Here is a 72,089-nt window from a genome sequence, read left to right on the forward strand (position 1 = left end):
GTAAAACATTGAGGCTAAGAAAATGAAGAAGAACACAACGAATTTTAACAGCAAACAGTAAGTGCAAAATGCAAAAGTACAAAGACAAGCTGAATTAAAATATAAAAGAATAACATTTCAATAAGAATATTCGTTAAATTGAACAAAATTTTGCAATAAATTTGAACGAACGACAGAAGAGAAGTATATTGCCACCTACTTCTAGTAGTGGGTCGTATGCCAAGGTGAAGGCTCACACCACAGAGAAGAAAGAAGTGCGCGTGGGCCCTCGCTCGGGCAAACAAGCCCAACCGACGCGCTTGGTTAGAGCCCTGTTGCTCAGACGTCAATTAACCTTGTCGACTCCCCCTGGAGCGACGTGACGAGTGGTGGATGTGCTGGGTAGCCCCTCACGGATGTTTCAGACTTCTCCTAGAAGCGGCACCACAAGCTCAGTGCGAGTCAACACTCCCGTTCATCGGACAAGCCGCAGGATCAGGGGATCGCCACCCGAAGCTGACCCTACAGTTCACACCAGTATGATGAGCACGTCCGTTCAAACCACTTTAAGAGGTACGGAAAACCCCCCTTTGACTCGGTACACCCTCGAAAGTCCACAGGTTCCGACACCGTTTCATGTCACCGAGCTCGAAGACGTCGAGGACTGGTTGGTCGACTTCGAGCGCGTGGCTGCTTTGAACGACTGGAACTACGCGGCCAAAGCACGGCGTGTGTACTTCTATTTGGAGGATGGAGCACGTACCTGGTACATGAATCACGAGGAACAGATGACATCGTGGCCCCAATTCCGCCGCCGGCTGCTGGATACTTACAGAAGTGCTGATTGCCACGAACGAACGGAGTGAGTAATCCAGGCCCGCATCCAGATGCCCAATGAAACTGTCATGACCTATGCGGAAGATAGGACGCGCCTGTTCTGACGGGCTGATCCGAGTATGACAGAAGAAAAGAAGTTGCGTCACCTGATGTGGGGAGTTAAGGAGCAGCTTTTCGCTGGCCTTGTACGGAGCCCTCCGAACACGGTCGCCAACTTTTTGTCCGAAGCTGTCACGATGGAAAAGATGCTTCAGCATCGATCCAGCCTGTATGAGCGGCAAGTGAACACGTCCACTGCTCAAGATCTCACGACTATTGGGAGCAACACCGTGTGTCTGCGCAACCTCATCCGCTCCATAGTACGCGAGGAGCTGCAAAAGGCTGGCACACCACCGCTACCTACGGTGAGTTTCATTGCAAGCATCGTCAAGGACGAGCTGCATCATGCCCTTCGTGACCGTGTGAGTCTGGATAACGCCACACCCACCCCAGCTGGCTACCACCGTGTGACCTATGCGGAAGCCTTGAAGCGCCCAGCTTCCTCTTCCCCACTGTTTGTTCAGGCACCTCCTGCGGTTTCACTTCAGTCGGCGCAGCCTCTACGGTACTACGAGAACACGCGCACGACCCCACCCCTAGTTTACGCCAGCCCTGTGCATCTTGCGGAACAACCAGCACACTACCTTGACGACAGACGTGCTTCGCCTAGGAAATATGATGTTTGGCGCACTCCTCATCGCCGACCTTTGTGCTTCCACTGCGGTGAAGCGGACCATATGTACCGCCAGTGTCTATACCGGCGCCTCGGGCTGCGCGGCTTTTCAGTATATTCAGCGGCTCCTCGGTATGACCAGCGACCCGGGGACATTGAGGACTACCTGGCTCAATAGCGCATGCCACCGCCTTCTGGACGGCAGTCGCGCTCACCGTCGCCGAGGCGCTTTTCATCTTCGCCACAGCGCCATGCTGGCGTACGGTTCCCCAGTCCCCACCGGGAAAACTAACGCAAGCGACCCTTGGATCGCTTGGAGGCGAGGTCGCTGGCAGTCGACGAGCTGAAGCTCCGATCGACGCTAATAGTAAAGGGTGTAGATTCGACTGAGCGATATGTGCGGTTATCTCTGGATATACCGGTGCTGCTAGACGGCTATGCAGTAGGTGCTTTAATTGATACCGGGGCTGACTATTCGATACTAAGCGGGAATATGACCAGACTACTAAAGAAGGTAATCACGCCCTGACATGGCTCCGTGATTCGAACGGCTGGTGGCCACACCGTCTCTCCACTTGGAACATGCACGAATTCAGTTCGAGTCTGCGGTTATACTTTTCTTGTGCTCCGTGAATTTTCACGCGACGTTATTCTTGGTTTTGACTTCCTGCAGGAGTATGGAGCTGTAATTGATCTTTAAGAAAATCGCATCACCTTCTCAGCCGACTGAGCAATCGACAAGCAGGACGACCAACAACGTGCCGACGTTCTTCGTGTTTCTGCTGAAAGTATAACGCTTCTTCCAAGAGCCAGTGTTATTGTCGACGTCACATGGTGTGGATTGCGAAATAGTGAAGCGATTGCAGAGAGTAATTTTTAACACCTGCTGGCTCAAGGTGTTTGTGTGGCTAGGAGTATCATACAGCTACGTGATGGCCGATCTCAACTGCTCGTTACAAATTTCAGCAACGAACACCGACACCTTTTCCGTGGCACTTCGTTAGCGTTTGGAGATGAATTAGGAACCGTTCCCATCTGCTTCTCGTCGGACGCAGTGGAGACCGCTGATACGTCTCTAAACAATATCGATATTAATTCTAACCTCACACCGTAAAACCAGACAGCACTGCGAAAGCTCTTGCTTGAATTCAAGTCATGCTTCGCTGCTTCCTCTAAGGTGCGCTTCACTTCGATAACTAGGCACAGAATCATCACTTACGACGACGCCCGCCCAGTAAACCAACTGCCTTTCCGTGTGTCAGCGAAGGATCGAGAAGCCATTCGTACGCAAGTTCGAGAAATGCTTGACGACGACATCATCGAGCCTTCCAACAGTGCGTCGTCCTCTCCGGTCGTCCTAGTCAAGAAGAAAGACGGAACGCTACGTTTTTGCGTCGATTACCGAAAGCTGAATAGCGTGACTAAAAAGGACGTGTACCCGCTGCCACGCATCGACGACTCGTTAGACAGATCACGCCGCGCCCACTATTTTTCCTCTTTGGATTTGAAAAGTGGGTACTGGCAGATTGAGGTTGACGAGCGAGACCGCGAGAAAACGGCCTTTGTGACTCCTGATGGCCTGTATAAATTTCGAGTCCTTCTTTTTGGTTTGTGCTCAGCGCCCGCAACCTTGCAGCGAATGATGGACACTGTGCTTACTGGTCTGAAGTAACAAACTTCTCTCGTATACCTTGATGATGTTGTCGTTTTTTCTGAAACCTTCCAGCAACATCTTCACCGCCTCAGGAGTGTGCTACAGGCTATTCAATCAGCACATCTTACACTCAAACCGCAGAAGTGTCACTTTGGTTATGAAGAGCTCAAATTCCTTCGACATTTAGTAAACGCGAAAGGAGTCCGACCCGACCCCGACAAACTTGCCGCTGTAGCCGCGTCCCCACATCCTACAGACAAAAAGACTGTTCGGCGCTTCCTGGGCTTGTGCGCCTACTATCGACGGTTTATTAGAGGGTTTTCGAAGATAGCGGAACCTTTGACTCGCCTTACACGCGACGACACACCGTTTGTATAGGCTACCGAGCAACAGGCTGCTTTTGCCGAGCTACGACAGCGGATGCAGTCAGCCCCTGTTCTTGCGCATTTTGACGATGATGCTGACACAGAGGTGCACACTGACGCCAGTAACATCGGCCTCGGCGCAGTGCTCGTCCAGCATCAACACGGCAAAGTACGAGTCATAGCCTATGCCAGCCGCTCACTGTCCCGTACTGACGTGAATTACACGACCACTGAGAAAGAGTGTCTCGCAGTAGTGTGGGAGATCACCAAGTTTCGCCCGTACCTCTATGGTCGTCCATTTAAAGTCGTGACGGACCACCATGCCTTCTGCTGGTTGGTAAACATTCGTGATCCCTCTGGACGACTGGCCCGGTGGAGCTTGAGTCTACAGGAATTTGATGTCACCATCGTATATAGGTCTCGACGCAAGCATGAAGACGCTGATACGCTGTCGCATGCACCTTTAGTCAATCAAGAAGAAGAGGACGATGATGGTTTCCTGGGCCCCCTTAGCTCCCCTGACTTGAGCAGACGCCAGTCAGAGGATGAAGAGATTTGACCGCTCATCGACTATCTGGAGGGTCATAGCGCCGTTATACCTCGCCATCTATCTCGCGTCGTGACGTCTTTCTGCCTCCGAGATAATGTCCTGTACAAAAAAAACGCCCGTTCTACGAGCCGCGCTTACCTCCTCGTCGTTCCGAAGGACATGCGGGACGAAGTTCTCTCCGCGTGTCATGACGAGCCTACATCTGGTCATTTAGGTTACTCGCGAACGCTCGCCAGAGTAAGTGAGGCGTACTACTGGCCCGGACTTTCGGCAAGCGTGAATCAACATGTTAAAAGCTTTCGCGAATGCCAGCGTTGAAAGTCTCCACCAAGCAAGCCGGCTGGAATACTTCAGCCAATTGATCCACCCCACAAGCCATTTGACCAAGTCGGCATGGACATTCTCGGCCCATTTCCTTTATCGTCCGACGGCAACAAATGGGTCATTGTTGCAACTGACTATTTGACCCGCTATGCTGAGACACAGGCGATACCACGAGCCACGGCTTCTGAGGTAGCACAGTTCTTCATGTGCCACATTGTTCTGCGCCACGGTGCTCCATCTACAGTGATAACCGACAGAGGAACAGCGTTCACTGCACAGCGTATTGATAAAGTTTTTCGAACAAGTAACACTAGGCATCGAACGACGACTGCTTACCATCCGCAGAGCAACGGCTTAACCGAGCGACTAAATAAGACAGTCACAAACATGATCTTCATGTACATCGACGTTCAACACAAAACATGGGATCGCATTTTGCCTTATGTGATGTTCGCTTATAACACCACCGTTCAAGAAACTACCCGATTTACACCGTTTCGACTTCTCTACGGCCGCGAAGTTCAGACGATGCTGGATGCGATGCTTCCTTATGAAGACGCCGATCAATTAACAACTGACGCAGAAGAATTTGCAGCGCGTGCCGAGGAAACTCGCCAGCTCGCCCGGCTACACATTGGTCAGCAGCAACAGGTCGATGCTCGACGTTACAATATGCGTCACAATGACGTATCTTACAGTCCGGGAGACCAAGTTTGGGTTTGGACCCCTGTTCGACGCCGTGGCCTCTCCGAAAAGTTGCTCAGCAGATACTTGGGTCCGTATAAAGTATTACGCCGCGAGAGCGACGTAAACTACGAAGTGGTTCCGGACGCTACGTCGTCACGGTGGGTACAACGAAAACAACCAACCTCTGACATTGTTCACGTGGTGGGCATGAAGCCTTATTTGGCGCGTTCCTAAAAGACCACTTTTCCTGTGTTTTTTTTTATTTGTGCTCCGACAATTGCCTCATTATTGGTGAACTTATCGCGTCTAACACTTGATTATTGGTGCTCTTTTTCATTGTTTAAGCTATTGTTTTTTTTTTCAATAACTTTACAGCATCGGGACGATGCTCTTTCTTTTTTTGTTGTTGAGGAGGAATGTTGCCACCTACTTCTAGTAGTGGGTCGTATGCCAAGGTGGAGGCTCACATCACAGAGAAGAAAGAAGTGCGCGTGGGCCCTCGCTCTGGCAAACAAGCCCAACCGACGCGCTTGGTTAGAGCCCTGTTGCTCAGACGACAATAAACCTTGTCGACACTCCCTGGAGCGAGGTGACAATATTCAACGGTGCTAACGTGCTACTGCAAATTATTTTCAAACATGGAAAGCGAGGCTTGTGTTACAATATTTTTGGGTTGGTTATGAATAAAAAGTAATTAAACCAGTTATTTTGTAAAAATAAAAGTGTTAACGTGACAAAATGCATTTGCCTGGTTGCGCAACCCGGAGAACAATTGATAGTGGGAGAAAACTTCATCTTGTAATGTCCTTTAACTATTTGGTAAAATAATTTCAGTTGGCTAATTCTACCTCTATTGCTAACTGAGGGCAACCCAGATCGTTTGACTATAGTTCAGTAATTGAGGAGCGACAATATGAGTTATCTATGTAACGAACTACTTTTTGTATTCTTTTGAGCTTGCTGATATTTTTTTTTGTGTATGGATCCCAGACTGACACGGCATATTTAAGCATAGAGGATATAGTGGACAGCTATGCAAAGAAACGAATGGAAGGAGTTGATATTTTCAAAGATCGTCTTAAAAAGAATAATTGACGCAATGCCTCATCTGTAACAACATCTGTACGTTTTGACCATGATGAACTATTCGTAAACCACAGATCCAGGTATTGTCGTAATTAATAGTCATCTGCCACTGATCACACCATGATATGATTCTTTGGAAGTTTTCATTTACCCTAATCTGATCCTTGATTGACCTTTCTTTTTCATGAATAACGCAGTCGTCTGCAAAGAGTTTAACCTTAACATTATTATCAGTGGTGATGTCATTTATAAATGTCAAAACTAGTAGAGACCCAAGTACGGACCCCTGAGGGACGCCACAAACAACGCCAACTCGACCTGAGCCGGTGCCATTTAGGGAAACGTATTAGTATCGGTTCATCAGGTAAGCTCTCATTCATGCCAGTAGAGTACTATTCGTTATAATGAAACCTAGTTTGTGAAGTAATTTATTAGGTGATACTTTATCAAAGGCCTTACTAAAATTCATGTATATAGCGTCTGTCTGATATGCTTTATTTACACCTTCGGCAAAATCATGCCGAATTATCTCTCTTCTTGTATATTGTGCTTTCTTGAACGATTGTTTCTGTACAGCACAATTTTATTTTTCGACTATTGCTCCTTAAACCAATCCGTTACATGAGTTTCCGTATATCTTGATAGCTCATTCCAAGCCCTAGGCGTGACAATAGAAACGTTATTGTACATTCTTTCTGGGCAGGATGTAGCAAAGGTTAACTTTGAGTGAAATCCAATGGATACTTTTTTTCTACTGGAGCTGCACTGCTCCTGTCATTCCTGCCTCTGATTTACGCGGACATTGGGTTTAGTGTGGCAGCCTCATGGCAATGTTGAGCATAAAAGGCAATCATTATTAACATTCGCATGATTAAACAAGCAATGGTGCCAGAGAGGGATGCTTATAAAACGGATGCTGTCAGGTGGAAGGCGAGAGATTATCGGTCAGCTGTCCGCTCGTGATAAAATCACATCCTACGTGGAACCAAAACAGCGTAAGAGAGTGTTTCACACTCATTGTAACGACGCTGCTGACTGACGTTTTCTCGTTTAAATGCGCATAATGCCAGCATACCACATATACTTCATATCGAGGATGGAGGTATGACCACCACCGCCGCTCAGTTGTAAACAATCCGACGTGTCATTAGAAGGTCGCAAGTTCGGTCCCTGCTGGTAGCATGTCCCCCTTTTTCGTCCACTTTACTTTCTTAAGATTTACAATAATTTACTTCTAATAACTTACCTTCTCTGGCCATCATGGCTGTTAGTTGTGATTACAAAGCCCCGCCGCGGTGGTCTAGTGGCTAAGGTACTCGGCTGCTGACCCGCAGGGCGCGGGTTCGAATCCCGGCTGCGGCGGCTGCATTTCCGATGGAGGCGGAAATGTTGTAGGCCCGTGTGCTCAGATTTGGGTGCACGTTAAAGAACCCCAGGTGGTCTAAATTTCCGGAGCCCTCCACTACGGCGTCTCTCATAATCATATAGTGGTTTTGGGACGTTAAACCCCACATATTGATCGAGTTGTGATTACAAATGTAAAAAAACAAAAAATTGGCCCTTAAATACAACGCTGCTTTCCTTCAGCATAATCATCGACGCTCAATGTGACAAATGACTCCTCTGTTCTGTGGGGCCAGTGTTAGTACATTTGCTCTAAAAATGTTCGCCTGTCTTTATGCACGAGTAACTATGTAATTTATTGGCTTGTGTCAACTTTGATGAAATGATGCCTGGTGAGAACGCAGAAGTGGAGGAAGAAAAAAAGATGTGCCTCCATACAAACCAACTCCGCTTCTGAATGCAATTATTGTTTTTTCTTGCACATGAAACTAAAGATGGAAACATGTATCGAAATAACCTCGGGCCCTCTATCACACTGTTTGCCCCAGCAAACACAGGCGGTTGATCACGGCCAGCGGGTCCCTGCGATGAAGTGGAAAACTGCGCAAGATCACTCACGTGTATGCGCTGGGGCTCACAGTATCGGTGGCGGTTCCGCCAGAAGAGAACACCGGGAACCTGACCATGGATCCGGTGGTCATGGTCACCGCCTTGCCGCCTCTCTCTCCCTCTCAGGTCAGCACTGCGCATGTAAAATAAAAGCGGCGAAAATGAACAACACATGCCCGCTGTGGATATATGAACAGTGCTACAGAACACGCAAAGTGGTCGCCGATCAAGCAGGTTACGCGACGCTCAGGCACGCAAGGCCAACATTAATTAATTTCAAGGGCGCGGCTCGACCAAAACTAGTGTCACCCGTATTGCTTGCGTTATCCACAGCAGAGTTGATGCATGCTGTCGCAGTACCACGGGCACCAGGAGAGCAAGTAACGATAATTTAACTCTTAGTGCTGTATCTCGAGGGCAGACTGAAAATTAAACGCACGCGTGGCAGTTTGATTCAACTATAGTGGAAGTAGTATCCCGTTTTACCAATATGAACATGATGTGAGAAGGCCTATAGAGTGCCCACCAGCCCTACAAGTGTATGATGGGTTTGAAGGAAGGTAAGATATGGAAAGAATGTGAAAGAGGTGATAAAAGGAAAAGGCAGCGATAGAGTGGCCACGGATTAGTATTAGAATACCACTAGCGACCGCCGCAGAGAGTGGAACGGGCTGGTAGCATAGCGGGCACCTATTGAACTTTTAAACAAAAGAAAAAAAAACGATTTTGCGTAGAAACTTGAATTATAATAGATGAAAACTTTTAATCTAGATATAGGTTAATTATTTTTGTCTTTGCGTATCTTCTTGGTGCTCGTTGTCTTGAGGAGACCTATTCGTCATTGTCCAGTATCCAGTGTCAAGCCTTGTTCTAGGCCTGGAAGCGTGTGGTCTCGTCTAGGTTTAGATACTAAAGTTCTTATTTGAGGAGTGGCTTTTGTTGTGTAGCTGGTATAACGGGCCTCTTGATATATTGTGGTGCTTTTGCGTCTTTGTTAAGCATCACTGGTAGTGTTGTTATTGTCGTCTTCAAAAATTCTCCAATTTCATCTTCTGTGACTAACTTGGGATTTGTGTGTCCATATATCTTGTTGCCAGATGGCAAAAAAGTCTTTAGTTTTCATGTCTGTTTGTTGCAGGCCAACTTTAGTACCACAAACACATAAGTGAGTGAATTGATACCGATTGCAAGCTAAAGACTGTGTCCGGTAGGCGACGAAAGTGTAAAGTAAAAAGTAGTGACCTAATCCCCACGTAATATTGAAATTCGTTGAACTGCCTTATTTGCATCGATATTCACACTCGACTGCTGCAGTCTGTTAAATTGGTCACATTTGCCGGCTTCAAGCTAGCCTTGCAACGCGGAAATCGCGTTGTAAGCGCTGTATCGCGGTGAGCTTAGGAAACGTCTAGATCAGTGAGTGAGTGAGTAAAAACTTTATGGAACATGTCCGGCGTCATTGAGCGGGGTGGGGCTACAAGCACCCCGGCCAAGGTGACGGCCTCGAGTCCTTGGACACGGGTGGCATCCTGGGCTTGCCGGACGGCCCACAGTTGATCGGCAAGGTCGTGGCTGAGCAGAGCCGCCTCCCATCTCGCCTCGCGGTTCGAGACTGTCATGTCTACCGGGTTCGTAGGGGACTGCTGCGCGTTACCGGTACACTTCCACAGCATGTGCTGCAGCGTCGCTCTGGCTCCGCACGCCTTACACGCGTCAGACGTATAAATGCCTGGGTAGCAGAGGCGAAGGATCACCAGATTCGGGTACGTGTGTGTCTGTAGTTGTCTCCGGGCAACCGGCTGTTTCTTGTTTAGTTTGGCGTGGGGTGGTGAATATTTGCATCTGTTCAGTCTGTAGTGTTGCGTGATGTCTCTGAAAGTGGTTATGCGATCCCCCCGCGTCCATTCCCGCATCGCTGTCGAAGTGTGCGAGACATCGGGACTGTCGGCAGGCGTCGCAGCTCGGCGTGTAAGTCCTCGAGCCGCGGCGTGGGCAGCCGCGTTGCCCGCAAGCGGAGGGTCCGTGTGGGCGGGGGTCCATACGAGGAAACTGTCGTTTTTGTGGCAGATGTTGCGTTCGTGAATTTGGAGAATGCGGGCCGTTTCGCGGGAGATCCCGCCGCTGGCGTAGTTGCGTATCGCCGCCTGCGAGTCGCCTATTATCACCTCGGCGTCCGTGGTGGCTATCGCGAGGGCTATGGCAGCTTCTTCGGCCGCCTCCGTCTCTTCCGTGCCTATCGTCGCACTCGTGACGCAAGTTCCTACATGATCCGTGATTGCGACCGCGAAGCCACGGTGGCAGTCGTAACGGGCCACGTCCACCTAAACTGTGTCTTTGCTATTGCCGAATTTCTTTTCAAGGTCTTGGGCGCGCCTGTTGCACCGACTGATGTGATGTGTCGGGTGAATGTTCTTATGCAACGGCAGAACGACGATGCGCTCGCGAATACGTCTGGGTATCTCGACCTTTTCGCCGCGCTGCGTATGGTAGGTGATACCCAGTGTCTGGAGGATGTGTCGACCAGTTCTGGTCTTCGCCAGACGTTCGTACTGGGCGATGATGTGTGCTTCAATTATCTGATCTAGAGTATTGTGCAACCCCAGCTCGAGAAATTTTTCCGTGCTGGTATTGGCCGGTAATCCGATTGCACGTTTGTACGCCTTGCGGATGAGACAATCTAGTTTGGTGCGTTCAGTCGCCTGCCACTTGAGGTAGGAGGCGACGTACGTTATATGGTTCATAACGAAAGCATGTACCAAGCGAATGGTGTTGCTTTCCTTCATTCCGCTATGCCGATTTCTTATTCGTTTCAGCAACCGGATTGTTTCATTGACCGCGCCCTCTAGTCTGCGAACGGTTTTGCCGTTGTGGCCGTTGGCGGACAGGCGCAAGCCCAGTACCCTAATGGTGTTAACTTGTGGGATGACAGTGCCGTCTGATGTGCGTACATTAATTTCTCTATATGCGCACTCGAGTGCAGAATCGGCGTTCTTGGGTTTATGGCCCCTGCGCGAGGGTCAATAGAGCAGGAGCTCCGATTTAGCGGCGGAACATTCGAGGCCAGTGTCACGAAGGTAGTCCTGCACCACGTCGACGGCTTCCTGCAGCGTTTTCTCTACGTGGTCGTAATTTCCCTCGGCAACCCAGAGGGTGATAACATTGGCGTACAAGCTATGGTGGAGGCCTTCTATCTCAACGAGTTTTCGTGGTAATAAGACAAGCACGAGATTAAAGAGCATGGGCGAGATTACGGAGCCCTGCGGCGTGCCCGTGCAACCCATGTATATGTCTTGCGATACTAGTTCACCGGTCGCTAATCGGGTCCGGCGGCCCGTAAGAAAATCCCGTACGTAGTGGTCCGTTCTCTCGCCGTGGTCCGTTCAAGTATCGCAGCATGGCTAACGTTGTCGAACGCCTTTTTGAGGTCGAGCCCGAGTATCGCTTTGGTGGATCGTGATAAAAGCGGCAAAAATAAACAACACATGACCACTGTGGATACATGGAGAGTGCTACAGAACACGCATAGTGGTCACCGATAACGCAGGTTACGCGACGCTCAGGCACGCATGGCCGAGATTATTTCCTGGAGGACAGTGCTCGACTAGAACACAATTACACTGAGTACGAAAAACTGGGTTCGCCCGCATTCTTCGCGTTATACACAGTAACTCGCTGCCTGCTGTCTAAGTTCCACGGGCACATGGAGAGCAAGTAGCGATAATTTAACTCTTAACGCTGTACCTTCCATGGGGGTAGACTGACAATAGAAGGCACGTGTGGCAGTTTAATTCAAGTAGCGAAAGCATTATCCGGTTTTACCAATACTGAAGAGGATGTGACAAGGGCTACAGAGTGCCCACAAGCCCCACAAGTGTATGAAAGGTTTGAGGCAAGGTAGGATAAGGAAAGAATGTGAAAGAGGTGAGAGAAGGAAGAGGCAGTGATAGAGTGTCGAAGGATTTGTAGGAGACTACCATGCGACCACCGCAAAGTGTGGAACGGGCCGGCAGCACAGCGGGCGCTTATTGAAATTTAAAAAAAGATAAAAAAGAAGCTTTGGTGTTGAAAATTGGTATAAAATAGATTACCAATCTAGACTGACAATGCAAGGCACGTGTGGCAGTTTAATCTGGAAATAGGTCAATTATTCTTTTCGTTGCGTATCTCCTTGCTCCTCGTTGTCTTGAGTAGGCATCTTCGTCATTGTCCACTATCCAGTATCAAGTCTTGTTCTAGGCCTCGAGGCGTATGGTCTCGTGTGGATTTAGGTACTGATGTTCTTATTTCAGGAATGGCTTTTGTTGTAGAGTGAGTATAACTGGCCTCTTTATATATTGTGGTGCTTTTGCGTCTTTGTTAAGCATCATTGGTAGTGCTGTTATTGTCGTCTTCATAAATTCTCCGATTTCATCTTCTGTGACTAACTTGGGATTTGTGTGTCCGTATATCTTGTTGCCAGACGGCGAGAAATTCTTTAGTTTTCATGTCGCTTTTTTGCAGGCCAACTTTAGTATCACAAACACTTTTGTGAGTGAATTGATACCGATTGCGAGCTAAAGACTGTGTAAAGAAAGTGTAATGTGAAAAGTATTGAGTGAATCCGCACGTAATATTGAAATTCGTTGAACTGCCTTATTTGCATCGATTTCCAGACTCGACTGCTGCAGTCTGTTAAACTGGTCACATTTGCCGACTTCAAGGTAGCCTTGCAACGCAGAAATCGTGTTGTAAGCGCTGTATCGCGATGAGCTTAGAAAATTCTCGATAAGATCAAGTTTTGTTTTCTTTTGCGAAACACAGTTTCACTACTTTTCCGGCTGACCAATCAAATTCAAACTTTTGTTGGTAACGCATCACTCCGGTGAATTTTGTTTTACAAAAATAAGATGCCAGAGCCGCCGCAATATCGGCTGCAGCGAAGAAATTCTTCGTGCGTGTGGAGACGGGAATTCTAAATGTTGCTCAAAAATAAAAAAAATGATTGTCTTAAGCAAATTAAGAACTTCATATTTTAAAAATAGTGTTCTGCCAGTAAAAATTTGGTTGAATCTATAGAACGCCACGGCCATTCCATTCTTGAACATTTCGAATCCCTTGACCATGACCTGACACTGAAAACCTATTTGATGAAATTTCCGACTGTTTAAACTACTAAATTAAAACAAAATGCCCTCATTTGCATCAGGCATCTTCTTCCCTAAAAGAGCAAAATGCATAAACCGAAACTGGGCTACAATTCAGCGGAACGTAAAGCAGGGCAAAGTATCTTCAATAGCTCGAACAGATCAAAATGGGGATATTCCTTATTGTAAGTTGAGCTCGAAAAGGCAGTTTCTAATCAAAATGAGCCAAGTAAAACTGTTTCGTTCAAAGTGAGCCACATTCATTAAACCAGCTCTGCGTCAACAAACATGATCAAAAACCAACATTGTCTCACTTAAAGGTTCCATTTGTGCTTTAGTTGCTTTGTTATCGTGTTCACTTTCCACATTTTGTTTTCTTTTGCGTGAGTTGGCACTCACTGAAAGATACGATGTCTAATGACAAACATCGATAGGGGAGAGAGAGGCTCACTTGCCTACTTCTGTTTGCATCTTAGTGATTAATTTTGCCTAAATGATTGATTGATGGATTGATTTGTGGGGTTTAACGTCCCAAAACCACCATATGATTATGAGAGACGCCGTAATGGAGGGCTCCGGAAATTTTGACTACCCGGGGTTCTTTAACGTGCACCCAAATCTGAGTACACGGGCCTACAACATTTCCGCCTTCATCGGAAATTCAGCCGCCACAGCCGGGATTGATCTTGCGACCGGCGGGTCAGCAGCCCAGTACCCTAGCCACTAGACCACTTTGGCGGGGCGATTAGTTTTGCCTAAAGTGCAACAGTATCTCCTCCTCAGTTCACTACAACACAATGTAATTGAAATAAAACTGGTATGCTACAAAGATATAGGGCATCTATCTATTCCCTAAAGCAGAAGAGGTGGTCAGAAATGGCATGGCATGAAACTAATTGGAACACTTGTTAGGGCCTTCAATTGATGCCAGGAACAAAAAAAACGGTGATAATAGTCCAAAATAGCGCCCTTTTGCCTGGAAGGACCACTCGCTCCTCAAGTCTAGTCACCGCCATTACGCCCATGCATCGAAGCATGGCAGCGACGTAAAATGGTAGAAATGTCAGTGATTTGTAGATGTTACTTTTTCCTTTGCTCGCTTATTTCTCGCTGTATTTTATTTGCTATGTGAGATTAAAAGCAGGTATGTTACCAGACAGCGGGATACAATAACGTGAAACCACAGCCACATACCTCTTTCAATGTCTAGCTACTTAGTTGTGCCACACCTTGGCGCGGCAACAGCGCACGCTGTGTGAAGCTTTAGCATTGCTTTACACTGTGGTTCCATGTCTTTGAGTAAAAAAATCAAGCACAAATAAAACCTAGATATTCTCGCCTGGTAGAAATTGGGGTGCAACTATAGGATAAGCAACTTCATGTGTGGTGTTTGTTGTGTTTTGGGTTTTCAGTTTCGGTTTCGGATTGACATGTGAGGATGCCAGGGAGCGCCGCTCTGGCACCTAGGATTTCAAGGCGACTGTAAAATAAAGGCAGTGTGTGTTAGGTAGCCGTGGAGTGCGGTTGTTGTGCTTTCTTTCGGCGCGTCGCGCCAACCCGCGTGTTCGGGCTGGTCGGTGTCCCCGCCGGCCGCGTACGTCTCCGTCGGCCGTCTTCTTCTGCTTCTGCTTCGTTGGGACCAGCCAGCCCCCAACACAGCAATGGCGACGAGGACCTGTAAGAACCCGTTTCGTTCTCCGTGTTCGTGCTAACCCTAGACGCTCTTTGTTCCCAGCAAGGTGGCTACTGCGTGCTGCGTCGCTTCATTTCTTCATTCAGCTACGCCGCCTCTGCCTTCGTCTTCAAACAGTGTACTGGCGTCATTTTCTTCTCGTCTGCACCTCTCCATTCTTCTTGCTTGAAATGGCGTCTCCTATTCCACCTCCCCTATTTCTTCATTCGCCCCGAGACCCGCCACTTCCATGGGCGGACTGGAAATTGGTGTTTCAGGCTTACGCAGACGCGGTCGGGGAGGATGCCAGCAAGCCCGAGCGTCGCAAGGCCCTGCTGCTCAACGCGTTGGGCCCTGCCGGGTTAAAGCTCTTCTATACTTTGGCAGCCACCAACGCGTCGCCGACGCCAGCGTCGGGTGATGCCTTCAAGAATGCTGTTGCTCTTTTCGATGAGCATTTTAAAAATGTCTCGTGCGATTATCTCGCACGCGTGAAATTCCAAGAAAGGCGACAATTGCCTTGTGAGCCAGTCGCCGAGTTCATTACTTCTCTTCGAACGCTCGCCGCGTCGTGCGGCTTCGGCGTGCTCGAAGAAAATATGATCCACCATCAGCTTTTTACCGGGGTAGCCTCGCAAAACGTCCGCTGCCGCATGCTTCAAAAGGGCTCCTCGATTTCATCATCCGAAGCCCTCTCAATTGCGCGAGAGGACGAGCTTATTCGCTCCCAGTTGGAGCAATTCGCTCCGCATTCAGTGCAGCAACTTTCTGCTGCGGGGGGCCAAGGTGGCGGCTCTTCGTTTCACAGGACGCGTCAACATGGCGGCCCTTCGTCTCGGCGCGGCGGCCAACATTGCGGCCCCTCTGCGTCACGGGGGCAAGGAAGCCGACAATATGGCGACCCCATTCCGCCAAATTCTGGTTTTCAGGAACATCACCGAGCTCCTAATTCGCGTTCGCAATTTTCTTCTCCAAGCGCAACCGCACATTGCTTTCGTTGTGGATCGGCTCGGCATTTAGCCAATTTCGCGCAGTGTCCCGCGAGAAACCGCACTTGTCCTGCGTGCGGAAAAATCGGACATTTTCAGTCCGTATGCAATTCCCGTCCAGCAAATCTTCCGGAACCAGTTTCTTTGTCCGCTCCTTCGAGCAGTGCACAAACCAATACGGTCACTCTTTTAAATGTGGATGGCCTCCACACTACGTCCGAGCCCAGCATCCTAGTTTCAGTTGGCCATGTGCCCTTTTCATTTCTCGTGGACACTGGTGCCTCAGTCTCTTTAATCAGTGCCGCTGACTTTCACAGTCATTTTTCCAACATTCGGCTTTTGCCTTCACACGTCGTTCTACAAACATATTCCAAAGGAACGATTGATAATTTAGGTCAATTTACAGCTCAGGTCTTCTATTGCAGTCGCACTGCTTCCATTACTTTTTATGTAACAGCCAATGGCAGCTAACTTTTGGGACGTGATGCCATAAGGGCTTTGTCCATCAACATCGTCGGTGCGTCTATGACGTGTGCTCAAGTCGACGTCCAAGATGATCTTCCGGCCAACGCGCCTTCTGAATTCCACCACCTGTTCACACGTGAACTGGGTTGTGTGCGTGGTTTTGTGCATAAAGTGATGCGTCGACCAGGTGTGTGCCCTGTGCGTGCCAAGCTGCGCCGCATTCCTCTTCTTCTCCGTGAGCAAGTCTCTGCGGAACTGCCTCGCCTTCAAGCCAGCGGAATCATCGAGCCTGCCTCTGCTTCCGACTGGGTTTCTCCACTGGTCGTCATCAAGAAAAAAGATGGATCCCTTCGACTATGCGTCGACTTACGAGAACCGAACAAGGCAATCGTCGTAGACGAGTTTCCACTTCTTCACATTAAAGAACTGCTTCATCAGCTCTCTGGGGCAGTATCTTTCTCCAAGCTGGACCTCGCATCCGCTTATCACCAAGTTGAACTTTCTGAGTGCAGTAGAGGCTTGACCACATTTGTATCGCACGAAGGCTTGTTTCAGTTTCGCCGCGTGTGTTTCGGGCTTTTATCTGCCCCTGCAGTGTTTCAGAAAATGATGTCAATTATTCTTAAGGGTTGTAATGGCGCCCTTTGTTACTTGGATGATATTTTGGTGTGGGGACGTACTCGCGAAGAGCACGACGCTAACTTGCATACTGTTCTCAACCGCATCAGTGAATGTGGTATGAAACTTAATAACAAGTGCCTTTTTTCTGTGAATGAGTTACAATTTCTAGGACATAATGTCAGTTCCCGCGGCTTGACACCTGTTGAATCTAAAGTTCAGGCCATTGTCAATGCCCCACGGCCTACTGATGTTAAAACCTTGCAATCTTTTTTAGGTCTTGTTGGTTATTATGCAAAGTTTGTTCCTCACTATGCTGATGTTGTTGAACCACTGCGTACGCTACTTCGTCAAGCACAGCCTTTTAACTGGTCAGCTGTAGCTGAGCAGAGCTTCATTCGAGTTAAGTCAATACTGGCCTCAAAGCCAGCTGTTAGTATTTTCAATGAGAAGCTTCCCGTCGTCATCACGACGGATGCGTCCGATGTTGGACTGGGAGCAATGTTTCAACAACTCAGAGATGATCAGCTGATCACTATTGCTTTTGCATCTCGTACATTGACCCCTGCTGAACGCAGATATTCAGTAGGAGAGCGTGAAGCTCTCGCTTGTCTTTTTGCCTGTGAGAAATGGCATGTTTACTTGTGGGGCCGGCACTTCACATTACGTACAGATCACCGAGCACTAGTTGCTCTTCTTTCTGCAGGATCCGAAGGCCGCCGCCCCATTCGCATTTCCCGTTGGTGTGCCAAACTCATGTATTATAATTTCAGTGTTCAATATTGTAAGGGTTCTAATAACGTGGTTGCTGATGCACTGTCGCGCCTTCCTCTTCAGATACCGGTTACTGAAGAGCGGGATGAGGAAGTTGTTTCATTAGTTACTTCCTGTATTACTAAAGCTGAGCTTCAGGCAGCTACAGCTGCAGATTCCACTTTGTCTCAAGTTCTCGAATATTTACTTGAAGGATAGCCTTCCAAATGTGCTCTTGCTTCTGAATTCTTGCCTTACTTCGCAGTCCGACAGGAACTGTCTTGTGTCGAGGACTTGCTTTTCCGCGATGAACGCGTGATTCCCCCTGCTTCTTTCCGTAACAAGCTAATACAGCTTGCCTATGAGGCCCATCCTGGCATTGTCCGCACCAAACAGAATCTTAGAGACAGGTACTGGTGGCCAGCCTTAGACAAGCAGGTCGAGCATGCAGTTTACAACTGCCATATATGTCAGGCAGCTGACAAGTCTGCCAAACCTGCATTTTCTCCGTTGCAGCCAGTCCAGTGGCCTGATCGGCCTTGGCAGAAACTCGGCATGGACATCATCATTCCTTTGCATAATGTCCCGCAAAATGCCCGGTTCATTGTTTCTCTCATTGACTACCATTCCGAATGGCCAGAAATTTGTTTCACACATACGGTTACTTCTGAGGTCATCATTGAGTTCCTGTCTTCAATCTTCAGCCGGGAAGGTTTTCCTGATGCCATAGTTACGGACAATGGTCCACAGTTTCAGTCCCAACATTTCGAGGCTTTTCTTTCACAACGAGGAATTCAGCACTTGAGGTCATCAGTTTTCTATCCCCAATCAAATGGCCAAATCGAGCGCTTTATTCGCGTTCTGAAGAAACATATCCAGATCGCCCAATTAGAGCACCGTCCCCTCAAGCAAGTCTTGACTGAATGTTTAGCTTCGTACAAGTTCACACCACAAGGCACCACTGGAGTGTCTCCTGCTCAACTTTTCCACGGTAGGCAACCGCGAGTTGCTCTCGACATAGTCTCTTTGCCTCGTAACATAGAAGTGTCTTCACCTGATCAAATCCGTACCAGGGTTTTTTCTCATCAACAAGCAATGAAAAAGTATGTCGACACCCGTCGAGGGGCAAAGCAGTCCAAAGTTCGCACTGGCGATCTAGTCAAGGTTTGTGTGCCAGGCAAGCGCCCCAAGTGTCAGGCTCCTTACAAAGTCTTGGGCCAGGTTAGCCCCACTTCTTTTCGCTTAAGTGATGGTAACATCTGGAATGCTTCCGCCTTGTTATTTTTCATACAGATTCGCCTTCAACACCTAAAAGTCTTCCCCATCACGTTCCGTCCACGCCTTTCAACTATACATCCGACTGTTACATGTGGCCTCCATGTACAGGCATTTCTTCTTCAAGGGGGGAGGAGTTACCAGTCGGTGTCGCTGGTTCATGTACACAAGTCATACGGTTCACTTTAAACCTTCAAATACGGCTGAGATTGTTGAACCAGACTCCGGTCCACAAAATTCTTCCGAAGCTCATGCTGCGAGCTCAAATGAGACCGCGAATTTTAACGCTCGTTCAGAGCCTTCACAATATTCCACTCAAGGTGCAGAGACACCTGATTCTACACCCAAAAGGGCCCGACCTAAGCGGAAGCGGCAGAAGCCGCGTCGGTTCGAAGATTATGTGATGTAGAACTCTTGTTCCGAACAGTTGTGTACATTTTTTCTTGTTTGTCAGTGCATTTCAGGACTTGTAGTGTGCGTGTGCCGTGTTCTGAATTTTCGTATGTTCTAATGTACATACCTTGTAAAATATGTTGGTATCGAGCATGTATAAATATAAACAGTGTATAGGTGTGCTTTTTTCGAGGAGGGGATGATTGTTGTGCTTTGGGTTTTCAGTTTCGGTTTCGGATTGACATGTGAGGATGCCAGGGGGCGCCGCTGTGACACCTAGGATTTCAAGGCGACTGTAAAATAAAGGCAGTGTGTGTTAGGTAGCCGTGGAGTGCAGTTGTTGTGCTTTCTTTCGGCGCGTCGCGCCAATCCGCGTGTTTGAGCTGGTCGGTGTCCCCGCCGGCCGCGTACGTCTCCGTCGGCCGTCTTCTTCTTCTGCTTCGTTGGGACCAGTGAGCCCCCAACACAGCAGTGTTGTTTTTCGATCCACCAGAAGATCAAGGCCAATATCTACCGCATGTACAGGTGGCGCTGGAGAGGTACGCCAAGAAGTGCGTTTCGTTGGGCTAGTTGCTCTCTCATTGCAAATTAAATAAGCCGCGCGAATAAAACGTAGGGCCGTGAACGAACATATGGGACGAGGAGTGAGAAACAAGTCAAGGTTTTATTGCCTCAATGACATTGCGTTGAGACAATAAAACATTGAGCCAGCGCTCCTCCTGTTGGCTCCTTCGCTATCAAAGTAAGTCAACGCCTAACTTGTCGCTCGAAGATTTGCCAGGTTACCTGTGAAAATGACGGCCGAGGCAATGTTCAGGTAGCGTCGCGGGCGTTTCGTCGAGCAGCGGAGCACACGGGGCAGCCTGGCCGCACATCGGGACTTCGCTGAGGTTGAAGTGGCAAAACGCGCAGAACGTGGTGCGTGCTGCACGGGGGCTGTTCTTTCTTGTTCTACCACCTTGATAATGACGATGATGATGATGCTCTTTGGAATATTGGCACCTACCCGCTCAGGGGTAATCACGTTGATGGTTCTGATTATGTATAATGATATTTCATTTATGGATGGAAACAATACTAAGAAGAGGGAGAAAGGCCAAGAAATAGAAAATTGAAGACTTTAAATGAGGGCAAGAGAATCTGGGAGCGAAACATGAAATATTTATAAATAATAAACAAAGTGGCGAGAAAAATTTGAGAACAATTGTGTGTGAGAAATGCGACGTCTGAGGATTAGGTGCACAAAGAATCCATTTCGAGGAAATCACCCTAATTGACGAGAAAAAAAGTGGACTCTCCCCGTAATTTTTTAAAATTAATTAACCGAACACAATAAATCAGCGGTTACTGTTGCCTTAAACGAAGGCAGCGGTACCAAGTAACTAAATTTCTCGAGAACGTGTTGCTAAGGCCACCTTCTGCGATGCAGCATCAACGCATGTTCCCTTCTGATTTGAGTCTTGCCGGGAGAAGAAAACGAAATGTGCTTCAATTTCATGGGAAAATTAGCACGTCGGGAACACTTTGGAATCAGCCTGATATGTAAGGAAACATTCAATTGCTCAACTTCTAAATGATGAACTACCGGAGCAAACCTAGAACTGTTAGTATGTGCAATTTTCCTCAGTCACTTTGCATGCAGTTCTTGAAAGTAATGTTTAATGAGAAGCAAGAAAAAATGCTAGCAAAGAAACCGTAGCAAGGAAAGCGTACATCGAGGATTTCCTTGCGCTTTGCCGGCGCGTCCATGCTTCGATGTCCGAATGAGAAAAACTACGTCAAATCTTGAAGGGCATCGGAAGCATTGCCTACAATGCCCTAGTTGCCCAAAATCCTCCTACTGTCGCTGACGTCGGCTCTACGTGTCAGCGTCTCTACGAACTTGATTCTGTTCGCCTTCAGTCGGACAATAGCGAACATCACCAGCAGACCGGGACCTGCGTGACATGATACGGGAGATTATACGCGAAGAACTCCAATCAATGGGCTTCTTACCACCTTCTCCATCTATCACGCAACCTTCAAGCATGGCCTTGCGTGACATCGTAAGGGAGGAACTAACATCATTCACCGGTCCAGCCCACGTACAGTCACCTCCGTTCAGCCCTCCAATTTACGCGCAAGTTGCGGCCGCACCTCTTCGCAACGTGAACTCTACGTTGCCACTGCCATCGTTCCAGTCGGTTGCTGCTGCACCACCGCTCCACTTTCGGCCAATGCCACCCAACCCTCCGTCTGCCCACTTGAGTGCGCTATCTGCCAATGCGCCGAGCGCCTTCTACTACCTGCCTTGGCGCTCGCCTCGCCCAACATGTTTTTACTGAGGATATCGTGGCCATATATCGCGCTTTGCCGCAAGCGCCAGCAGGACGAGCGTCGCGGGTACGACATGCGTGAACGGGACTTTTCCAGCGGGAATTTATACGCCCAGCGTTATTCATCTGGACAGCAGCGGTCTCCATTTCCGCCCGCATCGACTGAGACGCGGAACACTTATCATTCAAGCCGACGCTGATTACCTTCACCCTTTCGTCACTCCTCCTCTCCTCTTCGGCCAGCCTCGTATACCACTGACAAGCGGTCGGAAAAATAATTGATGCAGTTTTCATAGGGGAAACTGCATGTAACAGTAGGACTGATATTCCTCCAGCATATAAATAAATAAAGCAGAACAACAAATTGGAGCCGATCGGTAACAAACCTACAACCTTCGAATATCACGTCCGATGCTCGCTTATATGAGCTACGGTGGCACTCATCCTTCCGGCCTTTTTATCAGTATTTACGTCTTCATTGCACCCTGCAGGAGTGTTAGTCAGCGCTACTGGTAGCCATGACTGCGAGCGTGGCACACCCTTGTTTAGGCGAAGGTTGCAGGTTACAGGTTCGAAGGTTGCATGCTCGATCTCCGCCGGCAGCGAGTGCTCTTTGCTTGGTCCTTAATTTTTTCTCATATCATGAATACTCTTACCCTTTTCTATACACTTCTTGGCTTGAACGTCTGTTCGTTTTTATCAGGTTTCTCTCTAACACAGAGAGAGCAATATAAAATACCCCCTTTTTCGCTCAGTGATTTCGAGAATCTTATTCTTGCAGACTATATGACAACTAGAAATTTAGGGCAACAGCTAGCTCGTAAAAAACTAATCACGTGCTACCCGGCACCAAAAGGTAAATCAACAGTGTTCAATGCGTGCCTTCATGGTCAGGAGCGGCGCTGACTAACACTATGCGGTTTGCGCGCGCATAAATAACAGATAATTTGTACTCGTGGACGACCGTCATCGTAGGCCAATTGGTAGTGTGTCCGATACGTTGATCTAAGTTTGCAGGTTCAGTCCCCGCCAGCGATACATTGTCTTTCCACCTTATTTATTTGTTGATGTGTGGGATTTAACGTCCTAAAGCAATCAAATGAATATGAGAGACGCTGTAGTGGAGGGCTCTGGAAATTTAGACCACATGGGGTTCTTTAACGTGCACCCAAATCTGAGCACACGCACCTACAGCACTTACGCCTCCATCGAAAATGCAGCCGCCGCTGCCAGGATAGGATTCCGTGACCTGCGGGTCAGCAGCCCAGTACCTTACCCAATAGACCACCGTGGCGGGGCTTCTTTAATTTGTTCGCAATAAATAAAAATACTACTGTCAATTTTCACTTTAATTTCTTCGACTCCATTGTTGGTTGGTTCTTATTAAAGCGGACTCTGGCGAAAAGAGAGCGAAAAAAATGTAGTCTCTAAAGTTGAAACTTTAAAGCTGTCACGCCTGCCATCTCCTAGGTTATAGATTTAATATTATAGGTGCAGCTATTGTGGCTCACTGGTGTGCCATTTCATTCACATGTAATACTGCTGCGTGGGCCATTGCACCCAGCCTACAAAAGTTTCGAAAGTACTTTCATCGTTGCAACAGAAACCTTTGCTTCTTTGCTCTGTTGTTTATATACGAAAAGGTGAATATGGCTGAGTGAAAACAGAAGCGCAGCCCTGGTTTGTGCGAAAACACCGCTAGCGCGTATGTGCCGCCTAAATTCGTCGAGACACATCTACACACCACTGTCCTGAAAAACGAAGACAGGAACACATGAGCAGCAGACACCAGTCAACATTTTCAAATAGACGAAATGAATAATGGAAAAAATACTTTTGTTAACCGTCGGCATTAAAATATCTGACTCCGGAGCCTCAAGTTTAATCATTTTTAAATTGTTAGTAATTTGTACGGTGTGTTTGGATATGAGTTATGCAGATCTTGCACATCCACCGTCAGGTTGATGCAGGTAGCTCCTATTTTGGCACGAAATGTCATACCGTACAGTGCCGCATCATGGTCCTTCTTGATTCTGAGCTTCATCGAAAAGAACTGGACTGAAAAAACTCTTTACCACCATCCTCTTTCCTTGTCCCACCTTGTCAGAGCGACAGGGCACTGCCAAAGCACTTGATATAGAGCAATGACTCCCATACACTTCTCAGGGACATCAAATGTTATCTTTCGGGTAAATTCAGCCAGAGTCACGCCCGACCATACCAAATTCGCAGTTATCGAATGATTAATTAGTTTGAACTATCACTTCAAACACGTCGATGCTGTTACTTCAATGCTATGAAAACTTACGGCTAATATCAGCATGAATGGATGGTACACTAGATCGGATTTCACTATTTCAAACATTGTTGCCTTAGGAGCTTCCTCACAATAGGTTGTTTCTATCGGGATATTAGTTTCTCTGCACAAATATTCTGAATTGAACCAGGATGGTTTTCATCGGTAATCTCTAAGTTAGTGAAATAATTTTTCTAACCTTATAATGCATTAGTTGTACAATCAATATGCGATTCCTTCTGGTAGTTGGTTTCTTGGCCAATAGCTCACAGTGGGTCTGAGCCATACATATGGGGCATCATCATCATATCGGACCTTGGGTAGGTTCGCCGCGATAGTGTAGTGGTTAAGGCACTCGGCTGCTGACCCGCAGGCCACGGGATCGAATCCCGGCTTCGGCAGCTGCTTTTCCGATGGTGGCGGAAATGTTGTAGGCCCGTGTGCTCAGATTTGGGTGCACGTTAAAGAACCACAGGTGGTTTAAGTTTCCTGAACACTCCACTACGGCGTCTCTCATAATCATGGGGTGATTTTGGGACGTTCAACCGCATATAATAGTTATAATTAACCTTGGGCAGTGAGACGCGCACCAAGAAAGATTTTTTTTGTCTTCCTGGATGCTTTGCCAGAGCTTGCGGTGTGATTAGGACGACACCGCGCAGAGCGAGTACAAACAAGAACACTCTAAGGCAAAATCACCCGATAAAGGAGTAACGGAGCCCAATAGGCGCACGCGATGAACGGATAGACCGTTTAGGAACAACCACAGAGGGAAGCGTGTGGCGCCAAACCACTTAGTCAGGGATGAACCGCCCGGGCACTGCAGGCAGAGCGAAAAGCGTTGCCAAGGTGACCAGCCCTCCTTTTTCACAGAACACATTTTATTCTCCTCATATGCTGGCTCAGTCTTTCCCCGTATTTTGCCGGAGGAGTTACTTCAGTTTTGCATTCGCACTGTGGATACTTGCGCACAAGTATCCACAGTGCGAATGCAAAACTGAAGTATAGTACGTTAAAATGAGTTTCACAATGTTTTTGTCGATAAAATTACGGGAGGTGTAATCTTTGTCCCTACTTTGAACCTTATGATCTAAAGCATTGCCTCCGAGATGCGGCGCACAGCAATTCATTTGTAGAGCAGACGACGGATGACAACTTGCCCTAAAGCGTGTTCTTCAGGTTAACGCGGCAGTCTTCGTGCCCCAAGAGATAAAAAATTGTTATGAATCGTTTACGAACTTTTCAACATTCAATTCTCATACACAACGTGTTGCAAACACATGGCCGTCACAGCAGCTCCATCTGTGTGTCAGTAATGGAGAGGCACCACATATTAGAAGTCTCAGTGCTCTACGTATAAGTGTGAATTCAGATACTGTAGAATGTCGTGTTCAAAATAGTTACTCCTATCTGCTAAAACAGCCCTTCTTCACCAAATGTGCTCACATTTACTCGCGTTCGTCGCACTGTCCAGGCAGATTTAGCAGCAAATGTTGTCACAATCCATCGCGGGTTAGCACAAGGCGATGTTGACAAACTAGCATCGTCAAAAATACCTAGCTCCGCTAGAGCAAGCTTTTTTTTACTCCGTTAAGGCGTAGTTAAAAGTTACAAAAAAGAAAACCGTTTTGGTTTCACCAAGCATATAAAAAGTGGTGCTGTCAGAACGACGCTCCGTCGAAAACATCGTTCTAATGGAATGTTCGTTCAGCGGAAGATGCATGTATTCATAATCGGTGAAATTGCTGTTCCATATTCACTTTGATAAAACTTTTGTACTGGCGAAAACCTCGAAATGACAATCGCGGGTGCGTTGCAACGAAGAAAGCTGGCAGCGCCTCCGACTACAGCGCCCCCGCTACAGGCTCACGAATGGGAGCCACCTTAGAGCGGCCGCTTTTCACACCTCCCACCTCTAACCACCCTACCGGTATGCCAGCATTGCCGAGTCGCCTCGTAAAAAATGGAGGGTGAACCGACCCATGGGGTGGGGGGGGGGGCTGTATTCAGAGCAGTTGTGTATGTGTTGTGTTTTGTGAATGAGATTGCTTTTCGGTTGTTTCTGAACTACTGAAACCCGAAGTAAAGAGATGAAGGGAAGATCTGCCTTGTTTACAAACCATGACGGTTTAGCGGTCGGTGAGCTCTCAGCACATGTGCTTAAATCCCTTCGCGGTCTTGTAATGTGAATAAAAAACACTACTGACGTCAAAGTTACACGGGGCGCACTGCCCACTAATATGCGAATAAACGCCGCAACTGTTATGAAATATACGCTCGGTGTCCCGTTCCGAACATTTTACGAGTTATACTCCTGTCAAACGGCCACCACTGAACTCTGTTAAACTCAGTCAACGTAAATCTCCCCTATAAAGTCTGACGGAGATAGCGTTGTGGGAGTGTGTGTCACACAGCAATGACAAGGCTGTTATAGTTACCGTGAAGGGGCTCAGCCAGTGCCGTTGGATTTTCGCAGAAGTGTCCGGATTTTATCTCTCGATGCCTTTTTGTGGATTTTCGTTATGTAACTTTTACAAAAATACAATATTGAGGAGGTCTAAAGCGAACAAAAATTTAATATTCAAATGAAAATGCATTCGCTAAATGTAGCGATGCTGGCAGCGGCGCTGGCCACCTTGTGCCCATCGCTACGTTTGTTTACAGTGCACCGTTCTCGACGAATAGTGTTTTTTATAGCCCGTGTATGAAAGTGTGTTTTCTGCTATCGCGAGCGCACTCCAAGTTGCTTTTGAATGAGGTCGAGTCCCATTACCCATTCCTGCAGCTGTCGAAGCAGTTGACGATAATGGAGTGCTGCCAGTCGTTCCTCTCACGATCAAACTTAACACGGCGACGACAGCAATCGCACACGTGGATGAAATATTTTTAAACGGCAGCGCCCAGCCCTACTGGCGAGGCACGGTGTGGAGGGCATCGGGGTGGAGAATAGCTGCACTCCGGCGAGCCTATATAAATGTAAACAAACACGTTATGAATGAGTACTGCAACAAAAAACAGTTTCATATTGCCGAAATGAGTTATTGTGCTCAGTGTGGCAATCCGGCGCTCGAAATGTGTTTCATACATTGAGATACCGAGGACGAGAGTACCTAGTTCAGCTGCAAAGGAAGATTGTTGAACGCCCTTTGCGAAATGCTCCGTTTACCTTCGTTTGCGTAATGGTGGCCGTGTCACACGAACCTCATCTTCTATGTCGTAAGGACGCGGGAGTGAAACGGTGTTCGTGGGTGCACGCGTGACAGGGGTATTAGTCCTCCGCCGATCATTTTTTCAGCGGCTGCCCACAGCTCCGTAGTGCCTTATACAGCGCTGTCAGTTTGGTGTCGCGGATACTGACATACACGCTGGTTTTCAATAGGAGCTTATGTGATTAGCTAAACCTACAAGCTCTTTAGAACGCGCTACGCCACAACAAGTGGAAACTTACGGGATGGTTTCATTAGAATCTGGAAAGAGTAAACAGCTGAGGCGAGAAAATTCTACACCTTCAGAGGCGCAGCGTGGAAATCCGCAGCAGACTCTAACGTGAAGCTGGCGGTTTCAAAATTACGTATACGCCTACTTGCCTTCAGTCATACCACGCAGCGTTGTTTGCAGCTTCCTTTGCGTAATGTGTGGTGGCTGTAGTGCAGAACTCACCTAAAGTCTTTCTGCGGCAGCATTCCGTCCTGTTGAAATTTTCATACGGAACAACGTGAACAGCCGCCGTAATGGAAGTCTTAGGATATGTTTTGTTGTTTTGCGCAACCACAATCGTGCATGAAACACGAAGTTTCTTAAAACAGTTCTCTTGTTTTATTTGGCTCCTTGTACGATGAGCTGTCCATTTTGTTTGGAATGAAACTGCCATCTCTTCCGACAAAGGCAGTGCAATGCGGTCCAGGGCGATTTGTAGTACACCTGCAACGAAGTCAACGTACAGAGCTCGTGAGTCGTATGTGGCCCACTCAGCACACCCTAACATTTTGCTGCAGTAAGCGGAAACCGGCCCCTCCGGATGTTAAGCTCGAAACGCCGTGAGTAGCTTCGTGATCGCTTTGAAGCATTCGTATCCGGTATACGAGGCACTGCAATGTCCTCAGAAGCACTCTCTCGGCACGCTGCGTGGGCCGCATATTATCTGTGAAAGGACGAGTAGTCGGTTAAACACAGCGACGTAGAAACATCACCACCGCCGGAACAATAAACATTACAAAATATTAGCAATGCGCTGACGATGTCTATGTAACGGCATGATTCTTCGGCGTCTGCCGAACAGCATCGGCAGACGCAGCGGCAAGAACACGGCAAGCGCTCGTAGCGAACCCCTGCTGGTGTTCTTGGCGGTAAACGACGCTCTCCGTAGTTGCATTCATTGTACGTTACGAAAACAATTCGAACAAAAACAAAATGCACCTTACGCGGTACTGCAGTTTGCGTAAAGATATAAATATGCATGTGCTTACTTATTACCGTTGTGAACGGTGCGACTGTAAGGAGAAAAAAAAACAGCAGGCGTAAAACAACAAAAGGAGAACTCTCAGTGATACTTTTACTTCTCAAACACTAAAAGCGAATGTCTTAAGGTTTTGAGAATTAGGCGATTAGACGGGCTGGCATAAACCCTGGGCGAAATAAGTGGCAGTCCGTGGGATTCATTAGCGACTATCTTGGTGACAGCAAATTGACTGCATCAAGTTGTTTAACTATGGTATTGAGTGCTTTTCCGAAGCTTTGATGGTTCTTTCGATTTGTTTTGTTCTTGTTTGATATTGTGAGTTCACTTTTATGGCATCACAAGTCAATTTTAAAGGGATGCCAATTGAAGCAACGACGCAACGAACTGCAATCGCGTAGCTCCAATGCCCCATAATTCAATACCTTGATTTTATTATCAGTGGTGAAAATTTAAGTGGAAGTTTGGTTTATAAATTTGGCGCTGAACTCTCTGCGCGCAACATCAAATTTTCGCGAAATTCGCTGGCTGAAATATCATGAAAATTCAGTTGATAGGTTTATCCCACCCACAAGTGACAATGTCCTCCGTTGTTCAGTAGACGCCTTCAAAATTTATGACGTCTCAACGTTTGGTGCGGGATAATTGAAGTGGCGTCATGTTGTTATAAGATTGGCGTTTTCGGGAACGTGAAACTGTACTTCGCCAATTTGTGAAAAAGTGTTCAACTCTTTATTGTCACTTTAAGCACAGCATCCAAGGACTGAGCGCCCCTGTTCTTTATCCCCAAGCTACATTCTTTAATCATCAAGTGCCAAGCCGCCTAAATTTTGTCTATGTCACAATCGGGTCGTAATTGGCAAGCGACTCAGTAAGTTTAGGAACGTTTCGTATTGTAGGTAGCACGGTGGCAACAATGATCGGTGCTACTTTACATTGGTTAGCTCATTGAGGATTTTTGTCGAGGAGTCCACAGCTGTGAACATCAAACCCGTTTCATGAATAACCAGCCTTGCTATCGAATTAGTGGCGCAAGTATGATAGTGCACATGCACAATTACGTTCACCCCGTTTAAGTTGAATCAAAATCCTCACAAAATTGGCTGCGAAAACCAGAAGTTGGGCTTTAATTCCTAGTGTGTAATTCAGAAAAGGCTTACCGTATGTACATTGTAAGGAACATATAATTAGCATAGTCGACACTCCTTCAGAATGATACGTGCCGCGCTCACCTTTTAACTTACACCTTTCTATTTAGAAAGAATCCCTATAATCACATAAACTTAGCTTGAGTCGAGTAACAGATATTTTTGATAACTAGATGCAGAGGACGCAGAGGCACAGAGCGGCATTCGCATAATAGCAACCCAAATTGGAGGATGTGTAAAACATAGCGTATCCTGAATAAAACACACGAATGAGTAACGAGGCTGTATTGACGAACCCAACTATTGTGAAGTGATCAATTCGTTTCTCCCTTATTATATAATAAATTCAAACGCGACCAGGCTTCAACTCAATGCATAAGAAATCTAGGGTTACATTAAACATATATAGCCGGAACATTTCGTGAATAGAATATCGAGCAGCGCGAAACGCCCCCGGATGTCAGGAGCTTTGCTTTCTCTCACGAATGTTCAGCTTTTCCTCACCGAAGAAGTCTCGCTCGCATGCATTTGGGAAAGTTCGTGAAGAGTTCAAAAGGGCGCCGCCTGGAGCTTGTAGAAAGCGCTGCCTGCCATCGCATGGCATTTCTGTCACATGAACTCGCCCCGTGCGTGCAACTCGTACCCGCTTTTCCTTCAGCCAGGACACCATGGAAAAAAAAAAGAACTAGAAAAACTTTTCCAACGCATTGCTCTAAATCCTTCTTCTTAGCATTATCGTGTAAGAAGGTCGAGAATATTTTGACAGCAATACTCACAGTCCTCGGAGAGCAGCGTGAACAGTATGAAGAAGAGTGTGAGGCTGATGAGCAAGAGTAGGGTGCTCATCGCGATCACGATGAAGTGTTCCCGGGTTCTGTCGATTACGCTGTCAAGAAGAAATTGCAAAGATGCTTTCATTATTACTGGCGATGTCGCTTTCATCTGTCGCTTTGTCCATAACTTTTTACCTTAACGCTATTCGGGAGTACATACGCGGCCGCAAAAGGCACATTATTATTGAAATAAATTTCGCATGCAGCTCTTAAGCATGACCAAGCGGAATTTCCAACAGCTACTCATCTGTCATTAGGTTCAAAAGCAAAGAAATGTTTTGGGAAAATATTCTGTGTATGTATTCACGATTAATTTATCATGAACTCGCCACACTAGCTTAGCAGATAAGGTGGCGCGATGGTAAGCCCCGAGATTGGGGTGTGAGTACCACCCACTTCGGCTACACTGGAAAAGCCAACCCGCGTTCAAAGACTAATAAGTGGTTTGCCTACTTGCCTTCGCTACTTTTACTACAGGTGATACCTCTTCCTGGCCACTTATTTTTTAGAAACACGAGTACAATGTCAGGGACAAGTGTTGAACCTACCAATATTTCGCGGTTGTCAGCTACACGTTGTTATCGTGACTTGCGCGGTCGGAAGCACACGGAAGTAATTGAAATCATTTATCGCGCACGATAGTAAGGTGAGAAAAGGAGAAACGGATGGCCGACTGCATGATAAAGCAGCGCAGAAGACAACCCACATCTCATATTTCACGTGTACGACGACCAAAGTAAGGTACGTACTGTAATGACTGCAGGGGGAATCACAGTTCATTTGTCACAAATAACGCCACAAAGAGCCGAAAACGCCAGGAGAAAATAATGTGCTGGTTTTTTTGCACTCAAAGGAGCTGGTATTGGGCTTATTAATGCAGGCCGATTGCACGAATGTGAGATTTAGATTCAAGCGAACTGTGAATAACTCAAGGCGGCCGAAATAGGAAGATCTCGGCACTGGTGTGCCCCCTTTGTAGCCGTCCCAGAATAGTGAATTTTTTGACCGAGTCGAATAAGTACGAATTAAATACTGTCCGCACAGTTTCCGAATAGCAAAGTAACAATTGTAGAAATAGCGGTAGCTCTTGAATCGCCCAATATATTACTTGCAGCGAATGTTAACAAAACTATATTATAATTACTTTTAAGCGTCAAAAACAACTTCGATTGTGTAAACAGCGGTATGTTGATGTGTATCAGTGACTAGAAAATTAAAAATATGTTATAACAATGCATTGAAAAGCAGAAGTGACTGCAGCATTCACGATGGCACTTCGCCGCCAGTGTTTCATGAAACTAAACGTGACAAGAAGATTTAAGCAATGTAGCACCTAATATGGAGCTAAACGTTCGGCGAAACGGACAGTTAAATTATCACTTAATAGCACTTAATGGCAAGAACGCTACGTTGGCATAACACTTGCACGAGTTGTCAGTGATGTAAACTTGTACGTGAGTTTTACTCCTACATTCGAATGCAGCGTAATCCCCAACGTCTTATGACAAATACCAAGGGATTGTTAGTAGGCTTTCAACACGTTCACTTTGGTGACACTCCAGTTCCAAGCAAGAACGCCTTCATCCTGGCCTAAATATATTGCATATAACTGAACTTGCATGAATCTGGGTAATTTGGTTGCTGAAACAAGTGAAAAGTCTCCGCTGTTCCCACCGAATCGAACAGAGCACAGTTCGATTTGTTATACGATATTTCAGAATATTTTCAGAACTCTACTCGACTGCATCGTGGTACTGGAACGTGACACCTTAGAAATTATTTGGGCCGCAGTAATAGCTAGCTGCACTAGCATAGTACTGAGGTAGCTAGTACTTGCATAGTACTCGCATAGTACTACAATAGCTAGTACTAGCATATGACTCGCATTGTATTGCGGTAGCTAGTGCTAGCATAGCACTAGCTAGCTAGGTCGCTAGCAACGAGCTATCAAAAAGAAACTTTTCACTAATAGCATTTTACGTTCAATAAGTACATTTACGTAATACTTTTTCTGAACCAAGCCGCCGGCGTGATTATATTCTCAACATACCAAGCTGCTATTTCTTAGAAATTTCCAGATTCCTACTTTTTATTGATTTTTTTCATAAGGTAGGATGGGTCAATTTTTGTGCATTCAGTAAGAGTTTCTTCATATACAATAAAACCTCGTCATTCATACTACCTGGTACTGTGAAAATTCCTTGAATTAAGGGGGGTTTTGAAATAACGAAGCATACAAACAGTGCGATGCAAGGAACCTTGAATTTTTAAAGTAGTGAGCGGCGTTTGTCTGCTGTGCCACCTTATTTGACAGTTTCAGGTGTTGTTTTTCAGTAATACCTGGCTCTTATGGTGCCGCAAACGGGAGGAGACAACGGGCCTCGCTGCTGCCAGCGTAAGTATAACTACATAAATAAAACACAAAAACTGGTCTCGTTGTCAACTAAAATGAGCATCTGCGTAGACAAAGACGTGCTTTACTGCAATAAAGGGGCCGAACGCGGGCACCACGTCACCTGCTCCTCGCAGCATCAGCTAAATTAACTCATTCTTTCTGATTAAATAACGAAAATTACTAAGAGCCACTGTGAGGGAATTCGCGGTGCGTTATGGCTCGAAAACATGGCCATTTTTTTTTTCGTTTTTGTGAATCTCTTGGACTGAGTTTTCCAAGTTGGTGTTGCAGACAAGAACTCTGCCAGCAGAATAAATGCGTTAATTATTCGAGGAACCGCCAATCAGAGGTTCACATACATCTGAAGTTCTGTCAAAATGACATTTATTATTATCCTTGCATTGTCAAAAGCAATGGGAAAATCGTGATTGATGCGCCGACGTTGCAAAAACGAGGGACATGCTGCCCGCGTGTCGTTTCTGTACTGCAATAACGCACGTCTTTTTCGCGGGCGCTCATTCGGGTCTATCACAATTATACCTTTTCTTTATCTGAAATTATCCGAAACTAGTTCATCCAGAATCACTAGTTAAATACCTCTATGGGAAAACTCAAAACTCTAACTAGTGGAATTGTCGTGTGGGAGCGTGTGTTTCGAAAACCTTTTCCTCAGCCACCAAACACTCAACATTTGTCCTCTTGATGCTCCGCTTAGTAGGTTTCCTGATGGAGATCTAGCCCGTGTGAATTTACAATTTCATCAGCGCACAGCACAACGCGAGGCCCACGCACACTTGACCTGCGTCGACAGACCTTTGCTGACACGGCAGCGTAGTAGGCGGCAAAGCCGGCTTGGAAGGGAAGAACATTTAACACTAAAACAAAAAATGATATTGGTGATAAAATATTTTGCCGTTGCCTCGGGTTCGTAATGTGCTGTCATCTCGGTTAACTTTGAAATAATGCAATTTTTGAACATTAGGCGCGATTATTTCAAAACATATTTTTTTTTTACTTTTCTTCCCTTATTTCAGCAACCTAAGTATCCAAAACATTTATTTCAGCCAGTATTTAGATAACGTAACAAAAAATATGCTGATGAAGGGAAATATTTGTTTGAGGAAGTGCTCTTCGTCAACACGACATCTAACAGCTAATAATGAGCGATAATTGTGTGCCAGAAGGAAACACTCCACAAAAAATGAGCATAGCAACTTTCAGTGTGAAACCTGCTTCAGTAAAAAAGAATATGGGTTACTATCTCAATAATAGTGAAATAATAGCTGTACATCGAATAGTTATGAGGAAACAAGTACATAAACTGCGCCTTAAATACATTGCGGGTATTGGGCTTACCCTGTTCCCTCAAGCGCCATAAATTCCGCGGGTTTGTTCAAAATTGGTATCGTCAATCGGCACATGGGACCTAAAGTTTTCGAATTAACTGGACTGGTGCCGACCGCCACTTCGAATTATCCATTCAAATACATGTCAAAATACGGGTCCACAGATCCTTCGAACTATGTGGTATTTAGAAATAACCAAGCTCATATAAATCAGGTTTTACTGTACAAGAAAAGAAGCCGCTCAGAGTGGACATTTTTGGGCCTGTTATTTCGACGATTGACTATTTATAAGCACTCTTTTTCATGCACTACTCACGGCGAACTAGCCCAGCCGTCAGAATTGATGTGCTAAATCTGAAGTTAGAACAAATGACTGCCACAGTGATGTTTACGAGCCATGGCATACACCATACGGCCGTTGCCTAAAAAGTGTTAGTATGGCGCATAAACGGATTTTCCTGCAGACAAAGGTTGATAAGAGTAACTTCATTTCATGATGATGATATGTGGGGTTCAACGTCCCAAAACCACCATGTGATTATGAGAGACGCCGTAGTGGAGGACACCAGAAATTTCGACCACCCGGGGTTCTTTACGTCCATCCTAATCTGAGCACACGCGTCAACAGCATTTTCGCCTCCATCGGAAATGCAGCCGCCGCAGCCGGGATTCGATCCCGCGACCGGCGGGTCAGCGGCTGAGTTCCTTAGCCATTAGACCACCACGGCAAGGCTAACTTCATTTCATCAGCGGCGGACCACAAGATGCGAAGAATTGTTCCGTAGGATGCAGTGCACATCGTGGGACGAATACAAAAATTCACATTTTTGAGTTATTCAGCAAGTGAATAATTATATAAAAGGTATTCAATACATATATTCCTGAGAAAAACATATGCTTGAGCTGTCGGTGCTCTCTAATGTGTGTATAGCTGTGCGTCACACGTACATGACTTAGAAACTCTAAAATAAGCTTGGAGTAAGTTTTAAGCAAGACGATTGCAATATTACCAAGAGATTTTGATGTTAACAGTGATGGTGCCTGTACGTCAGCTACTTCGTATTCTCTTAGTTCATAGTAATTGTTATGTGCAGCCGATTCTGGCATTTACCTGGAAAGATGCTTGAAAACACACACACAATGCCACATACTGCCGTCCCTGAAATCCATGCTAATTTAATGCTTGAGAAAGCTGACGATACTTGGCTAACTTAGCCATTCAATCAGTATCAATCATTTTTCATTGTTTTTGTACCTCAATAGTACCAGCTAATTTATTAAAGTATGACACCACTAACGGCATCGCTTGTTCTTTTTCCAGGACGGTCTTTTTCTAGGTTGCTTCTTTCAATTCGAATGTCGCTCGTATATCTCAGTGGCGACAAAATAACATTGTTTTTTTTTATTTCATTGCCACTAATAAGGTGAAAAAATCATGTATTAACGGGAATCCGCACGCATGGACAGTTACTAATAATGAGAGGAAAAACGCTAAATAGAGATAACGTTGGTTACTAAAGCAACTAATAATGCTGTAACACGTTATAGGCAAATTGGCTATAGTAACTAGGCGAGCATATTTTTGAGCTGTCTTGTTATTGGGGAGTATCTTTGGCCAGAGCTCTGAAGAGATATTAACAAATAAAGAAATTGTTGGCTTTTTCACACCCACTGGCGGTGGGTAGCTGTGCTACGTCGAAGAACCTGGTATCTATCGGACACGTGGTCGTAGAATGCGCAGACGCTTGGTCGGATAGCAAGCGAGACTATTTCGCTCCGCGTACATTTTACCGTGTGCTTCCTGCACGTATCGTCGCACGGTTAACGGAAGATGTGCTGCCACAACTACTACCTAAAAAGTAATAATATTGACAGTAATCAGCATGCCATTATTAGTTAACATTCATACTCACGTCGTCTCTCGCGCAATGGCAGCGATGTTCCTCCTGAATAAAAAAACCAAACAAAAATATTTTATGATACAATGATCGTTCAAGTAAATCAATGTCACGTACATTCTCGTAGGCCGTATTTCCATTCGATTTCTGCTACGTGCGATCACTATAGATTAGGACCGGGAATTTTTATCGCTCTTCTTGTATAGCGTGACATCTTGAATGATTACTTATGTAAAGCGCAATTTTGTTTTTTCGTCTACTGCTCGTCGTACCGATCTGCCAAGAAATATGAAGTATAATTTTAGAGTGCATTCTAAGCCCTAGGCGTGAATAATAAAAGTATATATATATACATTTTCATGTGGCCAGACAAGCAGCAACGGTCACCCTTGTCGACGTGAACGCCACTGAACATTCTTTTCTACTGGGTGCTCCACTATTTTAATGATTGCTGCCTCTGATGTACAAGGGCACAAACTTTAGTGGGACATACACACCGCAATCATGAACATGAAGTGCGAACCTTACCAATTTAGGGAGAACTAACACACAATGGCACCAAGGAACCATACTTATAACTCTGATTATTTCCGGTAGTATGCGAGAGAATATTATAGTCAGCTGTCTGCTCGTAATACCATCACGTACAACGTGACACCAACAGGCAGAGAAGGTGTCTCCTACTAGCCGTAATGGTTTCTGGCGGCGCTGACTGGCGCTCCCCCGTTTACCGCACATGCATACCTTATAAAGAGGACGGGGAGATCACCGCCGTCATGGCTCAGTGACAGAACATCGATCGCGCTATTAAAAGGTCACAGGTTCGGATCCAGCCGGTGGGAAGTTATATATTGTCCACTTTTCCTTCACATCTGCATTACGATTGCTTCTAATAAAAACCCCTTTACTTTTCCAGCCATCAGAGACTGTTCTCAATGTTGTTCTATGTCACAAAGAATACGAACCGCTAAAACTAACACTTCTTTCCTTCAGTATGCTTAGTGGAGCTCAATATAACAAAAAAAAAAACAGCTGCCATGTTTAGTATGGTCACTGTTCCTACTTTTGCCCTTCAAATGTACGCCTGCTTTGAAGCACGAGTAACTATGTAACTTGTGGGCTTGGTATGAACTTTGATAACATTGTGCTTGATGAGGCGGCGAAAAAAACCTTCTCTTAGCACAAATGGCGAAGAAACAAAAGTATCTTTGCACTCTGTAAGTAGTGAAACAAGAGTAGAAATAATAGAAACAGTATCTCAATATGAAAACACCTAATTCTCAATACAGTCGTACTTTTACAGGTTTCGAAACTAAGGCAGTTTCGTGGCCATGATCAATATATTCGATCTCGGGCCATTTACCACACTGTTTGCCCCAGCGATCATAGGCGGTTGATTGAGGTCAGCGGGTCCCTGCGATGAAGTGGAAAATTCTGCAAGATCACTCACGTGTATGCGCTGGGGCTCACAGTATCGGTGGCGGTTTCGCCAGAAGAGAACACCGGGAACCTGACCACGGATCCGGCGGTCATAGTCACCGCCTAGCCGCCTCTCTCTCCCTCTCAGGTCAGCACTGCGTATGTAAAATAAAAGCGGCAAAAATAAACAACACATGACCGATGTGGATAAATGGACAGTGCTACAGAACACGCATAGTGGTCACCGATCACGCAGGTTTCGCGACGCTCAGGCACGCATGGCCGAGATTATTTCCTGGAGGACGGTGGTCGACTACAACACGATTACACTTAGTACGAAAAACTGGGTTCGCCCGCATTCTTCGCGTTATCCACAGTAGCTCGCTGCCTGCTGTCCAAGTTCCACGGGCACCTGGAGAGCAAGTAGCGATAATGTAACTCTTAACGCTGTATCTTCCATGGAGTAGACGGACAATAAAGGTACGCGTGTGAGTTTAATTCAAGTAGTGAAAGCATTATCCGGTTTTACCAATACAGAAAAGGATGTGACAAGGGCTATAGAGTGCCCACCAGCCCTACAAGTGTATGACAGGTTTGAAGGAAGGTAGGATAAGGAAAGAATGTGAAAGAGGTTAGAGAAGAAAGAGGCATTGATAGAGTGTCGAAGGATTTGTAGGAAACTACCATGCAACCAGCACAAAGTGTGGAACGGGCTGGCAGCACAGTGGGCGCTTATTGAACTTAAAAAAAAAGAAAGGAAAAAAAGCTTTGGTGTTGAAAACGTATAAAATAGATTACCAATCTGGACTGACAATACAAGGCACGTGTGGCAGTTTAATCTGGAAATAGGTCAATTATTCTTTTCGTTGCGTATCTTCTTGCTCCTCGATGTCTTGAGTAGGCGTCTTCGTCATTGTCCACAGTATCAAGTTTTGTTCTAGGCCTCAAGGCGTATGGTCTCGTGTGAATTTACGTACTGAAGTTCTTATTTCAGGAATGGCTTTTGTTGTAGAGTTGGTATAACTGGCCTCTTTATATTTCGTGGTGCTTTCGCGTTTTTGTTGAGCATCATTGGTAGTGCTGTTATTGTCGTCTTCATAAATTCTCCTATTTCATCTTCTGTGACTAACTTGGGATTTGTGTGTCCGTATATCTAGTAGCCAGACGGCGAGAAATTCTTTAGTTTTCGTGTCTGTTTGTCGCAGGCCAACTTTAGTATCACAAACACTTTTGTGAGTAAATTGATACCGATTGCGAGCTCAAGACTGTGTAAAAAAGTGTAATTTGAAAAGTATTGAACGTATCCGCACGTAAAACTGAAATTCGTTGAACTGCCTTATTTGCATCGATTTTCAGACTCGACTGCTGCAGTCTGTTAAACTGGTAACATTTGCCGACTTTGAGGTAGCCTTGAAACGCAGAAATCGTGTTGTAAGCGCTGTATCGCGATGAGCTTAGGAAATTCTTGTTATGATCAAGTTTTGTTTTCTTTTGCGAAACACAGTTTCACTACTTTTCCGGCTGACCAATCAAATTCAAACTTTTGTTGGTAACGCATCACTCCCGTGAATTTTGTTTTACAAAAATAAGATGCCAGAGCCACCGCAATATCGGCTGTACCGAAGAAGTTCTTGGTGCGTGCGGGGACGGGAATTCAAAACGTTGCTCAAAAATAAAAAAAAAGATTGTCCAAAGTGAATTAAGAGCTTCATATTTTAAAAATTGTGTTCTGCATTAAAAATTTGGTTGAATCTATAGAACGCCACGGCCATTCCATTCTTGAACATTTCGAACCCCGTGACCTTGACCTGACACTGAAAACCTATTTGATGAAATTTCTGACTGTTTAAACTACTAAATTAAAAAAATGCCCCCACTTGCATGAGGTGTTTTTTTCCCCTAAAAGAGCGAAATGCAGAAACCAAAACTGGCCTACATCTCAGCGGAACGTAAAGCAGGGCAAAGTATATTCAATTTCTGGAACTGTTATCTGACTGGGACTATTCGTTATTTTAAGATGAGCTCGAAAAAGCAGTTTCTAATCAAAATGTGCCAAGTACAACTGTTTCGTTCAAAGTGAGACACATTCATTAAACCAGCTCTGCGTCAATAGACATGATCAAAAACCAACATTGTCCCACTTAAAGGTTTCATTTGTGCTTTAGTAGCTTTGTTATCGTGTTCACTTTCCACATTTAGTTTTTTTTGCGTGAGTAGGCACTTACTGAAAGATATGGGCCCGGATTCACAAAACTCACTTACGAAAACATTTTTGCGCAAGAGAAATTTTGTTGCGTAAGTCGATTCACGAAACAAAAAAACGTCGTAAGAGGCCATAGTTGTCACATCAGCCACTGCAAATAAAGCGCGCTGTGACTGCCCGGGAACATGTCAACGATGGTGATGCAGTTGCTATATTTGCTTACGCCACTGAAAAGTGCTCGTAAGTGGATTCACGAAGCGAAATTGTGCGTAAAAACAACATGGCTGAGAGAAAATCCCAAGAGTGGTCTGGACCACTCTTAGGAACAATGTGGCTACTTAGAACCTGCTGCCGCAGCGGTATACTTTGGTGCCCTGGCTGGTTTTGAGTTAATTCACGCCCATTAAAGGCTGTCTGATGACTGCTGGTGCGTTTTTATTTCTTTCGGTGCTTTGAGCTTCGCGTGTTGTTTCCCTTCTACGCAGTGGATGGTGTTGACAACCACCACCATCTATTAAGTTCGAAGTCGCAGTAATTGAAGAATTCTATTGGGCGTCAATGGCATAAAACTACGCATGTAAAGATTTGTGGTTGGATGAAAACCAATGTGATACGTGAATGGTCGATGCATTCGAACGCGACATGACATAGGATCAACCTTATTTGTTATGTTGTTGTGTTGCGCCCCATCTCATCCAATTAAAAGTGCGACTCGAGATCCTTGCCTCATTGGTGGAAATTACCACCAAAGAGGTGAATGGAAGCACATTCTTTGCACGCTATAGGAAATAAAAATGAGAGGAAGTTTTCAGTGAGTGGTTCATAAAGTTTGTGCTCTAGTGTACTTTCATTGGCTCTAACTGTCCAATGGTTGCGATCTCTGAAATACAGCTGTCGATACACTTTGGGACGATCTGGAACAAAGCGTACTTTGTAAACCAAAGCCTATTAGGGGTGCGCGTGATTACGCATGGAACTACAAACAAATCATGCATCTTCACCCTCACTGTTCAGACACCGATATGGACCATGATAATATGGCAAGCAATCGGAATAAAATGACCCTAGTAACTTTGGATGACACCAAAAATATGCAAACCCTCACGATTCTGGAGCAAACCTTGGCTGAATTCATCCCTGCGTCAATTACCAGCCATTTAACTTGGCGCACGAACATCATTCAGAGGTAGAGCGAGCCACTGACATGCATTTTGTGCGACGCAGCGGCCACTTGACCTGAGAATAATAGCGTTGCGAAGGCGAATCCCCTGTCGCATGCTCTGATCAAAGCAGACGACAAACGCGAGCAGACGACGGCTTCGCCGACAGGCACAGCTTGTGATTGGTTGTGAAGCAATACCCTCTACATCAGCTCACTCCGTGACGTTGCCAAAACACTTCTTTCATCTGGCACGCCTGTCCTGTTCGTCATATCATCCCCCTCGCGCATAAGAGAAATTTTTTTTCACGCCGTGAAAATAGTGCAAGTACTTTCTAAGAGCTCTCTTACGTGCGGTGCAGTTGTCGAAAACAACATGGCGTCGTAAACAGCATATCGGTCGGTGCGACTTTCAGCAAATGCTTCTCGCACGAGTTACTTCAGCGTTTGACCGGATGTGTTGTGATTACAGCAGCTCTTTCAGTGCGTGTGAGCAGTGCGGAAAGCTGTGGCAGTGCAATGGTGTACGGTGAAGCGCAGCGAAGCCTGTGCGTCGGTGTGGTTATCAAGCGGGGATCGGCGTCGATGTATCGACGGCAACTTGCACTCGAGAAGCCTGCAATGTGTGTTTGTGTGCCGGTAACAGTTCGTTCGCTTGACTTTCCAGTCTCTCAGTTGGGTGCTGTGCGACATTTCGGATTGTCAGCGTTTTGACACGTTACTTGAGTGACCCCAAGTACGTACGGAAACGTATGAACTACGCGCTCGGTTCTTGCTTCGCCACTAGTTAGCCCGTACGCTTCTATTTACTTGAGAGCAATGTACTGTTCGGGAGTGAAACGATGTTCGTTGTGAACAGTGGTGCTGTGTTGACGTTCCAAGACTTGTGAACAAGCTGTGCTCGTGTGACCTAAAATTGAAAGACAGCGTTGATGACTGTTTTGCCCGGCGAAGTTGTGGTGGGGCAGCTTGGCGCTTTTGTTTATTAAGTCGTCACTTCTCCTTTTTGTGATAACCATAGTCATAGCGCTGTGATGTGATCAACCAAAACTGCGAGATGCTACATTCTGTTGTGGATCGTGTTACTTTGGAAGCGCGCCTAGACTGTTCTTCGGTAACAACTTGAGAGTTCTATGTGGCAGCGAGAGCCCGTGAACGTCAAGCTTCCCTTCGGCCCCCAGAAAAAGCAAAGATTTCACCGGTGCCTTGCTTTGGATGAAGTTGTAGGCCAATATCGCTTAACTACAGGTTTCCGAGTTCGTCTGGCCATCGTTTTTCACGGCAATAGAGCCTTGACAACAGCCGGTCATGGCCAGTTCTTACACTTTATCAATGGACGTGCACGCCTGGCCAGCCCTTCATTGCTGTCATTGGCAGCCTCCAGTCTGCAGATGCCCTTTGCCTGTTGGCCGTACTTGGTTCCTCATGACACCGACGGCTACTAAATGCTGCCATCGGTGAGTTCACCTAGCAGAACTAAATTTCACCAGTACTATAATTCACGCAGTTCTATAACGTGTGCAAGTTTTTAAGCCCATCAGATGTAATGTTTCTCTATGGTAAGTTGAAGCATGAAAAATTTACTACTACTGTTATATACATACAAATATTATGGAGCAAATACATAAAAAGTTTTTGTGATTTGATACAAGTGAGCTCTTGTTTGATTATGAGGTTGGGCCTGTCGATTGACCACGTTTGATAGTTGGAAAGTTAATGTGAATTTTCTTTTCAGAAGCCAGGTTGCCCTTAAAAAATTTATGGTATTTTGGAAAATTAGTTCTATAGACGATTACCACTGTGCTAGTACTATACTTCAGTAGGACATATATATTGCGGTACGTAAATTTTACATGAGGCTTCAGTTTATTTCAAAGTGATTACAGCAGATTTTGGTCACATTAACGAAGTGATAGCTTCCTCAAATAAGTATTAGAAGTGAGTGCTTTAATGATTGTTTTTAAATATCTCGTTTTTGGCTCTTCACAGATCGCAGAGATTGGTTTGTTAAGGTCCTGTGATTCATCGGTTGAACATTCTGGCACATCAATCCTCATCATTACTTGGAGCACCTGTACAAAAATAGGAAGGGCGCGTTCTCCCTAACTATGCAAGCCTATGTCACTGCTGGGACTGTTATCATTCAGCGGATGGGGCGTGGAAGCAGGCTTGGCAGCCTCATCTGGAAGGACTGCGATCTGCTTGGGAGCTTCGAGCGCACAAACTGTCTAACGGCTGGCTGCAAGGTTAGTTTTTCTTTAATACATACGATTACGTGCACACCACTTACTGTGCACAAATTGAAAAGCCAAGCATGGTTGCTTTCAGTGGATACCTGTAATATTCTTACACATAATTCTTATTCAACATTTATAGAACTAAGTTGCAAGATAATCGAGAATGTTGAAAGCTGAAAGCCTGCAGCTTATGAATGAAACTCCAATAATCTGAGGCTCAAAAGCTTGTGCTTTGAAACGAGCACAAATACTTTGATTCCTTATTGAGCTCTCGAGCTTGTGACTCCCTCTGTGGATCAAGTGCTCTGAAGGAAATAGCAAGTGGGTGAAAATTGCCTGGCTGTTCACAACTTGTAAGGAGAAAGACCTATTGAAGAAGCTTCAGATGACATAGGGCCAGTAAGTGCATCTTTTACCTAATGTAGCTTTTCCTCTCTCAGTGCTGTTGCTTATGTTTCAGCCGAACATGTTCACCACGATTGCATAGTGATATATATTTTTCTACAAATTGTACCTGACCTAAGTATGCATTGTTGATCTCTAAAAGTGACGTTCAGTGTGTTTCAAAGTCATGGCTTCTCATTTCTCTGTCTGTGGCTAGCCTATTTCAGCAGCAGAGCGATGCAGCTAGCACACATGCAATCCAAGCCATGGAGCGCTCCTTTGGTGTTCTGTGCAGGACCTGTGCAGGACGCAGCATATCCATCCGGCAAGACACTGGTATCAACAATAATGGTGAGTGTTGGTGGCACCTGTAGGAGCCCGTTGTGTTTGTTGCGTATGATTATTTCCCTTGATGAAGTGCGTTTTTGAAAGGTTTTCTTCATTTAGAATAATAGATGTCAGCAACAAGCACACTCATAATCCACAAGTTCTTTGTGTCTTCTAGACTGCCCATTTGCTCCTATACGCAGTACGGTGAGCTGGCTATGTTAGACAGCCTTAAAGTTAGGAACATTGGCTGTTGCGTTGTAATGCAGTCTAACTTGTATTTCTTAGTGAACTTATTTGTGGTCTGCTTCTCGCACCTAGTGTAAAGTCAAAATAGAAGAAACTTTATCGGCTTTTTATGTCTGGCAGAAGTTTCATGCCTTCATCTATAACATTGTAGTTTTGCTCTTGTATCATAATAAATATATTTTCAGTCATCACTGTTTGTGTGTGTGTGTGTGTTGAGGCTTGTCATTGGCTTCTGAAAATACAATATCTGTAAATATGAGAACATAATTGACAACTATACACTCTTGCATGTAGCATGGTTGTAACAATGATCTGTATTTTTCTAAGTTCCAGCAGTAACAAGGGGTTTGGTGCTCCACGGTCATGTACAGTGTATCAAGAGCAGAGCACAGAAGACCAACAAGTATAAAGGGACTGCCAGTGACTGTTCTCCTGCTCAAAGTTTACAACAGCAGAAAGAGCACATTGTGATGTCAGGAGCAGCTGCTGCTTAACTTCTTAGCAGTGCATTATTCAGCAGTTCATTTGCTTGCATTCAAAATTATTTAAATTTTGCATGGAAGATACCAAACTATGACACTAATTTAAAGGCTGCTGTAGTGTTAGTGGGCAAATATTTTTGAGCTGAAGTTTTTAACATGTGTGTTAAGTGCCTGCGTGCCTCTACATTTACATGCCAGAAATCACAGCATCCATGGTCGCCAATGGTAACTGTGTCTGCATTCTTTGTAGTACAAGAAGTAAAGCCATGGATGCAGTAATCATGTACTTAGTCGATGTAATCCTTCAGTGTACACTCATTTGTATAGCACCAATGATGCCATGAGTGTATAAGCTCTGGGAAGTGAATCTATGTGGATTATTTTATTTGGAAGGAAGTAGATCATCACTACTCCTAGTATTTTTTAACAGAAGATTTTAGTGCTTGGGTATTATCCCACTGCCTGTCCGTCCTTCAACAGTCTACTTATCTACTGTGTAAGTGTAACTTTTTAAATGTATACTTTGCTCGGATAGGTTTGTTCATAATGTAATGGAAGTGACTTATCATCTATGCAGCTCTACTCAGACTAGAAATAAAAGTACCTATTTTTATATGTAGCTATACCATGCATTCACTTGTGTTTTTCTAGGTGCCTGTACAATTGTTTAGCCCTAAAAAAGTGCTGGTAAACTCTAATATTGAATTTGGCATCTTAAAATAGTTTGTTAGTGGAAGTAAGACTGCGTTTGCAATCAGTATTACTATCCTCAGATGAACTGTGAGAACTCTGTGGAAATTTATTTACATTTTTTGAACTTTGTGAAGGCAAATGTTGTTATGTTCTTTTATTGTGGTCTCTGTTTCATGCAAATGACACATAATTACTTTGCAGTGGCATAGTATTAGTTGTTATTTTACACATATGTGCTGAGCAACATCGCAGTTGAGGCCAGCAGCAAGACATACATGCAGTGCACTGGAGCATCACCTCACATAGTGTACAGTCTTTGCCCACCAGTAAACTCAATATTTTTCAAGCAGACTAATAGACAGCTGTATGGGAACTGTGTTGATGTGGAAACTTTGAAGTCTTCTTGAGGAGTGTTTTTCATCATTTTTGTCCAGGTGAAGTAGCTACCCAAGGCCACAACTGGTGGGAATGTGGTGGTTTCCTCTCTCCAAAAGCACTCTTACCAGCTGCCTCAATGTTAGCATAGGGTGAATTCACGAACTGGAAAAATAATTGGTCTTTGTTTTCTTGGCCGAAAGAGTCGCTTCCGCCTTTGAGCCACCACGACGCGCCAGAATAAAAACTTTTAGCTAAATAAAGTTGATTCTACTTTTGAGAAGTGTTTTGGGGAAACGAAATGGCACCTATAGCTGTCAATATAAACACTGTTTGCACCAAGGAGCTTAGTAGCTTATAATTGTATTATTCATGTTTTGTCTAGAATTTACTCGTGCTGTGCCAACTTTCAGCCCAAGTGTCCTAACATGCTCTGTTAGTGGGTTGTGAATGAGCCAAGCTATGTAAATAAACAGAGTGATATTGCAGACATGTACAAAATATTGATGCACAGCCCTTTTTTTTAGCATGACATTGTCAAGGGCTTTATTCTTGTGTTTTTTATAAAAACTGCTTGTCACTGGGCAGCAGCAGAAAACTATGCATCAAGCTTTTGCGAGATAATTCGAGAAACACCGTGTTCAGACATAACAGTGCCGGTGGATATCTCTCGTAAGTTACTTTCTGTAGTATATTCAAAATGAGTGTATTAGAATTGTTGTTTTATAGCCATTCATTTTAATATTTACACCTGAGTGTATGTATGTATGTATGGGTGTACATATGTATATGTGTGTGTGCGTATATGTATGTATGTATGTATGTATGTATGTATGTATGTATGTATGTATGTATGTATGTATGTATGTATGTATGTATGTATGTATGTATGTATGTATGTATGTATGTATGTATGTATGTATGTATGTATGTATGTATGTATGTATGTATGTATGTATGTATGTATGTATGTATGTATGTATGTATGTATGTATGTATGTATGTATGTATGTATGTATGTATGTATGTATGTATGTGTGTGTGTGTGTGTGTGTGTGTATGTATGTATGTATGTATGTATGTATGTATCTTTTAAATGAGAATCCGTTTATCATTGGTGAGTAAGTTTGGTAATGATTAGGCTGAATTTGTTTCTAGTTATATTTCTTTGAGCCATTATACATTTCAATTTGTTTTGTACTGCATAAAAATAAATGTAACCTTACACAGAATATGTGTGTTCGAAGAAGTTTCATTTACCAACCTACAGTCATGGGCAAGAAATTGGGTGAAATGGAACGAACCTGCGGAGATTAGTTTCGAGCATAGCTACTCTACATGGCATATCTCGTACACATTGCGTTGGTAGAATAGGTCGATTTCAACCTGTCAATTTTAATCAGAATAAGCAAGCTATCACCCGTGGTTGTATATGTGTGTGATATTTATGCATACTGTGATACCGGTTCGCAATTACAATTAAGGTCACAAACCTAGTCAAGCTGGATACACAATTTTTGTCCATGCACCTTTCATCTGCACTGGAACTGTTGTTAATAAAAAATAAACTTCAGTTTAGAAATTTATTCTAGTAGCCAAAAGCAGGGTATCTCTTTATCACACAAATCAAATTACCATTGTTCTGTTCCATTCTGGACAATACGGGACCCTCTCAGCAGAACTCGATTAACTGCTGTAGTTCATTTTAACCCTTGACAGTGACATTACACTAAAGCATGCAGCATGACAAATAGCGGGAGAGAAGACACAAACTAATCACTCTGTTGGCATCAGCTCTAACTGTCCGTGCTGTTTGGTCTTGCTGCATGTGATGATGCCCACCAAATTAGCACGAAAGCGTGTCCCAACAAAGGCAGTCAACTTGGCTGCAAGCAGTTAGCTCACTGCATGTGTAGATTTTCTTCAAAACACCGTGAAGACTGATTGCTGGTCGAATATCCAAACACGTGAAAAGTAATATACCAGGTATGTTATTGGTATTTCAGCACTGGACACTTTTGCGATACGAGAGGATGGAGGAGAAAATTATGAACCCTGAATTGTTTAATTTTTTGAAGGAGCACAGTACAGCGCTTTTGGGTCAAAAGGGGAGTGAAAGAAGCAAGTGCGAAAACCTACTTCTCAAAAACTTAGTACCCGCCACCACGCATAATGTCAGGCCGGGCAACCTCTTGAAAAAAAAAAGTGCTCAGTGATTCTGCGAATTGAACCAAGTACCTTCCAGATTGTAGTTGAGCGCTGTAACCACTCGTCCACTGCAACAGTGCTTGTGTTCGCCTTATTGCTGATATATCGTCATTCCTTCGAATGAAGCCAAATGCAAAAACGTCCCGTGAAACTTTGTCAAAAATAGAAAAAATAGTTAGAATGCGTTTTCCCAAGGTTACTAGAAGATAGAAACCGCCACGTGTGATTGTATAACCGTGCGCTATTTATTCTTGTACATTACTATCATGACGTTGGGATAGCTGGCTCTAACGTACGCTACCTTCTCATAGTTTTCCAAATATAGATAAGAAAATAAAAATATATATCGGCCTGTGACAACGCTAATAATCTATTATGAGTTCACTGTCACTAGTGTCACTTTCACTAAATGAATGCTCAGTTTGCTTTCATTATCGTTATTTAGAAAGTTTTGGCTCATTAACTCAACTCTTTTAATTAGCATTGATTCTCACACCTAAGGACAGTCACACTTCATCTCGCTTTCTGAGTGGCTGTCACTCTCATATAACGCGTACTCCACTTTTTTATGCTCTCCGAGCATCTGGCCCTGTTTTGCGGAGACTTTTTCTGACGTCTGCTGGGCCAAAAAATTGTCTTTATTATCTATCAATTTCAAGCTTTCGCGAAGCCGAAACGAGAGTCTCTCTCTCTTTTCATCCTTTTCGCACGTGTGATAACGTCTCTCGACCTCAAGACTCGTATACACGTCCCTTGCTTTGCACACTCAAACAACGCTGGGCGAAATATTTGCACCGTGTTTTGTGAAAAGCATTAGCACTGAGAACCCTCCCGATAAGTCTCCCTCATTTTACGTAGACATATACCTAAGCGTAAGCGTAAGCACGTTCTCGCATTCCGGCTTTACAAAAATGCTGCGGTGCATGGAACCAGCGAAATTGCGCTCAAAATTTCATTTGATTACTGCTGTTATCTATTTCCGCACAATTCGTCTGCAGGCACCAAAGTCGCTCATGTGTCTTGTAATAAGAATATTGTAACAAAGGCTACCTTTGACTATAGGTACAAAACACCCTTACGTTCACCACTATACCGTGCTAGATTGCACCGAATTTGTGAAGTAGCAGCGCAGCTTCAATGAAATGTAAGGTAACTGGTCGCGTTAAATAGGGGAAGATATTCGAGGCACATTTTCAAACAGTGCATGCATCGATTTATGTGTGGTTTCATTTATGTGGTACACCTGGAGTGTTGATTATTGTACTTGGCGAGATAGTGCATGGATTGCTCGATGACTTAAGGCCATCGAGCAATTTCGTTTTTAGCTACAGTCGTTGATGAAAGGCGAGTGCTTGGCTTTGCACAGCCCGCCAAAACGCCTATTACAACGTACGCGGCATCCCGTAAGCGCTGTAGCAGACGCTCGCGGAACTGAAACTTAGATGCAGCAAATCATTGGCTGTCATCGTATACTCTCGATGCTAGACGCTTTGCGTGCTACCTTGATATTATCGGCACACATTTCTTTCTTTCCTTGTCGTTTCATCAGCTATCGTGTGTCCTCCTTGCCCTCTTAAGTGCCGAATAAGTTAAATTCATACCCGCGCTATAGTAATCCCTCCAGATAAGAGAACTTTTGGCTAAGAAAATGCGTAGCCAAAAAGAAAGCTTTGTGAATTCGGCCCATGATGTCTAATAACAAACGTCGATAGGGCAGAGAAAGGCTCACTTGCCTACTTCTGTTTGAATCTTAGTGATTATTTTCGCCTAAAGTGCAACAGTATCTCCTACTCTGTTCACTACAACACAATATAATTCAAATAAAATTGGTATGCTACAAAGATATCGGGCGTCTATCTATTCCCTAAAGCAGAAGAGGTGGTCAGAAATGGCATGGCATGAAACTAACTGGAACACTTTTTAGGGCCTTCAATTGATGCCAGGAACAAAAAACAAACAGTGATAATAGTCGAAAATAGCGCCCCTTTTGCCAAGAAGGACCACTCGCTCCTCAAATCTAGTAATCGGCATTACGCCTATGCGTCGAAGCATGGCAGCGACGGAAAATGCTAGAAATGTCAGCGATTTGTAGATGTTACATTTTCCTTTGCTCGCTTATTTCTCGCTGTATTTTATTTTCTATGTGAGAATAAAAGCAGGTATGTTAGCAGACAGCAAGATACTAGGACGTGAAGCCACAACCACATACTTCTTTCAATGTCTAGCCATTGTGCCACACCTTGGCGCGGCAACAGCGGACGCTGTGTGAAGCATTAACATTGTTTTACACTGGGGTTCCGTGTCTTTGAGTAAAAAAATCAAGCACAAATAAAACCTAGATATTCTCGCCTGGTAGAAATTTGGGTGCAACCATAGGATGAGCAACTTCATATGTGGTGTTATTTCTCGATCCGCCAGAAGATCAAGGCCAATATCTACCGCATGTACAGGTGGCGCTGGAGAGGTACGTCAAGAAGTGCGTTTCGTTGGGCTAGTTGGTCTCTCATTGCAAATTAAATAAGCAGCGCGAATAAAACGTAGTGCCGTGAACGAACATATGGGACGAGGAGTGAGAAACAAGTTAAGGTTTTATTGCCTCAATGCCATTGCGTTGAGACAATAAAACATGAGCCAGCGCTCCTCCTTCACTATCAAAGTAAGTCAAAGCCTAACTAGTCCCTCAAGCATTTGCCAGCTTACCGGTGAGAATGACGGCTGAGGCAATGTTGAGGTAGCGTCGCGGACGTTTCGTCGAGCAGCGGAGCACACGGGCCTGCCTGGCCGCACATCGGGACTTCGCTGAGGTTGAAGTGGCAAAACGCGCAGATCGTGGCCCGTGGTGCGTGCTGCACCTGGGCTGTTCTTTCTTCTTCTACCACCTTGATAATGATGATGATGATGATGATGCTCCTTAGAATATTGGCACCTACCCACTCAGGGGTAATCACGTTGATGGTTGTGAATATGTATAGTGATATTTCATTTATGGATGTAAACAATACCAAGAAAAGGGAGATAGGTCAAGAAATAGAAAATTGAAGACTTTAAATGAGGATAAGAGAATCTGCGAGCGAAACATGAAATAGTTATAAATAACAAAGTGGCGAGAAAAAATTGAGAACAACTGTGTGTGAGAAATGGGACGTCTGAGGATTAGGTGCACAAAGAATCCATTTCGAGGAAATCACCCTAATTGAGGAGAAAAATAAGTGAACTGTCCCCGTAATTTTTTTAAATTAAATAACCGAACACAATAAATCAGTGGTTACTGTTGCCTTAAACGAAGGCAGCGGTACCAAGTAACTAAATTTTTCGAGAACATATTGCTAAGACCACCTTCTGCAATGTTGAATCAACGCATGTTCACCTTTGTTTGAATATTGCCGGCAGAAGAAAACTAAATGTGCTTCAAATTTATGGGGAAATTAGCACATTGGAGGCACCTCAGAATCAGCCTTATATGTAAGGAAACATTCAATTGTTCAACTTCGAAATGATGAACTACCGGAGCAAAGCTAGAACTGTCGGTATGTACAATTTCCCTCTGTCACTTTGCATGCAGTTTTTGAAAGTAATGTTTAATAAGAAGCAAGAAAAATGCTAACAAGGAAAGCGTAGCGTGCGTTATTCGTTGTAAATATGATAGAAATGGAGGCATCTATTATGCGCTTCATCATCATCTGGGCAGCAGTCAATCATAATCACCTGTTCTGGCTGACAATCGTCATCAACTTTGAACGTGAGCTTCATCTTCGGGTCCGTTGTGGTTGTTCGTTCCCGAGTTTACGGCCAATGAACCTCGTTACACCCGAGTCGTCATACGTGGTGGAAGTGGATTGACAATCCCGGTCCTCTCCTTCGAACGCCTACTCACTGGAGCTCCGTTCAGGCCGCCGCTTGGACGCTCAGTCCACCCACATGTCTCAGAGTGAGTGAGCGGACGCCCTTTTTGCTCCTGTCCCTGCGCCGCAAGGCCCCCCTCGTTACATCGTAAACCACCAGCGCGACCCTCCGATCTTCGCTGGTCTCCACGGCGAAGATGTGTAGGACTGGCTTGATAACTACGAGCGAGTAAGCGCAACTAATTACTGGGACGACTCTAACAAGCGCCGCCGAGTATCGCTTTATATCACGGGCGTTGCCAAGACATGGTTCTTGAACCGTGAGATTGACCTCACCGACTCGCCTGCCTCTAAGAAGCAGCTTCGCCAAGTATTCGACACACCTGCCGTTTGATCCGCTCTAGCAAAGTGAACCCTAGATACTCGCAAACAACATCCCGGTGAGTCGTACACATCGTAAATCGAGGATGTCCTTGCACTTTGCCGGCGCGTTAATGCTTCGATGTCTGAGTGAGAAAAACTGCGTAAATCTTGAAGGGCATCGGAAGCATTGCCTACAATGCCCTAGTTGCCCAGAATCCTCCTACTGTCGCTGACGTCGTCTCTACGTGTCAGCTTCTCGACGAACTTGATTCTGTTCGCCTTCAGTCGGGCAATAGCGAGCATCGTCCAGCAGACCGGGACCTGCGTGACGTGAAACGGGAGATTATACGCGAAGAACTCCAATCAATGGGCTTCTTACCACCTTCTCCATCAATCACGCAACCTTCAAGCAAGCCCTTGCGTGACATCGCAAGGGAGGAACTTACATCATTCACTGGTCCAGCCCACGTACAGCCACCTCCGTCCAGCCCTTCAATTTACGCGCAAGTTGCGGCCGCGCCTCCTCGCAACGTAAACTCTACGTTGCCGCTGCCATCGTTCACGTCGGTTTCTGCTGCATCACCACTCCACTTCCGGCCAATGCCACCCAACCCTCCGTCTGCCCACTTGAGTGCGCTATCTGCCGGTGCGCCGAGCGCCTTCTACTGCCCGCCTTGGCGCACGTCTCGCCCAACACGTTTTTACTGTGGATATCGTGGCCATATATCGCGCTTTGCCGCAAGCACCAGCAGGACGAGCGTCGCGGGTACGACATGCGTGAACGGGAATTTTCCAGTGGGGATTTATACGCCCAGTGTTATTCATCTGGACAGCAGCGGTCTCCATTTCCGCCCGCATCGACTGAGACGCGGAACACTTACCGTTCAAGCCGACGCTGATTACCTTCACCCTTTCGTCGCTCCTCCTCTCCTCTTCAGCCAGCCTCGTATACCACTGACAAGCGGTCGAAAAAATATATGATGCAGTTTTCAGAGGGGAAACTGCATGTAACAGTAGGACTGATATTCCTCCAGGATATGAATAGATAAAGCAGAACAACAGATTGGAGCCGATGGGAAACAAACCTGCAACCTTCGAATATCACGTCCGATGCTCACTTACATAAGCTACGGTGGCATACATCCTTCCGGCCTTTTTATCAGTATTTACGTCTTCATTAAACCGTGCAGGAGTGTTAGTCAGCGCTACTGGCAGCCATGAATGCGAGCGTGGCACACCCTTGTTTAGGCGAAGGTTGCAAGTTACTGGTTCGATGGTTGCATGCTCGATCTCCACCGGCAGCGAGTGCTCTTTGCGTGGTCCTTATTGTTTCTCATTTATATCATGAATACTCTTACCTTTTTCTATACACTTCTTGGCTTGAACGTCTGTTCGTTTTTATCAGGTTTCTCTCTAACACAGAAATAGCAATCTGAAATACCCCCTCTATCGCTCAGTGATTTCGAGAATATTTTTGTTGCAGACTAGATGACAACTAGAAATTTAGGGCAACAGCTAGCTCGTAAAAAAACTAATCACGTGCTACCTGGCACCAAAAGGTAAATCAACAGTGTTCCATGCGTGCCTTCATGGTCAGGAGCGCCGCTGACTAACACTATGCGGTTTGCGTGCGCATAAATAACAGATAATTTGTACTCGCGGACGACCATCATCGTAGGTCAATTGGTAGTGTGTCCGATACATTGATCTAAGTTTGCAGGTTCAGTCCCTGCCAGCGATACATTGTCTTTCCATCTTCTTTAATTTGGTGATGTGTGGGATTTAACGTCCGAAAGCAACGAAATGAATATGAGAGACGCTGTAGTGGAGGGCTCTGGAAATTCAGACCACAAGGGGTTCTTTAACGCGCACCCAAATCTGAGCACACGCACCTACACCACTTACGCCTCCATTGAAAATGCAGCCGCCGCAGCCAGGATAGGATTCCGCGACCTGCGGGTCAGCAGCCGAGTACCTTACCCACTGGACCACCGTGGCGGGGCTTCTTTAATTTGTTCGCAATTAAATCAAAATACCACTGTCAATTTTCACTTTAATTTCTTCGGTTCCATTGTTGGTTCGTTCTTATCAAAGCGGACTCTAGCGAAAAGAGAGCGAAAAAATGTAGCCTTTAAAGTTGAAACTTTAAAGCTGTCACGCCAGCCATCTCCTAGGTTATTGATTTAATATTATAAGTGCAGCTATTGTGGCTCACTGGAGTGCCATTTCATTCACATGTAATACTGGTGCGTGGCCCATTGCACCCAGCCTACAAAAGTTTCGAAAGTACTTTCATCGTTGCAACAGAAACTTTTGCTTGTGTTGTTTATATACGAAAAGGTGAATATGGCTGAGTGAAAACAGAAGCGCAGCCCTGGTTTGTGCGAAAACACCGCTAGCGCGTATGTGCCGCCTAAATTCGTCGAGACACATCTACACACCACTGTCCTGAAAAACGAAGACAGGAACACATGAGCAGCAGACACCAGTCAAGATTTTCAAAGAGACGAAATGAATAATGGAAAAAAAATACTTTTGTGAACCGTCGGCATTAAAATATCTTACACCGGAGCCTCAAGTTTAAGAATTTCTAAATTGTTAGTAATTTGTACGGTGTGTTTGGGCATGAGTTATGCAGATCTTGCACACCCACCCTCAGGTTGATGCAGGTAGCTCCTATTTTGGCACGAAATATCATACCGTACAGAGAAGCATCATGGTCCTTCTTGATTATGAGCTTCATCGAAAAGAACTAGATTAGAAAAACTCTTTGCCACCATCCCCTTTCCTTGTCCCACCTTGTCACAGCGACAGTGCTTAAGCACTAAAGCCAAAGCACTTGATATAGACCAATGACTCCCATGCACTTCTCAGGGATTTCAAATGTTATCTTTCTGAATAAATTCTGCCAGAGTCACGCCCGACGATACCAAATTCGCAGTTATCGAATGATTAATTACTTTGAATTATCTCTTCAAACGCGTCGATGCTGTTACTTCAATGCTATGATAACTTACGGCTAATATCAGCATGAATGGCTGGTACACTTGAATGGATGGTACACTAGATCGGATTTAATTATTTCAAACATTGTTGCCTTGGGAGCTTCCTCACTATACGTTGTTTCTATCGGGATATCACTTTCTCTGCACAAATAATCTGAATTGAACCAGGATGGTTTTCATTGGTAATCTCTAAGTTAGTGAAATAATATTTGTAACCTTATAATGCATTAGTTGTACAACCAATATGTGATTCCTTCTAATAGTTGGTTTCTTGGCCAATACCTCACAGTGGGTCTGAGCCATACATATGGGGCATCATCATCATATCGGACCTTGGGGGGGTTCACCGCGATAGTGTAGTGGTTAAGGCACTCGGCTGCTGACCCGCAGGCCGCGGGATCGAATCCCGGCTTCTGCGGGTGCATTTCCGATGGTGGCGGAAATCTTGTAGGCCCGTGTGCTCAGATTTGGGTGCACGTTAAAGAACCACAGATGGTTGAAGTTTCCTGAGCACTCCACTACGGCGCCTCTCATAATCATGGGGTGATTTTGGGACTTTCAACCGCACATATTAATTATAATTAACCTTGGGCAGGGAGGAGCGCACCAAGAAAGTTTTTTTTCACTTCCTGGATGCATTGCCAGAGTTAGCGGTGTGATTAGGACGAAAACGCGCAGAGCGAGTACAAACAAGAACACTCTGAGGCAAAAAACCCGAAAAAGGAGTAACGTAGCCCAATAGGCGCACGCGATGAACGGATAGACCGTTTAGGAACAACCACAGAGGGAAGCGTGTGGCGCCAAACCACTTAGTCAGGGATGTACCGCCCGGGCACTGCAGGAAGAGCGAAAAGCGTTGCCAAGGTGACCAGCCCTCCTTTTTCACAGAACACATGTCATTCTCCCCATATGCTGGCTCAGTCTTTCCCCGTATTTTGCCGGCGGCGGTTACTTCAGTTTTGCATTCGCACTGTGTATACTTGCGCACAAGTATCCACAGTGAGAATGCAAAACTGAAGTATAGTACGTTAAAATGAGTTTCACAATGTTTTTGTCGATAAAATTACGGGAGGTGTAATCTTTGTCCCTACTTTGAACCTTATGATCTAAAGCATTGCCTCCGAGATGCGGCGCACAGCAATTCATTTGTAGAGCAGACGACGGATGACAACTTGCCCTAAAGCGTGTTCTTCAGGTTAACGCGGCAGTCTTCGTGCCCCAAGAGATAAAAAATTGTTATGAATCGTTTATGAACTCTTTCAACATTCAATTCTCTTACCCAACGTGTTGCAAACACATGGCCGTCACAGCAGCTCCATCTGTGTGTCAGTAATGGAGAGGCACCACATATTAGAAGTATCGGTGCTCTACGTATAAGAGTGAATTCAGATACTGTAGAATATCGTGTTCAAAATAGTTACCTCTATCTGCTAAAACAGCCTTTCTTCACCAAATGCGCTCACGTTTACTCGCGTTTGAAGCTTATTGCCGCTTTTCCGTTCCGGTTTTTAGACTTCTCAATTTATCAGCGCATTCTCGAAAAGCTCTGATTTGTACCACGAATATTGTCGCTATAAACAAAATAATGCAACATGTTTTTTATATTACTGTATGATGCCCTTCGGTTGTCTATTTACAAGATTTTACGAAAAATCGAAGATGGTTTTTTTTATTATTCAAATTTGAGTGAAGTATGCTTTTGCCGATATGAGAAACTTGAGGCAATATATAAAAATTTAAGTTTGCCCTACGGCAGCAATAATTTACGCACCTGATGAACACACTATATCCTTGAAACGTGTCAAGTTTGAAAACGTTGCTTGCATTACTTTCGGAGAAAAAAATGGGGAATATGTAACTTATTTTACACTGTCGCAAAATTAGACATTTTTAAAAGCTATTTTCTTAAGGTCTACAAACTTTAAGCCATATGAATTCATTCTTCATTAGACATGCATTTCAGGTAAAAAATATCTTCATTGAAACAAAAATAATTGTCTTTCTATAGCATCTGCAATTTTCGAAAATGACAGGTGACAAAATTGGTGCCTCCGTGTTGATGAACTTTGATGTTTTTGTATCTCGTAAGTTATGCCGTTAATCATAAAACGAAGTTGACTTTCGGGCTACCTGGTGAGAGAAGCACGAAATATATAATACTCAACGAAATCTAAAGTATCAACTTTTGGACCCGTGTCGATCTCTCGTGGAATCACCCTAGATTTACTTATAGGAAAGTGACGATATTGTACGCTTTGTGGTGCTCTTAACACCTAGAGCATTGCTTTTTGATAAATAGATTTATTTACCTGAAAATTATGTCTTCGCGCTTGGTTTTTAAATTCAGCATGCGAGAATTCGTGCATATTGTGGAAAGACAGGAAGAATGGAGCGTGACAAGACTAGTTTAAGAAATGATGCGGTACCTGACTTGTTCCCAAGGCTGCCCGAATATATATCGAAGAGCTAGCCTAAAGAATGAAAATGACGAAATGCTGCTTCATTGGACTACGTACCAGCAAAGAAGCGTCCGATAACCCTAGTATGTTGGAGGGTCGCCCAAATGACTCGACAAGCTGCCAAGGCAGGGGACAAAAGATTGAATCTGACCCTGCCGAAATATATATCCAAGAGTAAAGAACGAAAAGGACAAAATGCTGCTTCATTGGACTACGTACCAGCAAAAAGTACCCGATAACCCTAGTAGGTAGGAGGACCGACCAAATAACTCGGAAAGCTGCCAAGACAGGCGACTAAAGATTGGGAGCTAAAGGGACTTCTATATCCGTCAGAGTCTCGGTAAAACCTGGTAGAAATACATGGAAACCAAGTTGACACAAGTGTTTAGCGCAGTGCACCTGTATTCGAGTTTAGTAGCCACTCTTCTACAATCTCTAAGCAGTTTCCGAAATCGGCTGCATTGAACATTGCAAAAAGTTGAACAAAACGGTGGTCAGATAATTTTGCGCGACGAGAATTTTTTTCGAATTGTCTGAACCAAGTAAAAAGTGTAAAAAAAGTCAAACAATTCAATCTTTGTGCCACTTAAAAAATGTCCGTTAGTGGTTTACTGTAATAAATTCTGTTGCAGGCATGAAACTAAATATATTCTCAGTTTCTACACATGTTTCAGAAAACTGCCTCAAGTGCAATACAAGTCCAGCATTGAGAAAATGGCAATGCGTAACTGCACTCGGGTAAGTCGCACTGTCCAGGCAGATTTAGCAGCAAATGTTGTCACAATCCATCGCGGGTTAGCACAAGGCGATGTTGACAAACTAGCATCGTCAAAAATACCTAGCTCCGCTAGAGCAAGCTTTTTTTTACTCTGTTAAGGCGTAGTTAAAAGTTACAAAAAAGAAAACCGTTTTGGTTTCACCAAGCATATAAAAAGTGGTGCTGTCAGAACGACGCTCCGTCGAAAACATCGTTCTAATGGAATGTTCGTTCAGCGGAAGATGCATGTATTCATAATCGGTGAAATTGCTGTTTGATATTCACTTTCATAAAATTTTGTACTGGCGAAAACCTCGAAATGACAATCGTGGGTGCGTTGCAACAAAGAAACCTGGCCGCGCCTCTGACTACAGCGCCACCGCTACAGGCTCATGAGTGGGAGCCACCTTAGAGCGGTCGCTTTTCACACCTCCCAATTCTAACCACCCTACCGGTATGCCAGCATTGCCGAGTCGCCTCGTAAAAAATGGAGGGTGAACCGACACAGGGGGTGGGGGGGGGGGTGTATTTAGAGCAGCTGTGGGTGTTGTGTTTTTTGTGAATGAGATTGCTTTTCGGTTGTTTCTGAACTACTGAAAGCCGAAGTAAAGAGATGAAGGGAAAATCTGCCTTGTTTACAAACCATGACGGTTTAGCGGTAGGTGAGCTCTCAGCACATGTGCTTAAATCCCTTGGCGGTCTTGTAATGTGGAAAAAAAAACACTATTGACGTCAAAATTATACGGGGGGAACTGCCCACTAATATGCGAATAAACGCCGCAACTGTTATGAAATATACGCTCGGTGTCCCGTTCCGAACATTTTACGAGTTATACTCCTGTCACACGGCCACCACTGAACTCTGTTAAACTCAGTCAACGTAAATCTCCCCTAGGGAGTCTGATGGAGTGTGGGAGTGTGTGTCACACAGCAATGACAAGGTTGTTATAGTTGCCGTGAAAGGGCTCAGCCAGTGCTGTTGGATTTTCGCAGAAATGTCCGGATGTTATCTCTCGATGCTTTTTTGCGGATTTCCGTTATGTAACTTTTACAAAAATACAATATTGAGAAGGTCTGAAGCGATCAAAAATTTAATTTTCAAATGAAAATGCATTCGCTAAATGTAGCGATGCTGGCAGCGGCACTGGCCACCTTGTGCCCAACGCTGCGTTTGTTTACAGTGCACCGTTCTCGACGAATAGTGTTTTTTAGAGCTCGTGTATGAAACTGTGTTTTCTGCTATCGCTTGCGCACTCCAAGTTATTTTTGAATAGGTCGGGTCCCATTACCCCTTCCTGCAGCTGTCGAAGCAGATGACGATAATGGAGCGCTGCCAGTGGTTCCTCTCACGGGCAAACTTAACACGGCGACGACAGCAATCGCACACGTGGATGAAATATTTTTAAACGGCAGCGCCCAGCCCTACTGGCGAGGCACGGTGTAGAGGGCATCGGGGTGGAGAATAGCTGCACTCCGGCGAGCCTATATAAATGTAAACAAACACATTATGAATGAGTACTGGAACAAAAAAGTTTAATATTGCCGAAATGAGTTATTGTGCTCAGTGTGGCAATCCGGCGCTCGAAATTTGTTTCAAAGGGAGATCGTTGAACGCCCTATGCGAAATGCTCCGTTTACCCTCGTTTGCGTAATGGTGGCCGTGTCACACGAACCTCATCTTCTATGTCGTAAGGACGCGGGAGTGAAACGGTGTTCGTGGGTGCACGCGTGACAGGGGTATTAGTCCTCCGCCGATCATTTTCTCAGCGGCTGCTCACCGCGCCGTGGTGCCTTATACAGCGCTGTCAGTTTGGTTGCGTGTATACTGACATACGCGCTGGTTTTCAATTGGAGCTTATGTGATTAGCTAAACCTACAAGCTCTATAAAACACGCTACGCCACAATAAGTGCAAACTTACGGCATGATTTCATTTGAATCTGGAAAGAGTAAACAGCTGAGGCGAGAAAATTCTACATCTTTGGAGGCGCAGCGGGGAAATCCGCAGCGGACTCTAACGTGAGGCTGGCGGTTTTAAAATTACGTATACGCCTACTTGCCTTCAGTCATACCACGCAGCGTTGTTTGCAGCTTCCTTTGGGTAATGTGCAGTGACTGTAGTGCACAACTCACCTAAAGTCTTTCTGCGGCAGCATTACGTCCTGTTGCAATTTTCATACGGAACAACGTGAACAGCCGCCGTAATGGAAATCTTAGGATATGTTTTGTTGTTTTGCGCAACCACAATCGTGCATGAAACACGTAGTTTCTTAAAACAGTTCTCTTGTTTTATTTCGCTCCTACGATGAGCTGTCCATTTTGTTGGGGATGAAACTGCCATCTCTTCCGACAAAGGCAGCGCAACGCTGTCCACGGCGAATTGTAGCACACCTGCAACGAAGTCAACGTACAGAGCTCGTGAGTCGTATGTGGCCCACTCAGCGCATACTAAGATTTAGCTGCAAGAAGCGGAAACCAGCCCCTCTGGATGTCAAGCTCCAAACGCTGTGCGAAGCTTCGTGATCGCATTTGAAGCATTCGTATCCGGTATACGAGGCACTGCAATTTCCTCACAAGCACTCTCTCGGCACGCTGCGTGGGCCGCATATTATCTGTAAAAGGACGAATAGTCGGTTAAAGACAGCGACGTACAAACATGACTACCACCGGAACAATAAACAATACAAAATACTAGCAATGCGCTGACAATGTCTATGTAACGGCATGATTCCTCGGCGTCTGCCGAACAGCATCGGCAGACGCAGCGGCAAGAACACGGCAAGCGCTCGTAGCGAACCCCTGCTGCTGTTCTTGGCAGTAAACGACGCTCTCCGTAGTTGCATTCATTGTACGTTACGAATACCATTCGCGCAAAAACAAAAGGCACCTTACGCTAAACCGCAGTATGGCTAAAGATATAAATATGCATGTGCTTACTTATTACCATTGTGAACGGTGCGACTGTAAGGAGAAAAAAAAAACAGCAGGCGTAAAACAATAAAAGGAGAACTCTCAGTGATACTTTTACTTCTCAAACACTAAAAGCGAATGTCTTAAGGTTTTGAGAATTAGGCGATTAGACGGGCTGGCATAAACCCTGGGCGAAATAAGTGGCAGTCCGTGGGATTCATTAGCGACTATCTTGGTGACAGCAAATTGACTGCATGAAGTTGTTTAACTATGGTATTGAGTGCTTTTCCGAAGCTTTGATTGTTCCTTCGATTTGTTTTGTTCTTGTTTGATATTTGGAGTTCATTTTTATGGCATCACAAGTCAATTTTAAAAAGATGCCAAATGAAGCAACGACGCAACGAACTGCAGTCGCGCAGCTCCAATACCCCGTAATTCAATACCTTGATTTTATTATCAGTGGTGAAAATCAAAGTGGAAGATTCGTTTATAAATTTGGCGCTGAACTCTCTGCGCTCAACATCAAATTTTCGCGAAATTCGCTGGCTGAAACATCATAAAAATTCAGTTGATAGGTTTATCCCACCCACAAGTGACAATGTCCTCCGTTGTTCAGTAGACGCCTTCAAAATTTATGACGTCTCAACGTTTGGTGCGGGATAATTGAAGTGGCGTCATGTTGTTATAAGATTGGCGTTTTTGAAAACGTGAAACTGTACTTCGCTAATTCGTGAAGAAGCATTCAGCTCTTTAGTGTCACTTTAAGCACAGCATGCAAAGACTGAACGCCCCTGTTCTTTATACCCAAGCTCTTTTCTTTAATGGTCAAGTGCCAGGCCGCCTAATTTTTGTCTATGTCACAATCGGGTCGTAATTGGCAAGCGAGTCAGTGAGTTTAGGAACGTTTCTTATTGTAGGTGGCACGGCGGCAACAATGATCGGTGCTACTTTACATTTGGTTAGCTCCTTGAGGATTTCTGTCGAGGAGTCCACAGCTGTGAACATCGAACCCGTTTCATGAATAACCAGCCTTACTATCGAATTAGTGGCGCAAGTATGATAGTGAACATGCACAATTACGCTCACCCCGTCAAAGTTGAATCAAAGCCCTCACAAAATCGGCCGCGAAAACCACAAGTGGGGCTTTGGTTCCTAGTGTGTAATTTAGAAAAGGCTTACCGTATGTACAATGTAATGAACGTATATTTAGCATAGTCGACACGCCTTCAGAATGATACGCGCCACGCTCACCTTTTAATGTACACCTTTATATTTTGTAAGAATCCCTCTAATCACATTAAACTTAGCTTTACTCGAGTAACAGATATTTTTGATAAATGAATGCAGAGGACGCAGAGGCACAGAGTGGCATTCGCATAATAGCAACCCAAGCTGGAGGATGAGTAAAACATAGCGTATCCTGAATAGAACGCACGAATGAGTAACGAGGCTGTATTAGCGAACCCAACTATGTGAATTGATCAATTCGTTTCTCCCTTATTGTATACTAATTCCAAACGCGACCAGGCTTCAACTCAATGCATAAGAAATCTAGGATTACATTAAACATATATAGCCGGAACATTTCGTGAATAGAATATCGAGCAGCGCGAAACGCCCCCGGATGTCGGGAGCTTTGCTTTCTCTCACGAGTGTTCAGCTTTTCCTCGCCGAAGAAGTCTCGCCCTGCATGCATTTGTGAAAGTTGGTGAAGAGTTCAGAAGGGCACCGCCAGCAGCTTGAAAAAAGCGCTGCCTGCCATCGCATGGCATTTCTGTCACATGAACTCACCCTGTGCGTACAACTTGTACCCCCTCTCTTTCAGTCAAGACACCATGAAAAAAATAAAAGCTACAAAAACTTTTCAATGCATTGTCTTGAGTCCGGCTTCTAAGCATTATTGTGGAGCAAGGTCGTCATTATTTTGACAGCAATACTCACAGTCCTCGGAGAGCAGCGTGAAGAGTATGAAGAAGAGTGTGAGGCTGATGAGCAAGAGCAGGGTGCTCATCGCGATCACGATGAAGCGTTCCCGTGTTCTGTCGATTACGCTGTCAAGAAGAAATTGCAAAGATGGTTTCGTTTATATTGGCAGTGTCACTTTCATCTGTCGCTTTGTCCATAACTTTTTACCTTAACGCTATTCGGAAGTACATACGTGGCCGCAATAGGTACATTATTATTGAAATTAGTTTCGTATGCAGCTCTTAAGCATGACCAAGCGGAATTTGCAACAGCTACTCATCTGTCATTAGGTTTAAAAGCAAAGAAAGGTAATGAGAAAATATACTGCGTATGTATTCACGATTCATTTATGATGAACTCGCCACAGTAGCTTAGCAGATAAGGGGGCGCGATGGTAAGCCCCGAGATTTGGGTGTGAATACCAGCCACTTCGGCTACACTGGAAAAGCCAATCCGCGTTCAAAGACTAATGAGTGGTTTGACTACTTGCCTTCGCTACCTTTAGTACAGGTGATACCTCTTCCTGGCCACTTATTTCTTAGAAACACGAGTACAATGTGAGGGACAAGTGTTGAACCGACCAATATTTCGCGGTTATCAGCTACACGTTGTTATCGCGACTTGCGCAGTCGGAAGCACACGGAAGTAATTGAAATCATTTATCGCGCACAATAGTATGGTGAGAAACGGATGGCCGACTGCATGATAAAGCAGTGCAGATGACAACCCACTTCTCATATTTCACGTGTACGACGACGAAACTAAGGTATGTACTGTAATGACTGCCGGGGGAACCACAGTTCATTCGTCACGAATAACGCCACAAAGGGCCAAAAACGCCAGGAGAAAATAATGTGCTTGTTTTTTGCATTCAAAGGAGCTGGTATTGGGCTTAATTATGCAGGCCGATTGCACGAATGTGAGATTTAGATTGAGGCGAACTGTGAATAACTCAAGGCGGCGAAAATGGGAAGATCTCGGCACTGGTGTGCCCCCTTTGTAGCCGTCCTAGAATAGTGAATTTTGTGACTGAGTCGAATAAGTACGAATTAAATACTGGTTGCACAGTTTCGGAATAGCAAAGTAACAATTGCAGAAACAGTGGTAGCTCTGGAATCGGCCAATATATTACTTGCAGCGAATGTTAACAAAACTATATTACAATTACTTTTAAGCGTCAAAAACAACTTCTATTGTGTAAACAGTGGTATGTTGGTGTGTATCAGCGACTAGAGCAGTAAAAATATGTTATAACTATGGATTGAAAAGTACGAGTGACTGCAGCATTCGCGGTGGCACTTCGCCGCCAGTATTTCATGAAACTACACGTGAGAAGAAGATTTCAGCAATGTAGCACCTAATATAGAGCTAAACGTTCGGTGAAACGAACAGATAAATTATCACTTAATAGCACTTAATGGCAAGAACGCTACGTTAGCATAACACTTGCACGAGTTGTCAGTAATGTAAACTTGTACGTAAGTTTTACTCCTACATTCGAATGCAGCGTAATCCCCAACGTCTTATGACAAATACCAAGGGATTGTTAGTAGGCTTTCGACACGTTAACTTTGGTGACAATCCAGTTCCAAGCAAGAACGCCTTCATCGTGGCCTAAATATATTGCATAGAACTGGACTTGCATAAATCTGGGTAACTTGGTTGCTGAAACAAGTGAAAATAAGTCTCCGTTGTTTCAACCGAATTGAACAGAGCACAGTTCGATTTTTTATACGATATTTCAGAATATTTTCAGAACTCTACTCGACTGCGTCGCGGTACTGGAACGTGACACCTTACAAATTATTTGGGCCGCAGTAATAGCTAGCTGCACTAGCATAGTACTGTGGTAGCTAGTACTTGCATAGTACTCGCATAGTTCTACAATAGCTAGTACTAGCATGTAACTCACATAGTACTGCGGTAGCTAGTACTAGCATAGCACTAGCTAGCTAGGTCGCTAGCAACGAGCTATCAAAAAGAAACTTTTCACTAATAGCATTTTACGTTCAATAAGTACATTTACGTAATACTTTTTCTGAACCAGCCCGCGGGCGTGATTATCTTCTCAACATACCAAGCTGCTATTTCTTAAAAAGTTTCAGATTCCTACTTTCCATTGATTTTTTTTCATGAAGTCGGATTGGGTCAATTTTCGTGCATTGAATTGAGTAAGAGTTTCTTTATATACAAAAAACCTCGTCATTCATAGTACCTGGTACTGTGAAAGTTCCTCGAATCAAGGGGGTTTTTGAAATAACGAAGCATACAAACAGTGCGATGCAACGAACCTTGAATTTTTAAAGTAGTGAGCAGCATTTGTCTGCTGTGCCACCTTATTTGACAGTTTCAAGTGTTGTTTTCCAGCAATACCTGGCTCTTATGGTGCCGCAAACGGGAGGAGACAACAGGCCTCGCTGCTGACAGCGTAAGTATGACTACTTATATGAAACAAAAAAACTGGTCTCGTTGTCAACTAAAATGAGCATCTGCGTAGACAAAGACGTGCTTTACTGCAATAAAGGGGCCAAACGCGAGCACCACATCACCTGCTCCTCGCCGCGTCAGCTAAATTAACTCATTCTTTCTGATGAAATATAAAAATTACTAAGAGCCACTGTGAGGGAATTCGCGGTGCGTTATGGCTCGAAAACATGGTCATTTTTTTTTTCCTTTTTGTGAATCTTTAGGACTGAGTTTTCCAAGTTGATGTTGCAGACAAGAACTCTGCCAGCAGAATAAATGCGTTAATTATTCAAGCAACCGCCAATCAGAGGTTCACATACATCTGAAATTTTGTCAAACTGATATTTATTATTATCCTTGCATTGTCAAAAGCAATGGGAAAATCATGATCGATGCGCCGACGTTGCGAAAAGCGAGGGACCTGCTGCCCGCGGGTCGTTTCTGTACTGCAATAACGCACGTCTTTTTCGCAGGCGCTCATTCGGGTCTATCACAATTATACCTTTTCTTTATCTGAAATTATCCGAAACTAGTTCATCCAGAATCACTAGTTAAATACCACTATGGGAAAACTCAAAACTCTAACTAGTGGAATTGTCGTGTGGGAGCGTGTGTTTCGAAAACCTTTTCCTCAGCCACCAAACACTCAACATTTGTCCTCTTGATGCTCCGCTTAGTAGGTTTCATGATGGAGATATAGCCCGTGAGAATTTACAATTTCATCAGCGCACAGCACAACGCGAGGCCCACGCACATTTGACCTGCGTCGACAGCACTTTGCTGACACGGCAGCGTAGTAGGCGGCAAGGCCGGCTTGGAAGGGAAGAACATTGACCACTAAAACAAAAAATTATATTGGTGATAAAATATTTTGCTGTTGCCTCGGGTTCGTATTGTGCTGTCATCTCAGTTAACTTTGAAATAATGCAATTTTTGAACATTAGGCGCGATTATTTCAAAACATACTTTTTTTTACTTTTCTTCCCTTATTTCATCAGCAACCCAAGTATCCAAAACATTTATTTCAGCCAATATTTAGATAACGTAACAAAAAATATGCTGATGAAAGGAAATATTTGTGTGAGGAAGTGCTCTTCGTCAACACGACATCTAACAGCTAATAATGAGCGATAATTGTGTGCCAGAAGGAAACACTCCACAAAAAATGAGCATAGCAACTTTCAGTGTGAAACCTGCTTCAGTAAAAAAGAATATGGGTTACTATCTCAATAATAGTGAAATAATAGCTGTACATCGAATAGTTATGAGGAAACAAGTACATAAACTGCGCCTTAAATACATTGCGGGTATTGGGCTTACCCTGTTCCCTCAAGCGCCATAAATTCCGCGGGTTTGTTCAAAATTGGTATCGTCAATCGGCACATGGGACCTAAAGTTTTCGAATTAACTGGACTGGTGCCGACCGCCACTTCGAATTATCCATTCAAATACATTTCAAAATACGGGTCCACAGATCCTTCGAACTATGTGGTATTTAGAAATAACCAAGCTCATATAAATCAGGTTTTACTGTACAAGAAAAGAAGCCGCTCAGAGTGGACATTTTTGGGCCTGTTATTTCGACGATTGACTATTTATAAGCACTCTTTTTCATGCACTACTCACGGCGAACTAGCCCAGCCGTCAGAATTGATGTGCTAAATCTGAAGTTAGAACAAATGACTGCCACAGTGATGTTTACGAGCCATGGCATACACCATACGGCCGTTGCCTAAAAAGTGTTAGTATGGCGCATAAACGGATTTTCCTGCAGACAAAGGTTGATAAGAGTAACTTCATTTCATGATGATGATATGTGGGGTTCAACGTCCCAAAACCACCATGTGATTATGAGAGACGCCGTAGTGGAGGACACCAGAAATTTCGACCACCCGGGGTTCTTTGACGTCCATCCTAATCTGAGCACACGCGTCGACAGCATTTTCGCCTCTTTCGGAAATGCAGCCGCCGCAGCCGGGATTCGATCCCGCGACCGGCGGGTCAGCGGCTGAGTTCCTTAGCCATTAGACCACCGCGGCAAGGCTAACTTCATTTCATCAGCGGCGGACCACAAGATGCGAAGAATTGTTCCGTAGGATGCAGTGCACATCGTGGGACGAATACAAAAATTCACATTTTTGAGTTATTCAGCAAGTGAATAATTATATAAAAGGTATTCAATACATATATTCATGAGAAAACATATGCTTGAGCTGTCGGTGCTCTCTAATGTGTGTATAGCTGTGCGTCACACGTACATGACTAAGAAACCCTAAAATAAGCTTGGAGTAAGTTTTAAGCAAGACGATTGCAATATTACCAAGAGATTTTGATGTTAACAGTGATGGTGCCTGTACGTCAGCTACTTCGTATTCTCTTAGTTCATAGTAATTGTTATGTGCAGCCGATTCTGGCATTTACCTGGAAAGATGCTTGAAAACACACACACAATGCCACATACTGCCGTCCCTGAAATCCATGCTAATTTAATGCTTGAGAAAGCTGACGATACTTGGCTAACTTAGCCATTCAATCAGTATCAATCATTTTTCATTGTTTTTGTACCTCAATAGTACCAGCTAATTTATTAAAGTATGACACCACTAACGGCATCGCTTGTTCTTTTTCCAGGACGGTCTTTTTCTAGGTTGCTTCTTTCAATTCGAATGTCGCTCGTATAGCTCAGTGGCGACAAGGTAACATTGTTTTTTTTTATTTCATTGCCACTAATAAGGTGAAAAGATCATGTATTAACGGGAATCCGCACGCATGGACAGTTACTATTAATGAGAGAAAAAACGCTAAATAGAGATAACGTTGGTTAATAAAGCAATTAATCATACTGTAACACGTTATAGGCAAATTGGCTATAGTAACCAGGCGAACATATTTTTGAGCTGTCTTGTTATTGGTGAGTATCTTTGGCCAGAGCTCTGAAGAGATATTAACAAATAAAGAAATTATTGGCTCTTTCACACCCACTGGCGGTGGGTAGCTGTGCTACGTCACAGAACCTGGTATCTATCGCACACGTGGTCGTAGAATGCGCAGACGCTTGGTCGGATAGCAAGCGGGACTATTTCGCTCCGCGTACATTTTACCGTGTGCTTCCTGCACGTATCGTCGCACGGTTAACGGAAGATGTGCTGCCACAACAACTACCTAAAATAATAATATTGACAGTAATCAGCATGTCATTATTAGTTAACATCCATACTCACGTCGTCTCTCGCGCAATGGCAGCGATGTTCCTCCTGAATAAAAAAAACAAAAATATTTTATGATACAATGATCGTTCAAGTAAATCAATGTCACGTACATTCTCGTGGGCCGTATTTTCATTCGATTCCTGCTACGCGCAATCACTATAGATTAGGACCGGGAATTTTTATCGCCCTTCTTGTATAGCGTGACATCTTGAATTATTACTTCTGTAAAGCGCAATTTTGTTTTTCGTCTACTGCTCCTCGTACCTATCTGCCAGGAAATATGAAGTATAATTTTATAGTGCATTCTAAGCTTTAGGCGTCAATAATAAAAATATATATATATATACATTTTCCTGTGGCCAGACAAGCAGCAACGGTCACCCTTGTCGACGTGAACGCCACTGAACATTCTTTTCTACTGGGTGCTCCACTACTTTTATGATTCCTGCCTCTGATGTACAAGGGCACAATCTTTAGTGGACAACCACACCGCAATCATGAACATGAAGTGCGAACCTTACCAATTTAGGGAGAACTAACACACAATGGCACCAAGGAACCATACTTATAACTCTGATTATTTCCGGTAGTATGCGAGATAATATTATAGTCAGCTGTCTGCTCGTATTACCATCACGTGCAACGTGACACCAACAGGCAGAGAAGGTGTCTCCTACTAGCCGTAATGGTTACTGGCGGCGCTGACTGGCGCTCCACCGTTTACCGCACATGCATACCTTATAAAGAGGACGGGGAGATCACCGCCATCATGGCTCAGTGACAGAACATCGAACGCGCTATTAAAAGGTCACAGGTTCGGATCCAGCCGGTGGGAAGTTATATATTGTCCACTTTTCCTTCACATCTGCATTACAATTGCTTTTAATAAAAACCCCTTTACTTTTCCAGCCATCAGAGACTGTTCTCAATGTTATTCTATGTCACAAAGAATACGAACTGCTAAAACTAACACTTCTTTCCTTCAGTATGCTTAGTGGAGCTAAATATAACAAAAAAAAAACAGCTGCCATGTTTAGTATGGTCACTGTTCCTACTTTTGCCCTTCAAATGTATGTCTGCTTTGAAGCACGAGTAACTATGTAACTTGTGGGCTAGGTATGAACTTTGATAAAATTGTGCCTGATGAGGCGGCGAGAAAAAAACATTCTCTTAGCACAAGTGTTGAAGAAACAAAAGTAAATTCGCACTGAGTGCGTAGTGAAACAAGAGTAGAAATTATAGAAACAGTATCTCAATATGAAACAACCTAATTCTCAATACAGTCGTACTTTTACAGGTTTCGAAACTAAGGCAGTTTCGTGGCCATGATCCATGTAATCAACCTCGGGCCATTTACCACACTGTTTGCCCCAGGGAACATAGGCGGTTTATCGAGGTCAGCGGGTCCCTGCGATGAAGTGGAAAACTCTGCAAGATCACTCACGTGTATGCGCTGGGGCTCACAGTATCGGTGGCGGTTTCGCCAGAAGAGAACACCGGGGACCTGACCACGGATCCGGCAGTCATAGTCACCGCCTAGCCGCCTCTCTCTCCCTCTCAGGTCAGCACTGCGTATGTAAAATAAAAGCGGCAAAAATAAACAACACATGACCACTGTGGATACATGGACAGTGCTACAGAACACGCATAGTGGTCACCGATCACGCAGGTTACGCGACGCTCAGGCACGCATGGCCGAGATTATTTCCTGGAGGACGGTGGTCGACTACAACACGATTACACTGAGTACGAAATACTGGGTTCGCCCGCATTCTTCGCGTTATCCACAGTAGCTCGCTGCCTGCTGTCTAAGTTCCACGGGCACCTGGAGAGCAAGTAGCGATAATTTAACTCTTAACGCTGTATCTTCCATGGGGGTAGACTGACAATACAAGGCACGTGTGGCAGTTTAATTCATGTAGTGAAAGCATTATCCGGTTTTACCAATACTGATGAGGATGTGACAAGGGCTATAGAGTGCCCACCAGCCCCTCAAGTGTATGACAGGTTGGAGGGAAGGTAGGATAAGGAAAGAATGTGAAAGAGGTGAGAGAAGGAAGAGGCAGTGATAGAGTGTCGAAGGATTTGTAGGAGACTACCATGCAACCACCGCAAAGTGTGGAACGGGCCGGCAGCACAGCGGGCGCTTATTGAACTTAAAAAAAAAAGAAAAAAAGAAGCTTTGGTGTTGAAAACTGGTAAAAAATAGATTAGCAATCTAGACTGACAATACAAGGCACGTGTGGCAGTTTAATCTGGAAATAGGTCAATTATTCTTTTCGTTGCGTATCTTCTTGCTCCTCGGTGCTTGAGTAGGCATCTTCGTCATTGTCCACAGTATCAAGTTTTGTTCTAGGCCTCGAGGCGTATGGTCTCGTTTGGATTTAGGTACTGAAGTTCTTATTTCAGGAATGGCTTTTGTTGTAGAGTTGGTATAATTGGCTTTTTTATATTTTGTGGTGCTTTTGCGTCTTTGTTAAGCATCATTGGTAGTGCTGTTATTGTCGCCTTCATAAAAACTCCAATTTCATCTTCTGTGACTAACTTGGGATTTGTGTGTCCGTATATCTTGTTGCCAGACGGCGAGAAATTCTTTAGTTTTCATGTCTGTTTGTTGCAGGCCAACTTTAGTATCACAAACACTTTTGTGAGTGAATTGATACTGATTGCGAGCTAAAGACTGTGTAAAGAAAGTGTAATGTGAGAAGTATTGACCGAATCCGCACGTAATATTGAAATTCGTTGAGCTGCCTTATTTGCATCGATTTCCAGACTCGAATGCTGCAGTCTGTTAAACTGGTCACATTTGCCGACTTTAAGGTAGCCTTGAAACGCAGAAATTGTGTTGTAAGTGCTGTATCGCGATGAGCTTAGGAAATTCTCGATATGATCAAGTTTTGTTTTCTTTTGCGAAACACAGTTTCACTACTTTTGCAGCTGACCAATCAAATTCAAACTTTTGTTGGTAATGCATCACTCCGGTGAATTTTGTTTTACAAAAATAAGATGCCAGAGCCGCCGCATTATCGGCTGCAGCGAAGAAATTCTTGGTGCGTGCGGGAACAGAAATTCAAAATGTTGCTCAAAACAAAAAAAAATGATTGTCCAAAGCGAATTAAGAACTTCATATTTTAAAAATAGTGTTCTTCCATTAAAAAATTGGTTGAATCTATAGAACGCCACGGCCATTCCATTCTTGCACATTTCGAACCCCGTGACCATGACCTGACACTGAAAACCTATTTGACGAAATTTC

General features: G+C 44.7%; 2 protein-coding genes and 1 long non-coding RNA gene across 4 annotated transcripts in view; 1 reads left to right on the forward strand and 2 right to left on the reverse strand.

Moving 5' to 3' along the window:
- Window positions 1–26,952: 26,952 nt before the first annotated feature.
- Window positions 26,953–37,691, reverse strand: LOC142786411 (uncharacterized). The gene is made up of 5 exons (XM_075884096.1): window positions 37,573–37,691; window positions 36,138–36,170; window positions 30,427–30,536; window positions 28,283–28,536; window positions 26,953–27,012 (listed from the first exon to the last, which is right to left on the reverse strand). The coding sequence occupies exons 1-5, from the start codon at window positions 37,653–37,655 to the stop codon at window positions 26,953–26,955; spliced, it is 540 nt and encodes a 179-aa protein (XP_075740211.1). The 5' UTR covers window positions 37,656–37,691.
- A 3,351-nt stretch (window positions 37,692–41,042) lies between these two features.
- Window positions 41,043–47,480, forward strand: LOC142786374 (uncharacterized). The gene is made up of 3 exons (XR_012889029.1): window positions 41,043–42,360; window positions 42,893–43,149; window positions 43,742–47,480. It is a non-coding gene; the product is annotated as an uncharacterized LOC142786374 (long non-coding RNA).
- A 13,090-nt stretch (window positions 47,481–60,570) lies between these two features.
- LOC142786399 (uncharacterized) overlaps window positions 60,571–72,089 on the reverse strand; it is a 13,050-nt gene continuing 1,531 nt past the window's right edge. The window contains exons 1-5 of one of the 2 annotated variants that reach the window (XM_075884084.1): window positions 70,492–70,602; window positions 70,278–70,401; window positions 68,846–68,878; window positions 63,135–63,244; window positions 60,571–60,895 (exon numbers count right to left, since the gene is read on the reverse strand). In XM_075884084.1, the coding sequence (XP_075740199.1) occupies window positions 60,732–60,895; window positions 63,135–63,244; window positions 68,846–68,878; window positions 70,278–70,360 (390 nt within the window). In that variant the 5' untranslated portion in view covers window positions 70,361–70,401; window positions 70,492–70,602 and the 3' untranslated portion in view covers window positions 60,571–60,731. Of the gene's footprint in view, window positions 60,896–63,134; window positions 63,245–68,845; window positions 68,879–70,277; window positions 70,402–70,491; window positions 70,603–72,089 lie in introns of those variants that run through there. The other variant, XM_075884083.1, reaches the window with a different exon arrangement.

This window comes from Rhipicephalus microplus, unplaced genomic scaffold, assembly GCF_043290135.1.
Source record: "Rhipicephalus microplus isolate Deutch F79 unplaced genomic scaffold, USDA_Rmic scaffold_23, whole genome shotgun sequence".
Lineage (NCBI taxonomy): Eukaryota > Metazoa > Arthropoda > Arachnida > Ixodida > Ixodidae > Rhipicephalus > Rhipicephalus microplus.

What these genes read in the sequence shown, in the direction of transcription:
- LOC142786411 (XM_075884096.1), bottom strand. Translation starts at nt 37,655, where the DNA reads ATGACCGCCGGATCCGTGGTCAGGTTCCCGGTGTTCTCTTCTGGCGAA. An exon ending in GTGAGCCCCAGCGCATACAC is followed by an intron (nt 36,171 to 37,572) that starts GTGAGTGATCTT and finishes TTTTTTATTCAG; the next exon opens with GAGGAACATCGCTGCCATTG. An exon ending in CATGCCGTTACATAGACATC is followed by an intron (nt 27,013 to 28,282) that starts GTCAGCGCATTG and finishes ACATTTATATAG; the next exon opens with GCTCGCCGGAGTGCAGCTAT.